General features: G+C 47.6%; 1 protein-coding gene and 2 non-coding genes across 3 annotated transcripts; 2 read left to right on the plus strand and 1 right to left on the minus strand.

Annotated features, from left to right (window-relative positions):
• Window positions 1-13,575: 13,575 nt before the first annotated feature.
• On the plus strand, window positions 13,576-28,627 carry LOC119456819 (E3 ubiquitin-protein ligase MARCHF3). Its single transcript, XM_049668629.1, has 2 exons — window positions 13,576-13,936; window positions 28,118-28,627. The coding sequence occupies exons 1-2, from the start codon at window positions 13,661-13,663 to the stop codon at window positions 28,619-28,621; spliced, it is 780 nt and encodes a 259-aa protein (XP_049524586.1). The 5' UTR covers window positions 13,576-13,660; the 3' UTR covers window positions 28,622-28,627.
• Window positions 16,650-16,721, plus strand: Trnad-guc (transfer RNA aspartic acid (anticodon GUC)). The gene has a single exon. It is a non-coding gene; the product is annotated as a tRNA-Asp (tRNA).
• On the minus strand, window positions 17,035-17,106 carry Trnad-guc (transfer RNA aspartic acid (anticodon GUC)). Its single transcript has one exon. It is a non-coding gene; the product is annotated as a tRNA-Asp (tRNA).
• Window positions 28,628-72,089: the final 43,462 nt, after the last annotated feature.

Genomic DNA, 72,089 nt, shown 5'->3' on the forward strand with positions numbered 1-72,089 from the left:
ATTTTAGGGTGCGCACGCAGCCGTGTGTATCAGATAATAGAGACTTTTCATGGCAGCAGCATTCACGAGGTCTTGCAGGAACTTGTGCCCATCTACGTAAGCTTCAAGGTTTCCGAACACTATCGGGTCTCTGCACAAGACCTCGAGCCAAATGAGCAGGTACGGCCGCCTTTGACTCTTATAATTAGGAGCCCCACTTCCCGCTTGACTGACCCTTCAGATGGGAAGATATGCTGTTCCCTCGAAAAATGAGGCGTTATAGTACTTTGCTTTGTCGTACAAATGCGAAAATAAAAATCGAATGATGTAATTTGCAGTGTCATCTCAAAGTGATTCAGACTAAAAGGAAAAAGGAAAGTGTGGGCTCAAAGAATTATGCCTCATACAGTGAGGGGTTCTTTGACCCTGGTTAATTTTCGGCGTGGCTGGCAGAGCGTGGAGCCTTCGGCGCCTCGATCGCGCAACTGTGCCAACCCACAAAAGCAGATTCTCGGATGGCGAAAGAGGGCTCGTATTTCGTGCTTTCAAATTTTGCAGCGAGAGAGATAGAAAGAGAGAGATCTCTTCCGTCGCGTTTTTCTTTACTGTGAGACACTTTAATCGAAGCTGACCAAGCCCACACGCTGCAGTAGACCCTCGCCTACGACAAGAAGGTCAGAAGGATGCTCCTTGCGAGTTCGAGTTATTCAGCGCACAGAGTTTACTGGCAAAGAATAGAGCGATGCACAAGGGCCTAATAAGAATTATGATAAAAACGCGTCCTTGTGTGTCACTGTGTTCTTCTTCAGTGTGGAATACCAACTCACCCTGCATTCTACACCTCTAACACAGAGCTTGACAAGCAAAACATGTCAGTACATGATCGGAAGCAGCCTTAGGCTGTAGACATATTTCCTGCATTAATGTTAAAACATAAAAGCTAAAAACAAAATTTCCTGCGAAGACACAGTGTCGTCGTCTTGAATGTCCGCAGTGAATGGGTAGCGGAAACGCCGAGTCATGTATTTGCTGTGTGCGATATTACTGTTACGTGTGCATGATCAGGGAAACGAAGCATTTCGCTTTCAGTTCTCATATGGGACAGGCGAATTATTTCGAGATCCCCTTGGTAAACTCGTACACATCTCTGTAATCTACTCATGTTCTTTTTTTTTTTTTAATGAGGAAAGAAAACTAGGAATGAAGGCCCCTTTAGGCCGGCGCTCTTAAAGTACACTACTCAAGGAAGATAGAAAAGAAGAGAAAAAAAATCAGAATAACAAGAAACGCCTACACACACTATAGCACAATTCACAAGTACTGAGCGGTAACAAGGGGAACCGAAGGGTTTGATTTGTTGTTACTCACAACCACATGAGTCCAACAGCCATTGAAGCCAAGTAAAGCATAGGATAAATTAAATGAAGTTTTAATTGAAACGCAGACATAAGGGAAAGGGAAATGATGTTGGATGGCAAGTTCCTCGCAGCTATCTCAAAGTGCACGAGACAATCCGAAATCGGCAACAAGGTATACGAAGTTGAACGATAGTTTGAAGTTTGAAGTTTATTGTGGTAAAATCCATTTACAGAAGTGCGTATGGTATCGTGCCGAAGGAGGTCCCATAGTGAAAACCCTGTACGGGGGCCTCCTATAATATGTTACATGAAATGTAAAACTACTAAATAGCATTATGAATAATAATTAAAAAATTGTTACAATAAAATACGAGCAGTAGCACAACTATGAATACAACAATTAAACAAGTACGATCAATTCAGTAATTCAACAATTCTAGTCAATAAATTAATAGTCAGTATTCAGCATATGGTTAAGTTATTTCACTAATCGAATTGTGTTGTTGGTTACAAATAAAACCATGAAGCAAACGTTTAAATGATGAAACAGAAAACGGAGTTTTAGTAATATGAGGCAAACAATTGCACAATTTAATTAAAACAAAACCAACTCTTTGAGTAAAGTAGTTAGTATGAGTAAAGTAGTTAGCACAAACTTTTGGAAGTAGAAAATTTTGTTTAGAGAAAAACGTGCATTATTTGTATTGGTAAGTCCTTGCATGAAAACAAATTTAAGAAGTTGATGGTCTTTAATTGCTCGACATGCAAATATGTAAACATTACATTTCCCAAGATTAGTAATGCAGAGTATGTTAAGATCGCGGTACAGTTCAGTAAGGATCGGCGATTAGGCTTAGTAATAATTCGGATTGCTTGATTTTGGACATGTTGTAAGGAACAAAGATAGGAGTGATAGGTTTGACTCCAGGAAGTTATGCAATAGTTAAGATGGTTATGAATGAATGCGTAGGATAAGTAACTAGAGCATGTAAATCAAAATAACATCTATCCTTGAGTAGAATCCTAATATCGTATGAAGTTTTTCTTTGTAGTTCATGGATGTGTAAGTTAAATTTTAAGCGCGAGTCAAGCTCGACGCCAAGGAAAGAACAGTGGTTGGATGGATAAATAGCATGCAAATTAATAAACATTGGCACAACTTCCGAATCATTAGTGGGCCTAGAAGTGAAGATTATAAACTTAGTTTTGGAACGATTAATTAGAAGTTTGTTTTTAGCACACTAAGTCGAGATATCTATAAGATAACTGTAAGTGACAGCTATACGATGTGCAGATGCCGAAAATTGGGCAGGTCTCCAGGAATTTAGCTGCTTAATTAACGCCGTAGTTGAGCACTGTCACAGAACTTTTGCACCCTGTTTTATCAGAGGAGTGTTTTCGGCCAGGGAGGGACAGAGACGTTGTACAATGAATGAAAGTATTTATTTAGTGAGTTTTTTCAGCGCATGCGCCGGATGGAAGTGGTCCCTACTTCACAGGAATCCATGTGCTGCTCTCGCCGCCTGGCCCCTGGTTACGAGCCGAAGCTGGTCTTCCAGAGTGGGGTTAGCGCCCGCGCCTCTTCCCCTGGACGACTACAAACTAATGATGCGGCCGCGAAGCGGACTCGACGTGGCCAAGCTCGCGCCGTCCGAACTGTCGCTGGCTCTGCTACAGGCTACAAACGCGACGTGGCGACAAGTACACCTTTGACAAAGGATCGACCAGAACCAAAACACGGCAACCGTGAGTACTCCCACCAAGGAAATGGCGATGAAGTTAATCGAAGTGAGCAAGATCAAGGTCGGAGAAACAGAACACTCGGTGGAAATGTACGGACTGGCGCACGACGACGCTGTACAACGACGCGATACATGGGACACGACACGATTCATGAGAGAAACGCTTTTAACGGAAAACATAGACTGATAAATCATCACGCTCTGGCCATTTATTCAGCGTTGGGAGGAAGAGAAAAGAACAGGTGTCCCACTGACTTCCTGTTGAACTCTGTAACAGAACGTCACACTTGGCACGCAGTGCCCGAGGGAACATTCAAAGAACAAAGGCCATCTGTTGGTGTGCCAGTGTCTGTATGTGCCGTTGAGCAGTGAAGCAAGCTGCTGCCAATGGAGGGCCCCTCGGGTTTCTTTTACTTTTGCTTTCGTTCACCTATATATATCCATGCTCACCGTCACTTGATGTTTTCGTCCCACGCTGTTTCTGTATTTAGGGCAAATGCGTTCCGTCACTGCGCCTGCAGGCAATTCGCTGTCGACTACCGTGAATATCTGAATCACCGTGCTCGAGCATCCCGGTATACTCGAATGAATATCGAATATTCTGAAAATACTGATCAATCACGCAGATCTCGTGTTCAGCTCTCTGATAATAAAAGATGAACGTCTGCAGCGCACGCCGCAAACAAAGTACAATTGACATACCCAGGCACAGGCACTCTGTCGCACGACCTAGCTGTGCTCCATCTCTCTAGATCTGTGTAGTGCAATGAACACTACTTGCGGCATCAGCAAACAAGAAACTACAACCAAAATGAAAGCAAATATCTCAATTATTGTCCGCCGTTGATTCCCATGTGCACCACCCCGGCAGAATGAAAGAGTGACGGGAAGAAGATAAGCGCCTTACAATGGGCCAACCGTTCACGTTTCGCTGAGGCATGCAGCTGGTTTTCGTTCCTGATTGTCTGACAAAAGGAGTTATACAGATCCAACGCACATGCAGAAATTTACGTGAAGCAGAGCTTTTGTGAAGTGGCTAATGAAATGTTATAAAGAAAACGCGAAGCGCACAATTGTCCTTATTGTCATCCAACGCAACGTGTAATCTCACTCACTGTGTAGGCACCGCGCAGGTCACAACTTCATTGTCATGCAACGTTTATCCACTGCACAGCTCAAGCTATGCCGAAATGCAAACAACAGTTCATGCGAACTCACATTGACGGGGTTATGCTAGGAGGACAAAGGCAGTGCTTGATATTTGTCGATGGAACAGTGGTGAGGAGAAGTGAATGGTGTATAGTACCAAGCGCGACACGAAATACAGCGGTAACGTTGACTATTCGAGCATTTCATGCCTGCGCTCTAGCTTTGGCCTATAGATAGCGAAAACTGGCACGCGCGCATGCGCTCTCACGACCACGTGAGCCACGCGAATCTCCCAGAATACAGCAGCAGCCACGGTAAGCAAAGTCCAAAAAGATAAATTAAAATTTGTTTGACGGAGAAACTGCTATGCATGCAGGCAAATAATCTTCCAAGGCATAGGCATATGACTAATGTCACGCTTGGCACGCTCGAAACTGTGGTGGCCCTTCCACCACGGTTTCAAAGGGTCTGCTACGAAGTGCTTTTGCACAAGGCAAATAAGATTCAACTTCTCCCTCACACCGAACCCTGTAGTCTTACGGAGGGCTTGTGTTCCGGAAAGAGGTAAAGGACCAAAGAAATACGTCGCAGATACAACCGCGCCTGCGGGCTTCCCGTCAGTAATTCTTTACCTCGAATATGGCAAGGACGGGCGTCATAGCTGCCGTCTCCCATCTGCTTTGTACATTAGACGCCCGTCGACAAGTGAGAGGTCGGCACACAACATATGTGCATCGAGTGCAGAACTGCGAACATTGGACAGCACCGACAAGCAATGATTCTAACTTAACAGAAATGCTGTTTAGCCCACTGGCTTTCGCAATGGATAAAGGAGAAATACACTGGTGCCAGCTCTGGAGTTGGGTAGCACTGGTAATAAATTTACTCTTTTAAAGTGAAGATTTATATGGCTAGGCGAAATCGCCTGTCCACAGAAAACTATCATCATCAGCATTGCCTCCAGCGTCGTCGTCTTCTTCCGCACCTGGCTCGTTGGCTCGTGCTCGGGCTCGGGCTCAGCACGCGCTCGTGCCCTGCTCCCGCGTTCATCGTCATCGTCTGCTTCCACAGCTGGCTGCGTTGCCACTCATCATTCCAGGGCAGAATTTCAGTTCTCTTCTGTCGTTGTAATGGGGAGGCCACGTTTACGGGGGTATGGATAGGATAGGAATAAACTTTATTTGTCCAGCGGTTAAGGCTGTTGGTGCCCGGGGCTAGGCTGCCAGGGGTCTATCGCCGGAGACGGGGGTATGAGTCATTGCTTATTAAGGGGGCATGAGCCATTCATTGCCTTACGTAACGGACAGATGTAATTTTGAAGCAATTTAATTTCGAAGAATCGCAAGCGGCAATGGCGGGCTAATGCTGCTAACCACGCCGCTGAGGAAACTCGAGACATCGAACGCAAGCGACAACGGCGGACTGCGGGCACACCGTCAGTGACGTCGTTCTCTACGTCGCAGATGAACGTGTTTGTAACCTCATGATTGAGAAATACTTCAATGAACCGTCGGGATTATTCCTGCCGATATACTACAGGCAATAGGGGGGGCGCTAAATAGGTCAAGGCGCCGACTGGAGGATGGAGTGTAGTTGCGAGCTGAGATTAGGGATCTGATTAGAACCACCCCCCTCCCTAGAAACATGCATCCAGAGCACAATATCAAAAGGAGAAAGGCAAGAGCTAAAGCACTCTTGCGGGAGATACAACAGCAGAATCAACAGGCGGCTTTCGTAGATGCTGCCTGGGTGACAGGGAAAGAAGCATATACTGCCGTAGTAGCAAACATTCAAGGGAAGGTGCAAGATGCCATCACTGTATTTACCAAAGATTCCATGGTGGCGGAGCAAGTGGCAATTGGTCTAGCCATCAGGAACAATAAATGGACTTTTATTTACAGCGATTCCAAAGCTGCTATAAAGGGTTTCGATAAAGGCTACGTGGCCGCGGTTGCAGCTAAACTTATTGAAAACACTATGAGTATGAGAACTGAAATCCAGTGGTTTCCTGCGGATATGGGAGAAGTGGACGAGACCCGGGCTAACCTCAATGAGGTTACTCATGACTTGGCACGAGGACTTGCTAGCCGTGACAGTCACAACCGAGCCGTCCACCATCAGGCCGGGGAATTTAGAGATCATTTATTAACATATAACGAGATTACTAAACACAACTATCTAGGACGCAGACAATTTCCATTGCCACATTCAAAGCTGAACAGGGCTCAGGCAGCTTCAATGAGCCTATTACAAACAGGAACTTATCCCACGCCGTACCACCTTGATAAAATGTATCCAGAAAGAGAGGTCAAGAAAGATTGTCATGCGTGTAATGGCATCATTGGGATCAGACACATGCTCGCGGGATGCCCTGCGACTCTCACCAACCCCGAAGAAGAATGGCTCCATTGGAAGAAGATGCTACAGAGTTCATCTTTTCAAGACCAGCTACGGGCTGTCCAGAGGGCCCACGATGTCGCTGAAGGGCTGGGCCTCACAGTGTCATCGTGGGAGCGGCCCGCCTCGACTTGAAATAGTCGAGCCTCAGGACTTTTGTCAATAAAAAGTTTTTACACACACACGCCCTCGGGATTAACCCAGTTATAAACACCGGGGCCACACGTTTCAGCTTCGCTGGTTAACCATCTTCACGGAGTGGAAGGGCCGATGAATCGTTCTTGTACGTGTCACATGTTTCGTCATACTTAGGCTGAAATGTCATCATATGAGTATTTACCGGGGGGGGGGGGGGGGTGGGCACTTGACCCCTCCCCCACTGTCAAAGGTGTGTGTGTGTGGGAGGGGGGTGGTAAATATGCCTTGCCCCCCCCCCCCCCCCCCCCTTTCGAAAGCGGGCACTTTCAGCTGCACGCAGGAAAGTCCAACAGAACTACCGCTGAAGCTAAATTTTCTCTCTCGATAGAGTGACCACGTAAGTAATGCTTTTCGTTACTACGTATACCCTGCTTGTGGCTTGTCGGGAACGTGCTGTAGCGGACGACGCGCGGGATTCGCCATGCACGCTCGCATTGCGATGAATGCCTGGCGCTGGGCAGTTCCCACCTAAACATAATAAAGCGAAGCTTTATATGTCTCACTGATACGTCCGTGAGCGCCGAAAACGAACTGCAGGAAAGCCAACTTACACAATGGAACTATTTGCGCATCTGCTCCCACAATAGGACAACGGCGCACGACAGACGCATCGTATAACACTACAGTTTAGATTCGCAGTTGTACCAATAAGAACAATGGGAACTGCAACGCCACGCTACCCAGACGAACTGTACATATCTGCATTGCATTACGCGCGTCACGCAATGCATTCCCAGCCGTCACCATAGGTATAGGCCGCGGGTGCAGCGCACGGCAGAAGAGGCTGCCGTACGCAAACGTAAGTGTGAGCACGATCGTTCCCGTAAGGCCAATCCCGTGTATCGGTAACGGCAGAAATTCTGACCGTCTACCATGGCGATCACAAGGCAATACTGCGCAAGTGTAGAGTCATCCGTGAAAGTGCGAGTGTGTGCGTGCAATCAACGGCTGCATGATCTAAAATGAACGCTATGCAACTTAATGAAATGTGTCTTCATTCAACTTCAACGTTGAAAAAATACAATCCTAAACGAGCAATCAAATCACATATGCATCACATCGGGTCGCTCAGATTTCTTGGGTTCGTTGCGTGGTCGTTGGCTTTGGACTGACTTTGATTCAGTTTGCATGGGAGAAAGCTTCGCGCTTAACCATCTTTCTTTAAGAAAGGGGCTTTGATTTTTTTTTTTTTTTTCATCTTGCGCTACTTGCATCATGCCCAGTTTTTTGGGACCACCTAACCGTATTTGAAAACGCAATCAGCTTGCTATATTTAACCTGCTGACGAGGAGAGAGGTCTGGGTAAAGTATTACAATCAGCCGCGCTCAATGATTGGTCTGCCTCACTGCCATAAAATCGCTTGATTATCAAATGTAGGAACTCTTCAATATCTGTCCAGACATAGTCGCAGTCTTTTATCTCCATCAAAAATCTAATCACATCTCTTACAGGTCTAACTGACGAATTTCATTGTTTAATCATCACTTATCGTAGATGTGTTCGTGAAAATGACTTTGGCCCAAGGTGCAAAGCCATTTCAATGCCAACAGAACACTGACTTGAATTTTTTTCTAAAGGCAGAGTGTGTCACTTCTGATCTTATCGATTTCATTTTCAGGCTGTTTATGAATAACAGCCACACTATTGCTTGTTCCAAGGCCGGCGCAAAAACAGCAGATATTTCATATTTAGAAAAATGAGGGCCAATTTTTGGTTACGTATACCGAAAATTGGCACTGCGTGGGTTGCTTATGTGCTATGAAAACAGTTACTGAATAGTCGCATATTTCTTCCAATTCTTATGCGTCATACACGGGATTTAGTTGTTCTTCCCCGGTATTCTCGGTAAACTATGCGGGCCACGGTGTTTTATATTCCTTCGGAGTACGAAGCAACGTTCCGAGTGACGAGCGATAAATGTTTATTCTGTGTAGGTTCATTACAGCCTTTGTAAAAAGTTACGCATTCAAGGGTTCCAGGATGTCATATTTCCGCTAAGTGAAGTGTTTCCCAGGCTCCTAAAGCAACTGCATGATATACAGACCTGAAGTTCCCTGAAAATAGGGAGCATTTCAAGTGCAGTACGCGTGTTGCGAAACTTTCACGATCCTGCTTTAAATGCAAGATTTGCAGATAATTACCAAGCCCTCGTTTTTCCGTGTGTTTTCGTGCATCATACGAGATTCGTAGTTCGTTTCTCCTGTGGCCTCGGTGAGCTAGACAAGGCATCGGGGTACGGTATGGGCAATGTGTAGGCAATGTTAGAAATGAGTGTGTTAAATGCGCCTTTTCCAGTATAAATCGTACGCGAGAGGTCTATGGCGTTATTAGTGTGTTTTACGAGCGGTGTAAAACTTAAGACTGCCGCGCTGGCATAATTACAACTACAGTTGAGGTCAAATTCTGAAAACATAGGGGGAACTATACGCCAAGTTTATGTGCGATGGTAAATGCGTGTTGATCAAATACAGATTTTAAAATACTCGTAAGCAAATATTCGAAAATATCACGCTGCTGTTATTAGCTAGGTTTCCCAATGTCCCAAGAGAACTCTGCGTTTAAAATATTTTATACTTTGAATGAATAGGCAGCATTTTAAATGCAATGTCTCACGCAGTTTTAACGTTTCTGGCTTATTTAGAAGTGTTACGAATAATAATGAAACTTTTTTTTTATGCGTTATACAGGGTTAGGCGCTGATACGTACGTAAAGACCACCTCTACGGTACTGTTATGTGGCGAGGGGGACACAAAGTCAGGTGATCAGTATCGCTAATAGCAGTGCAATTAACAAAAATTAAATAATTAACTTTTGATTGGCTGCAGTGAGCAGGCACGTTTGTATTGAAAAGTTAGAGGCAGTCGTTTTTACAGAGTTCCACTTGGCAGAATTCTTCTGGCGTATCCGTGCTTTGAGATATCGAACTGCGAAGTTTAATTGCCGTTCGTATGATTACGCATGCAAGACAGTGGCGACCGGCCCAAAGCTCATCCCTTATGTGACGTGCCCTTTGCCTACGGCGTTTGGGCTGACAACGGGGAGGAGGCATAGGCACCGGTGATAACTGCCGCCTTTTCACTCTCCGCTGGCGTAATCGCAAAGTGCATCTCGGAAAAGCCCGTAAGCGGTGTAGGGTCCAAACATTAAAATTGCTTGAGGTTAAAATTTTTACCATTTCAGTGGATAAACGTGAACATCGCATTGACGTTGCTCGCCGGCATAGGATGAAAGTACAGAATTAAATTAACACCGCTTGACAATAGCTTTGCTTCACATAGATTCCGACATGTCAGTTGGTTCTGCTTTATTTTTTTTTTTTTTTTTTAGTATAAACTTGACTACCTTCCACCAAGTTTCTCCAAATACCCATTTTGCAGTTTAAGCTTCATAGCCTCCATTTCATTCTAAAGGCTTCTCATGCGCATGCCCATATACCTGCCACTATCCTTTGTCTTCTCGCTGCAGGCGCTTAATTAAAGCAGTAAATTGCCAACGTACGAATCGCTCGAGTCCGAAACCATCGAGCCCGATATCTTGCACGTAGAACTAGTGTCGCCACCTGCAGGCCATCACCGCAACTAAGTGAACAGAAAATGCCCGCGAAGTTCACAATCTGTTAATGGAAGCGTCGTGTTTGGTGTATTATTGATATCCATCCTTCGCTAGTCCGCTTCGTAGATTCGTAGACCCTTTCGAATACATAATTTCTTCTGAGTACACTGAGCACGCGGTATGCTCTACAGTATATCACGCCCTGATACGACAACAGCCATTTTTTTTTTAAGGCACTGCATGGAACCGAGATGAGAACGTCTCTTTTCTGACAACTCATTACTAGCCAGTGGCGGATATCAGTGGGCGTGTGATAACGGCTCATTAAATCCAAATACTTATCTAAAATGTACTGATTTGCTATTATTTACTTAATTTAGGGCACACGTTTTCAGTCAGGAATGGTCTCTTACGTGGCCCAGTCCTTGATCTGATCAGGCTCAGGCACGGGCCGGCATGGTTCGTACTGCGTGACCTTCGAGATACCTTTCCTCAAATTTTGGCAGAATAAGGCTTGGCGTTTCACTTACTTTTTTTTTCCACTTCGGACAAAGGCTTCCCTGGACAACATTAAATGCAGGGCCAATGTATTTCTCCGTTTAGGGAGTGATATGGAAACTGGTGTTAGTCCTGGAATACTTATATGCTGAGCGTACAGATGCCTCGAGCCCTGACCGCGGCTTCGATTGTGTAATTTCATTAGGTATCGCAGAGTATTCTATCAGAACGTTAACAAATATTGGTCACTTTTGCTGTACGAAGAGGGATTATCACACTTTTACCGACGTTGGCCACTGCTAGCTATTTCACGCGCTGCCAAAAAAAGAAAGTGTTATTTATACCACAACCATCGAGCACTATTGATGTTCACCGCCGAAACCGGCCTAAATTTCTATATTTAATAGTTTATGCCGTTGGATGAACTTTCGAAATAAAAAAAAACTACACGGTCTCCTAAAACTTTGGCTCTTTCCATTTGAAGCATGCGGTATTTGGCTGAATGTTACTGCAGTCGGGTTTCTAAGGAACTTCGCTCGAACGACTTAATTTCAAGGTCTGTTGCTAATCGCCTGAAAAATTAACAAGGTAGTGCACCTCCAATAGGCAAATAAAACGCTCCTAACTGACGGACTCGGATTGCTTGCCGTTCACGGCTAACGTTATTCGAAAAATTATTCAAAGATGAGCTACAGAGGTCGCTAACAGCAATAATTAAGGTTCTATTGCGACTTTGGCGGAGATGCAAAAATGATGAGCATTTTGCCTATCCAAGAAGCGTGTGAAACGTGCGGCATGACACTTCGGAGAACTGTTTAGTGCGAACCCACTTCAATTCGTATCTAGTCATCGAAAGGAACAATGTTGGTGTTGAATTCGTAATGAGGCTCGGACGGTTTTCTGCGGAAGCTAACGTAAGTAACTTCGTTTTCAGGCACGTACGTATAGCACCATATCTTTTTCAGTGATCACGGAACGCTTATTACACGCATAGCACCTAGAACATAACCTGGGCTGGTATTTTGTAGCGATGCCTTTCATGTAATAATGCCTTTCCGCGCTTATCGCGCTTTGTCAGTGGTCGGAGCGACGGTCCGCTCGCATTATCAACGGGATCAGCCGGCCGTGAGCGGTGGATGATAAGACTAGAGTAGAATAAGTCATAAAGCATGATCGGGAACTTCGCGTGTTGGCGCGGTTTGAGCTTATCACGAACCGAAAATGACGGCCCGATCATTACTTGCCAGACGCTCAGGTACGTGACCGAAGAGTCGGAGTTTGGCGCCTTCTCGTCGCTACGTTCATGTGTATGACTTCTTCAGGTCCTCATGTTATCATGGAAGATGTTGGGGCACTGCTCTTTGAATTATGTGTACGTGTCTCTGGGCACAAGGTTGATCACATAATCCTGGATGCGTCGGATCATAAGGCTTTCCGTCCTCTTACGATCGGCAATGAGTCATCAGTCAGCATTCCACGGAGCAGAAATAAATCCTCTGATAGGGTACCTCTGAGAACAGCATGAACAGCTTGCATCGTATACACAAGCCGCTGCCGCTGCGTCCGTCGCCGCACGTCAAGTTCTTCTAGCTCTTCATCGTCTATCAAAAATTGCAGGAGGGTGTTTATCGGCGGCGCCATCTTCAAAAAGCGCGCGCAATGCGATATGCCTCGCTACAAAATCGCGGCCCTGATAAGGCTTGACGTTAGGCCTTGTTATGTAATCGTAACAGGTATAAAGCGCTTGAACAGACGGGAGGACACAAAGCGAGCGCTAACTGCATTTGTTTTTTTAGAGTGAAACCTAGAGATGGACGTCACGCCTGCTTCTTTGCAATTTCCTCCGAGTTCTGATGTAGGTGCACTGCCGCTAGGCAGCTCATGTGGAGTGCGATAGTTAAGCACAGAAATAGATGACAAATTCGATTAGTCCAGCATGTGGTGTCCTGTGGTGGGCACGACAACACATTGTATGATGATGGTGATGACATTAAAGCATAGTAAATGCGTGGCCGCGCGATACGTCAAGACTCACACGATGTCGTCCTGAAAGGTAGACCGACAACTGAGCCACTATACAGACTGGGTAGGAGGACTATGCCCACCCCCACATCCCAAGCTGGCCAGAGAAGAGGTGGTGATGTTTCGGAAACTACAGACCGGCACATTCCTGCACGACACCCTGCTGCACGCCATGTATCCTACGAGCTACAATTACAACCTCGCCTTCCGCTCTGCGCCCAATACCTTCTACCACATGATATGGGAGTGGGCACAACCCATCGACACCACCCATCACCATGGAGCAGTGGAAGACCCAGTGGACAAGCCCTAGCCCTAGAGACCAGCATCGTCTTGTGAGCAGTGCCAAGCTATCGGCTCAGGCCCACGGCATCCTGGACTATAGGGACGCCGCCGACCTCGGGCGATTTCACCATTGGCTCATTTCTAGAAATAAAGTTTATTCCTTCTCATTCTTTCTGCGTTTAGTGTGCGCGCCATCTTCAGCAATCGCGGCAAGGTTGGGTGGTTGGTTGTTGGCATAGAGTTTCTCACTATAACACTAAACTCTATGGTTGTTGGCTGATCCCAGGTGCTATATGGCTCAACCCACTATACGGGAGGATATGCCACGAATTGGGCGGTAACAGAGAATCGCGGAAAGGACGCGCGCCATCCGCAGAAGATGAGGAAGAGGAGATAGACGGCAGCAGCCCTTGCGGGGCAGGGGTCGGACTGTCCCAGGGATGCGGCCACGCGGGCGCTAAGGGGCACGGGGGCGGCCATGGCGTCGTCGGAAGGGCGGCCCGAAGAGGCCTCGTCGCGTTCAGGCGGCGGTGGCGGCTGCGGCACGCACGATGGATCGGACAACGCGGACGAGACGTCCAGCATGGGCGAGTCGCCCATGTGCCGCATCTGCTTCCGTGGCTCTCGCGCCGGCAGCTTGCTGTCGCCGTGCAACTGCAAGGGCACCATCGGGCTCGTCCACAAGGAGTGCCTCGAGGAGTGGCTCTCGCGACGAAACACCGACGAGTGCAACATCTGCTCGTACCAGTTCAAGGTACGCGCCCTATAAATTGCATAGACACGATAAACTACGCTGCAACTCAGCATCGATGACCGCTTAAATTGTAAGACCGTGCAATGGCGGCCACACCGAAGCACCTGTCATACCTGTCATGTGTCACGACCTCATGACCCTGACAGGCAGAATTACCAGACCCTGTTTTACTAGATCAGTGTGAGCAAATCTAGATATAAAAGAGACGACAGTGATGAGCAGAACTTAACGTTTTTTTTTTTTCGATCAGCAGTTTTTTTTAGTACCTTCAATTATATGTAATACTAAAATTAAAGTTTGTAAAAAACTTGAAGCAAACGCTTTTTCAGCATTAGGGGATCAGCAGCCCTCTTTATATTCCTGCTATTTGTTAAGCTTCAAACGATGCGTTCGCAAATCGTGGATATACAAATAGGAGCGCATGCATGTTAAAGGCTTCATGTGATGTGGCAGCTTCTGCAGAGTATGCACGTACAGCCTCCCGCATTTCTAAGTATATCGCGCGATGGTCCATCACGCGTCATTTTAGCGCCTATATATAAGCGGCGATAATCGACGAGACTTGGCAGAAATACTCTCAAGTGCATTAAGCACTCTCCTGTGCAAGAGTCTTCTAATGCGATGTTCCTTCAGGACGACGTACGACCATATTATAGTGTTCTAGGGCCGACTATAGTTAAATAAATAAAAAAAAACCGCCCAAGCACTCCGTACAAATGGTTAACCAGCGAAGCTGAAACGTGCGGCCCCGGTGTTCAGCAGTGGGTTAATCCCTACGCTGTATTCAAGCGTTTCTCAATTATTCGTGACATGTTTGTGTTTCTAGTGGAACGCAAGCGCCAATGGTGCGCGGATGCTGCTAACCACGACGCCGCGCTAACTCGAGATATCGAACGCGTGCGACAACGGCGAGCCGAGGAAGCGGCGTTGCGGGCAGAGCAGCGTCAACGTGGCAAATGCGGGAACGCGTTCGCTAACGACGTCACTAACCGCGCTGCCAATGGCGCGCGCGCGCTTGAGGTGCGACGTAGAGAACGACTAACTGACGGCGCAGCCAATGGAGACGTTTATCTAAACATGTGGCGAACGGTTTTTCGTTTCGCCTAGTCATATACAGCTTTCGCTGTAAAATGCGGGAGGCTGTACATGTGCTGCTCAGCCTTCGCGCTACAACCAACCGATTTGCCTGTTGGGTGCGCTTCCCATCGTTGCAGAGCGAACTGTTGCTTGTACGTACCGTGTGTATTTCGCTGCGTTTCGTTAATTGGTGAGCAGCTGGTCTCTCGACCCCAATCTACATAATGGGCAGCGCCTCACCTCCTCCGCTTCTTCCCACCCGTTGTACACTTTCAAGGATGCTTCCATTATTTGACGAATACTTTTCTTCTAAAGGATGAACGTTTTGTCAAAAGGAATTGAGCATGCTTTGAAGATACGTGAGTGTACGGTGTAGCTAGAGTTTACTGCTGTAAGAAGCGAAACAGTATAACGAAAGGTATTTGCCAGTTTAAAACTGGCAGAACGTGCGATCGAACTTCCCAAATTGATTATATTTTCTATTTAGAATCAATCGCTTTAAACGACGCGCCGAAACGTGAATAGCAACCGTCCGAAAACGTCGCGATGAATTGCAACGCTATTCAAGAATGCAAACGTAAAATCGCATTCCGCGGTGATAACAATAGAAGCGCGTGAAACCGCCTTTTGACGGTAGTCGCAGTGACACTTGTTCATCAGGATGGAAGCGTAGGAACGGGAAAGCAGCGCGAACGACACAATTGAAAACGGTACGAAAGTTAACACACACACACGCACACACACGCACACACACACACACACACACACACACACACACACACACACACACACACACACACACACACACACACACACACACACACGCACACACACACGCACACGCACGCACGCACACACATGCACAAACACGCACGCACACACACGCACACACAAACACGCACACACAAACACGCCACACACGCACGCGCGAGCACGTGAAGACAAAACCAATGCTCTTCTGACAAGACCAATCAAACTACAGCCGATTTCAAAAAGAGCGCTACTAGACCAGCCCATCGTTTCCTTTCAGCTTCGCGAGATGGCAGCACCGCCGCGTGTCAATGGTGGTGTTGGGGTTGCGCCGGCTTATGGGGCGGCTGAAGGGGCTTTAGTGCAGACGCGTATGGAGGGGCTTTAGTCCACGCCAGATACTCTGTTAAAACGTAATTCCCGTTTCGTACGGATTAATTTACTATCATGTGCTTAACCGATTATTTTTGTAATAATGCAACGAAGCTTCTGCGCGACAGGTTGGTGCCAGTGCGCAAGGTGCGAAGCGTTGCGAGTGCGAACACTACCATCCGCTAAGCATAAGTTCAAGGCGTGGATTGCGTTTGCACGGACTGGTATTACCGTCGAAATCATTTCGCTTGCGTCTGGATATAACTGAAGGGATAATCTCTAACGACCCGCAAGTGTGCTTTGTTACTCTCAGCCGTACAATCCAACATCACATATTTAATGGTGGTGCTTGCTCAGGTGCTTGATAGCGTGTGTTAAGGTTAATAAAATTGGGGAAGTAGTAGTAGCTAAGAACAGACCACGATGAGTAAAACAAATATCACTAAAGGTACTAAAGATGCCCATTATAATTGATTAGGCGTGTTATTGCAATTTAACATAAGACCCAGCGTCTTCCTCGTTAGTATAGTGGTCAGTATCCCCGCCTGTCACGCGGGAGACCGGGGTTCGATTCCCCGACGGGGAGATTGTTTTTTTTTTTTTTTAAATAATTGTACAAGTTTATTTTTTGCAGGTACATTATGGTTAAAGCCCCAGTCAGCGCAAGAATTCTTGCGGTATTATGCGTGTTCTGCTGGATAAGCGGTGCCAGCACATTCATCGTTAAATGCGATCACAGGTGGTGCGTAGTTGCTTATGGTGGTTGGTACACATGGCTCTGTTTCCGTGTTAAACGCGGATCAGGCTGAGAATTCCGAAGTGTGGCCTACGGTTAATTGTAAAACATTAATAATTATATTTTGAAGTTAAAGACCTTTGTTGAATTCAGAAAAAAAAATCTCCCCGTCGGGGAATCGAACCCCGGTCTCCCGCGTGACAGGCGGGGATACTGACCACTATACTAACGAGGATCACGTTGAAATGGCACGGAATAATGAACCAGCATGTGACAGACATTATTCGTCATAGCAACCCGATTGGGCTAAATTATGATCAACATTTCCCAAGCCCACACCGCTGCTCTAGTTCCATCTTGTGTTGTTGTTCATGTGTATGCGGTTAATATTCCCCAATGAGCTGGGGTACTCGCCACAGAATGCTAACGCTTTAAATGAATCTAATCATTAACACGCTTTCATGCGCACAAGAAATAAATGTAGTATTATATATTACTGTAACTAAATTGCCTCATCGCAAGTAAAATGTTTATGTAAGATTAGAAAATATCTTTTGGGGGGAATTTTTAATCGGAGAACTGAAAACGCACTCGACTGCCGCCCGTTTTCCACGGCCGCCTATGTGCTGGGCCCGCCCTCTTTTGCCCCCGGCAATATGGCCGCTGCTGGCTTCATTCGCTCCCATAGAGTTATATAAGACCTTTTCATCGGGCGAGGAGGAAAGGGCACGCGACGAGCACCGTGGCGACGAGCCTTTCCTCCTCTCTGGCTTGTGCGAGCCGGGGCGGCGCGGCTTGAATGTGTTGCCGGTCGCGCGCTGCGGAACGATTTGGAGGTGTTTTAGCTAGTTCTGAGTGCAATTTACGGGATGTCAGTTCTTACGAGGTCGTCGGACAACCCCTGTGTAGCCTTTAGGCGCAGCAGTAGCTACGTATCTGGAGATTTCTCTTGGATGTGCAAAAATGCGACGCGCATCATCAGCTAGCCGTGGTGTGTGTATGTGTTGTGAACTATGTTGGATGTACCGGTTTTCATTCGACGAAGAGTTCTTGTGAAACATTTCCATCAGCCACCGGCATCGTTCTCACGCATATTAAGTCTAGTAGACTTCAATTCACTATGTCTACGTTAGCCTCCTGCAAGAGGCCGAAGGCTTTTCTCAACACAGCGAGCACTGCGGTTGGCAAACCAACATCATACACACAATATTGCTTCGTGCTTAGATCAGCATTGCCTTTTTTTGCCCTTTAAGGCACAATATAGAAAGGGGATCGCATAAAGAGAATCCAACAGCTATTTGTAAGTACGCAATTTCCGTAACGTGGGTGAATGCGTCGTAAATGAATGAACTTAAGAGACTGAAACAAAAAAAAAAGTTTTTGCGGCAAAATAAAACAGAACACGGGATAACAACGTAATAAGACTCCGCATGGTCGTGCCGCATGCTTGGAGCTCTTGGACCATACCCTATATAGAACAAACAGATATATAACACAGCATTTAGTGCTGCTAGCGGGCACTCGCACACTGCAGCTGGTCGTTCGACCACTCGAAAAGTGTGATTCACACTGTACGGTATGCGGTTAATATTCCCCAAACTATTTTATTTGTAGGCAGAAACCTTGCCCAGCAAACAAGGCAGTCGCCCAGTGTATCTACACATAACATCTTGAACCTTGTCAAAGTAAACAGCACGACTGATTCTCCAGCAGAACGCGGTACCAACGCTGTTAGGATCGTCAAATGTTTCGTAAGTACTCGTTGCAGCTAAACCAGAGCTTATAATTACAGTGCTGAGGATGCTGAAGTAAGGTAACATTCGTGAAACGAATTTTCAGAAATACCTAACTGATATCCGAGGCTGAATGTAAGCTCAAACAAACGCGCGCACCTCGCACTGGGTGCTCCGTCCGCCCTGATACCAGCAGTTACTACAGTCGCTTAATTACTTCAGACTGAGGTCCTCCTTGTTTACAATGGAAGTGTATGACGCCAGCGCGGCTTAGAAAACCTCTGTTTTCGGAGATATCGTAGACGGTGACTAGGTGGACGACAGGAAGCTTTGATCACAGCTTCAGAGAACATGCAAAAGCGTTTTCGGAGCTGATTAAGCTATGTCCAAACGGCGCAAGCAGCGTATATAGTGCTTAAAAATTTAATTATGGGGTTTTACGTGCCAAAACCACGATCTGATTATGAGGCACGCCGTAGCGGGGGACTTCCGGAAATTTAGACCACCTGGGGTTCTTTAACGTGCACCTAAATACAAAACAAAAACAAAAAAGAAAACACCAGTACGAGATCGACAGAGCCGAGTTAGTTATGGGCATAGATAACTGTAAAATATAGAGATAGAGGTTTTAATTAAGATATAAAATATCAAGGAGGAGTTAGGCAAAAAGCTAGAATGCTATCGATGTTGTAAAACCTGATTAGCTCAAGCAGGCTAGGGAATATTTGCTGCCGCTTCGTTTCAAAGCCACTCATGTCATTTGAAATCATTATCATCATCGCGTTTCTGCGAGAAGCTGTATTTTGTAACGATTCAACTACACATTTTCGCATCCTACCTGCCTTCGTGATAAGCCGTCATGCCCCACAGTTATGTCGGGGCGCGACGGATGATAACAAAAGAAATAAAAACTACGCTTTGCAAATTATGGTTTCTGAAGTATCACTATGCGGCTAATGCCGCTCATCTATACAGCAAGCCTTTTGTAGCAATGCGGAGGCTTGTTCCATTTATTATAGCACGCCGTTTCTTAATTTTCCGTACTCTCTGTTGACTATGCCTTGCTTTTCTATACTTTACTCCCCATTAAACTCCCTGTCATGCCGGGGAATACAATCGGGAGCAGTGTTTTCATTTGTTGTAAAGTAGTTTTTCAACAGTACGTAGAGTTATTACATCATGACGGCACGCATTAAGTATTGCTATATGGCAATTACAGTCGGCCGAAACTCATTATGGATACAAATAGAATTGCGCTCATGACGCAGGCCAAACGCAAGCTGCACGGATGTTTTTATGCTGCCTTGCATACGTGATCCACGAAAGTGGAGCGGCAGAACTGCTGCTTGCCAAGCTCAAGTTTCATTCTCAACCTCACGGTCCACATTTTGTGGGATCGGTGTGCACAGGAATGTGGCGCGCAATAGACCTTCAGCGTGTACCGAAAGGGCCTTAGTTACCGATGGCGACGGGCGCAATACGTTCTGTGCGCTTCCCACAAAACTCAGCAGACGATGTGCTGCTTTCGGGGCGCTGCAGCCATCACGTAATTTCATCCGGTGGCTTCGTCCCCAAGACTGCGTGTTCTCTGAGGCCTCCGCTCGCATATACTTGACCTGGGGGGAGGGGTCACACCGCGACTTTTATCTGCCAGTGAGGGCGATTAGCCTCGCAGAGGGTACTTTTCGTCGCTGGGGTGCGCGGTTACCAGCCGCGAACGCAGCCATCGCCGCTCTATTGCGTGACGTGCGTTGGCAGATGCCTACGAGAAGCGAAGTGGGGCTTCCGGCGTGACCTGGCTTCCTCTCGCTTTGAGGGTCGGTCACGAGCGCCTATGGCGATGGCGACAAAGTATACGTACGAGTCCTGCGTTACCTATTTCGTGCGGACTGCTCAGTTTGCTCGGCTGGCCGGTCAGAGGTTAACACTATACGCTGAGAGAACCACTGTGCATCCTTCTTTTCTTCCACTGGTTGCGGAAGTGTCACGGAAGCTGTGCGTGAGTTAACGTTCCTCGCACTGTCCACCACGGGGGTACCGGACTGCAATGTGCAGTCGTTGACTCGATCTTTCGTAGTGACCGCGGAAGCGCCGGTCATATCCTCGTTAAAGGCACTGTAACGGACGGCTTCAAGTACGGCACAGAAGACTGAACGATTTCCCCTCCCTCTATGGATGTTCTGTCAGGAACTCGTCACTGCCGACCGCAAATCGAGATGGGTCGCGTCATTTTCTAAATTTTCTTTTTCTTTTATTTCTCAGGCTTACTGCTGGTGAAAGTAGCTACAGCGACATCAACTGACAAATAAAAATGACTTCACAGTAAGGTATCGCAAGTGGTAAAAAATATTTCGCACATGGACGCAGATTGTGAAGAATGCAGCGGTTGGTTTTAGTTTACAGTGGACGACGGACGGGGCGTTTCGAAATTCCTCCGCCATGAACTGTAAAACCCCACTCAAAAAATTACTGTGTGAAAGAGCCGTGGCATTCGTTTAACCACAAAGAAAATAAATAAAAATTAGAAAGAACCGTTGTTTATTTCGGCACTTAAGGCAATGAAATTCGAAAGCTGCCGGCTGCACGTGCCTTCGTTGCAGAGGAAGTCATTCGTGTTATTTTTACGCAGAATCAGCTCTCAATCTGCATCTGCTCTAAATACGTATTTTTCTAGTGTGTATGTTTGCCGACTCCTGTTATCGTATGGCACTTTCAGTTCATTTTCACAGTAACTGATAAGTAACTGATTCCGTTAAATTAATTTTCCAGTTTCCAAGCTCGCCTTTATCTCTTCGTGTTGCACCCATCCATGCTGCTCCTTTAACTTCCCTACTTTTAGTGGTGTACTGCAGCACTGTCCGCGTGGCATATTGCTTTGTTTACCGACTACACTTCTCGCCCCAGTAATGTAACAGATCACTAGACGAGAAGATAAAGAAAGCGCTCCACAGCGTGCTCTTTGTTGCCCATTTGTTTAACGCAACGCAACGTACGAAAGTCTTACCTAAAGAGCAACAAAGTTTCGTAAAGTATTACGCCGCGTTACCGAGAGCGAAACTTTGTCACTTCGTTTTTCAGACTTTCGTTCTTTTTTTTTTTTTTTCCACGTCGTCTCCATTTCTTTGCATGCATTTTTCCTCCTCTGATTGGGAAATTTGACAATAGTCATCCGGTAGAACTTCGTTTTAACCTTCTAGAGACAGGAATGCACTGCTGCACAGATCATCTGTTTTGTCTCAAATCATCGGCCTCGCTTTTGATTGAAGTTAAAGCATGTGCGAAAGCACTTCCCATAACATTTCTTGCAGGTCGCTCATCTGGACATTTTTCAAATGCTCGACCCATCTTTGAACGCTGCTCGAGCGCATTCACGTGTCGGCACACGCAAGCTTATACCTCTTAGGAAATTCTGTATAGCTGAACTTAACTTTGCTCTTTCACCAGAAACTCTGTCACCGCGCGTTCACGTAACGAGTCATCATGCGTTGGCATTTTGTTTAGCCTATACTGATGGCGAGATTATGTGACCTGTTGATGCCAAATAACAATCCATGATTGCGGAAAAGGTGGTGCCACGCCTACCACAAAACAACCATGCCTGTGCGCTTTTCAGACCTTCCTATACAGAAAATAGTTACAACTTTCATAAATATATACAGAAAATCATAACTTTCAGAAAGACCCGAGCTGGTAATACTTCGCATTTGTATATGACCGTTGCCTCGTTATGTTCTCCTGCGCCACTTATGCATTAGGAGCTCTGGGGACAACAAGGGAAAAAAAAAAAAAAAAACAAGGGAACAAAAGCTCCTCCAAACCGAAGGAGTCGGAACGCACTATAAGACTCCTGCAACAATTGCGCTATGAACTGACTAGAGTTCACCACTTACATGCCACGAAAGCTTTTTTTTTTATTGCTATTGTTTGATGACAATGCCGTAAGAACTCTCAGTGATCATGCATGCGTTTTCGTTATCTCTTGGAATAATGCGTGCGTGGCAGGCCTCGGCACAACGCTCCGATTATCGGTGGCGTCGCATCGGTGTATACGCTTCATTCTTAATACTGTCACTCCGACAAAGCCGGCTTCCTCAGGGCGGAACGAAAAGGGCGCAGCCTTCGGTATTGAGTAAAAAAGAAAATAATGAGAACGGCGTACAATCAGCGTCATACTAAACCCGAACATGATTTCAGCGCCATTTTGCTTCTGCTGCGCAAGGTTCTGGAGATTTCTTGTTAGAGTACGTGCCTTGAATGGTGCTAGCTTAATGCCTCTTCTTTCCAAAGCAATCAATGTTTGCTCGTTTGAGCGCGTGTTTGTTAATATTAAACAGCTATAGATGTGTTTTCATTGTTCTGTTTAAGTCTGATGGCGGCTGTAACATCGTCGGTCACGCATTGTAACAGTGCTCCATCACCGCCCGGGTTAGACGCGACAGCCAGTTCAAAGGGAAGCATGCGGAAAGACCGTAGCGGCTGACGCTGTGTAAACATTACTTCTATTGCTTTAAGCGCTTCTCTGTGACTCTGTAGGCTCGTGAGCAAGAACACCGCAAGAAGGTTGATTCTGAAGTCTGAATGATGTGCCTCGGTTGCCTAGCGGCTGTGTCTTTCTGTTCCAGAGCTCGAGGTCACGGATTCGATTCCCCGAAGTAGCGGTCAAGTTGCGATGCGGGTGGAATGCAAGATGGTCTTATACTTAAGATGCTCTACATGAGTTAAACTCCAGCTAGTCGAAATCAATCGGGAGTCATCCGCGACGGCGTCTCTCACCGCCACTCTGCTGTGCAGGTCTGAGACGTAGAGCCCAATCTGTCATTCAGAAACCGGGCTGAGTCAATCCGAACCGACGACGCTTGCATGAATGTGCCGGGCTGAGTCAATTCGAACCGACGACGCTTGCATGAATGTGCCGGGCTGAGGACATAGTGGCCTGTATTGAGGCGAGAAAGAACCACACGGGAGCACGCCGCTTTCATCGGTTCCTGTTTCTTAGCGGCCAGCTGGCCTACAAGCCCGCCCGCTTTTACATTCACATTGACATTGGGGGTGGCTCAGCCACCCCCATTGTGCAGGCAGCTTTACAAGCCTCGCCCAAAGCCCACTCATTCTGACCAGTCATGGTTTACGGGAGCAAAGGAGTGATATTTCAGCAGGACGAGAAGGCTACACACGCAATGTCCTTGAATGAGCAAACCAAACCGGACTGGCGGTGGTATCGCACATGTGTCTACAAACAGGAAAGTGATTTCGACTGGAACTTCGTCGTCAGTATGTCCGCGAAAGCATGCAGCTTATGTTACAAGACTCGCGCCGTGAAAGAACGCGTGAGAAATGAAAGTGAGAAATGAAAGTGAGAAATGAAATAAACTCAAGGCGGTTACTGCACATGCATTGCAACGGGGCCAACCATTATATTTCGTTTTCTTTTTGTTTGGGTTCCTAAGTATGCCCCGCTGATGTAACTATCAATAGAAGAATGTTTGAATTTTTATGTTACATAAGGTCGACATTGTTTACACCGCGTCGTCAGCAAAGCGTTGAAGTCGTGCAGTCACTAATTCAATTTCCCGCCAGCCCCTGCTACGGCTTGGTCCCAACATAGCCATAAGTATACAGTGCTACTTGTTAGTGCGAGAGTTAAATATATAGTAGCTCAGAACTGAGACGAGCAAGAAAGTGGCGCTGTATTGTTTGGCTACTAACTAATGTTCGGCTACTATACCCACTATTCACGAAGCGATTACTAGGCTGCAGCTGCTCGTATAAGAGCAGGCACCGGACAATCTAGACAGAGACCATATATACTTAACGAAGATGGTCAGCCAATGACAAAGGGTTCTTTAAAAATAAAACCTCCGTGAATTCGGCCCCACAGTTCCGTCTTGCGTGCACCCTCTAAGCGCGCCGCACCAAGTAGCCCCAAGTAGAATTAAAGATGAGGGTAAGGGAGAGTAACAGGAACAGCAGAATCACCGTTCGCTGAGTAATTGCCCCAGGAAATGCACCGGAAGGCGCAGTCCAAGGCGCACAAACGACCGCTGGCCCTCTTCCATCTAACCTATGCGACATGCGTAGACAATAACGTCCGGCTCTGATATAAACACACAGTATAGGCACTTGCACAACAGAAGCGCACATAAATGGGTCTAGTGTCTTTTGACTGTCTATTTAAATCGTGATCCTCCTCGCCAGCAGAGAGCGAGCACAAACGAAAGGAGAGGTTTAGAATATCGTGTGACGAAGTGTGCCGCTGTGTGCTCCGGTTTTTGTTTTGCAAATCGAGTGTATACGAAACTCGGCAGCTAGTGCGCGCTGCTGAGACATAGTGTGCTTTCGGACCTCTCGTTGCCCTTTGTTTGCGACGTGCGCGGTCGCTTGCGGTGTGTACGCATAACGCGAAAACACTGTAGGTTCGAAAAACAAAAACAAACAACAAAAACCAACAGAAGCCCATCAGAAAAGGAAGGATGTTCTGCGATCGGGGAAGAACAAATCACAGCGCACTGTATTTAGGAGTAAATGAGTGAGAGAGAGAGAAAATAAAGCATCAGCTGATGGTCACACGAAGACCCGTCTACTGTGGGCAGGAACAATGGAGGTCCGACTTTGCTTGTCGGAAATAACAATGGGCTTCTGGTACAATGGCCTCAGGGCTAATGCCTTGCGGGTAATCTTCAAGCGATTAAGGAACCGGACATTCATGGCTAGAGGAAGATCTTTATGTTGCTTTTTTCCGCGTCCTCAAGACCCCTTGTTTCTTTCAAAGACTGACGACCACTTGGATGGACCTTTAGAGCCTTCTTAACACGTAAGCAGCCACGCGTGATAGAGACAGAGGAAGAGAGAGATAAAAGTAGGCTACTTACAGTACTGACGTGTTCCTGAAACACGTCGCATATGTTTTCTTCCTTAAAACAGTTGCTTTTACAATAACTGTTCAAGTCCTACCGATCCTGTTCTGAAACGGACCATGGTGCCCTTTTATAGCGACTAGCTCCCTATTCGTAGCCTACTTAAGCAACTTTGAGTCTGTCATATATCTACCCGTCGTGGTTGCTTAGTGACTATGGTGTCGGGCTGCAGAGCACGAGATCGCGGGATCAAATCCCGGCCACGGCGGCCGCATATCGATGGGTGGCGAAATGCGAAAACACCCGTATGCTCAGATTTAGATGCACGCTAAAGAACCCCAGGTGGTCCAAATTAATCCGGAGTCCCTCACTACGGCGTGCCTCATAATCAAATCGTGGTTTTGGCACGTAAAACCCCATAATTGATTTGTTTATCATATATCTACCTGGTCTTTTTAAGCCGCTCATCCAAGTCACCTATGTCGTCTACTAGCTGGGACCACTGGGTATGGGCCCGAACAGATAACTTACACTCCATAATTACATAACATAAACATAATCATGAAAATCTCTACGAATAATGCATTTCCCATCAGGAAGAAAAATATAGAAGGGAGCATTATGTCACGCAGCCAGCTTCGGCAAGCGAACGCTTCGTGTAGCCAGCAGTGGTGGCCCAACACGTGACCTCTTGCGTCGAGATCACGGAGAATCGAGATTTGCCGAGACGTTTGGCTACCGGCAGTTTTTATTCGGTACGCGCTCGGCCGGCAGCTGCTCACATACAGGAAGGAAAAAGATTGTTCCTTGTTTTGCTTTGTTTTCTTGGTTCCGTTTTTGTTTATTTCAAGAGTTTCAAATGGTTTCGAATGGGCATTGAAAAAAAAAATCAACCGGGAGTACTAAAACCTACCGCGTGCTCTGACGTATCCTCCGTGCTGTGACGTTCTTATCACGTGTTGGGCCACCACAGTCGGCGACGATCGCGTTGCGGTATGCTCCCTCCTATACTTTCCTTCCTCCTTGTTTCCCATCACGAAATTACATATGCAACACCACTTGAATGCTAATTGAATTAACGCAGATAATCATCCCCAAAGGATGTGTTGTAGCTGACGGTCTCTTCCTCTAAGCGGCTGGCAGTTTTCTCTGAGAAGTTCTGTATCATATATATATATATATATATTACTGATGATGTTAGCAATGCTTTACCAATGTTGTTACCAAATGCACCAAGCTTCATGGCTCGCAAGCGCGTGGTAGGGAAAAATTAATTATTGTGGACCTGTTGAAGACCTCACGTGTTGACATACTTTCTTTCTTTTTTAATTTTTGGTGGAAGCTTCGCCTGCAGACACTTCTGTTGCAGTGCATGGCAACTTATCGAACGCCACGCTGGCACATTTGTACACACGCGTTAGTGTGAGGCTTTAAAGAACGTGTAAAAAATAAGCGAGAGCAACGAGGTAAAACACCAACAATTTGGAGAAAAATCTACGCAGGTAACTAATACTGCAGCCTGCAAAATGTAGATAAACAACGCGCAAACAGAAAGTAGAGAGCGCTGTGGTGTTATCGCAGAGCGAATATTTTTTTTAAGTAAAGAAAGATAAAACGAAAAGACTCCTCAGGATGATAACTCCAGCACCATGAACCACGACACGCTGAGCTGATATATTGGCATTGTACGCTTTCTTGCCTGTGAGTTAAGTTTGTCCCGAAGGTGGTAAACAAGGCGCCCCAACGATGCCCGTCCACTCAACGCTGCCTTCAATATTTAGAGAGGCAAAAAATGCTAATAAATGGTATGCTTGTTATCGATGATAACCTTGAGCTCGGTGCTCTAATACATCTACCTAAAACAGTGAACTATATCTTCTTTTAATACCAGCCAACGAACCGGAACATACTACTGAGCAGCGTACAGCGCTTTAGAGACACTGTTCTTTATATAAAAGCGGAGGTTTATTGATGTTGAAATATTTGCCTACATTATTACATACTATATTCTGCCAGGAATGGGGAGATTGGAGACAAAGGCCCTAGAAAAAGGAGGGCAGAAGAAATTGAAAAAAAAGAGAAAAGAACAAAAAAACAACGAGAAACAGCACAACTTTATATCTTTATTTCGCTTTAGAGTCCAACTAATCCAAACATATGAGTCATTTCTACTCACTGCTGGCTTTGTGTACACGATGTACAATAAAGAAAAAAAAAGCTGCCGCACATTGCCCGAGGCGAAAGGGACTCTAAGACAACAAGGCGACGCCACCATGTATATGAAAAAGATGGTATGATAAATACCTATAACTGAAACACAGCTTAGTTCTTTTAGTTCTCAAATATTTCGTGCGTCGGCGGCCCGTGCTGTCTTGAGGTCCCTTCGACCATGGGCATCCAGTTGCAGCTCCATTGTGCGAGAATGTAACGAATAGAGTTCGAATGTCAGCTTGAGTATTGAAAAGCAAGCAGTTGATTCCGAGTAATCAAAGAAGAAATCGAGTGCTTGACTTAAATCGATAAAAAAAATAAAATACACGCGCAAGTGCAATGCTAATGGTTGCGAGGACTCGTGTGCGAACACGCACTATCACGTCTTAAGTCCCTGGTACATTCATCGACTGAGGGGGCCACCCACGTCTTCCACACTACCGCGCAGGTGGAGCGGACTCCGAAGAGCATCTGGGACTGGCTCCGCGACCCGAGCAGCCGGCCGAACCGCTGGTACATCCTGGTCGACATGTCCCTGTCCCTATTCGGCGGCGTCATGCTGCTGGTGTCCGCCTGGCTGTCGGCCGTCGAGATGATCAGCGGCATCTCGTCGGTGCTCGGTTGCGTGCTCATCTGCATCATCGTGGTGCTCGCGGGGCTCATCTGCATCGCCGACATCTACCTCATGGTGCGCCACCACCACCAGGCGCTCGTCCAGTGGCGCCAGAACAACTGGGGCGTCCGGCTCGTGCTCCCCACCGGAGTGACCGAGAGCGCCGTCCCGTCGGAAACCAGAGGTCCACCGCCGCCGCCGCCGCCCTCGGAGCCACCTTCGATGCCGTTGAACAGCACCGGCACCGCCGCAGCTACCGCGCCCGCCGCCAACACGACGACCACGACGGCGCCCCCCCAGCAGCAAGATTCGACGGCCACTGAGAACCCCGTCGTGTGAAACTGCGACGCAGCAGGGGTGGTCTCAATACGTACCGTGACGTCGGACGCGTATTGGGCAGACGGCTTAACTCTCATCAGATTCATGTAGAAGCCGCCACGCGAATGCGTGACCGAGTCATCCTTGCCACACGGTGCCAGCGTATGGTACGGAACTGCAGCGGTTCAATGGCTTGACGAAATTTCGGTGGACGCTGGTTAGTGCGCAGCAATATTACCTTTAGGCCTTCCGACGACGTCTGTCTGAATGGGCTCGCTCATGCGTGGACGATGAGGGATGGTGTAGAAAGAGAAAATTCGGGAGGAGAAAATTAGTTCCGGGACAGCTTGCCGCATTATGGAAGACAGAGCCCCGAGTAAAGCCGCACAACGGGAAGTGCTTGAGACAAATTCGTGTCACTGTACTAAAGCGAAGAACTGGACGAAGAGGATGCTGTCATGGATTCTACTGTGCCAAAGGAATACGGAGGGAAATGCATTGGTTGCTTAAGTGCAGGCTCTCGGAAGCTTGTAATGATCTGACAGCAGAGCTGCATAAATTACGGAAGAGAAATTATTGTTTCACGCAAATAAACTATTCGGGTAAGCCTGCCCTATAACAAAGTTGGTGTCACATTGTTGTCAGACAAAGCGATTGGTTCTATTGTAATGTACGGCTTCTGTTCCAATTGTTGTCTCAGAAGACGACGAGCAAAAAAAAAAAACGGTTCAATAGTATTAACTGCAAAACAATACAATGCCTACAACCTGCTGTCTACGCAAACGTTACTCACATATGTTTATTATTAAACTTCACGCACATCGTATACAAGCATCTGTGCTTCAACCTGTGTGCCGCGTCTGGTCGTCTGAGCTTCTTGCTCTTGACAGGTCTTCTTGCCTCTGTCTCATCGCGTGCGCTTATCACCGTTCATTGGGCTCCACCTCCTTTACGCATCGATTTGCGGCTACATTCAGGTGTCTTGGCGCTGCTCCTTGCTATTACGACGCGTGATCTCGACGCTAGGTCGCGAGAAACTTGTAACGCGCGGTCATCTTTCTGTGCAAATGAAAGGAGAGGAGGCGAAGCGTATGCCGTGACCGCGCTCCTGAAGATAGTTCCACAGTCTCATAGTGTTTGTTTAGGCTGGGTAACAGAAAACAAACATCTTCCTTACTACAACGCTTATATTAAACTTTGACGTAGAATACACCACCCAGCGCTAGAGGTAAATGCTATTGTTTCAGTTTACTCATCAGCGAGGAGGTAGGAAAGAAAATAGACGAGGGTATTATATCACGCAACCAGTCTTCTCACGCCTCCCGCCAACTCTCCCTGAAGCCAACCACTTCGCTTTCTCTCTCAAAATGTTGGCCGAACACATGACCACTTCACTCGGCAGACTCGAGGCCCGGTGTGCTTGAAGGTCCGGTAGGTTGCTATGTTGTCTATCATCATCATCAGCCTATATTTATGTCCACTGCAGGACGAAGGCCTCTCCCGGCGATCTCCAATCACCCCTGTCCTGCACCAGCTGATTTCAACTTGCGCCTGCAAATTTCCGAACTTCATCACCCCCCCCCCCCCCCCCTAGTTTTCTGCCGTCCTCGACTGCGCTTCCCTTCTCTTGGTATACATTCTGTAACTCTACTGGTCTACCGGTTAGATTACATGGCCTGGCCAGCTTCATTTTTTTCTGTTTATGTCAATTAGAATATCGGCTATTCCCGTTTGCTCTCTTATCCACACCGATATCTTCCTGTCTCTTAATGTTAGGCCTAAAATTTTATTGCGATAGCAATTATATGGACACTTCAACCGGATTTCTGCCGTCGCCGTCGCCGTAAGGTTCCGTATAAAGTCCAAGGGCGATAAAATCGTCGCCGCGTGCCGCATGCGCGACTGAAAGCGAGCGGGGGACGCGCGCTATCACGGAGCGCGAACGCACGGCGGAAAGCAAGCGCGACCGTCGCGCGAAAGTCCGTGGGGTATGGGAGGGAGGGAGGCGGGGCGACGCTGTGCTGCTTCACTAAATGCTTATCTTGCAACCGGGCGCAAGGGGAACTGGCCACTCAATCTCCCACGCGAAAGCAAGAAAGCGGGAAGGCATCGCGGGAGGGAGGCAGCGTCTCCTCTGCACAACTCCTCTGCACTTTGCCCGGCGGTGCCGGTCGCCCGCACCGTCTCTTATCTCCATACTGGCTCTGACCTTTGTATACGCTGCGCATTCGCCACTCAGTTTCCGTTCAAGCGATAGACCGCGCGAGCCTTCGCCCGCTGCGGCGGCTGCGCTTGCTGCCAGCGTTTTGACAGTCGTTGTCTGCGGCCATTCTGTGTGATCTATTCATGTTTGCTTGTGCGCGCTGACACTACGATTGTTAATTCAGTTAGTAAGCGAATGTGTCCAAGTTTATGCAGCCGATAAAACCACTATCCCTACTCCGAATAGCTCTCTACTAATTTGCTATCGCAATCGATGCTTCGCCTTTCGGGCGAAACTGCGAAATTTTTTTCGTTCCATCGCTCTTTGTGCGGTCCCTAACTTGTTCTCGAGCTTCTTTGTTAACCTCCAAGTTTCTGCCCCACATGTTAGTACCGGTAGAATGCAGTGATTGTACACTTTTTGTTTCAATGACAGTGATGTAAGCTCCCAGTCAGTTTTGGGCAATGTCTGCCGTATGCACTCCAACCTAGTTGTATTCTTCTGTGAATTTCCTCCTCACGATCAGGGTCACCTGTGAATAATTCGCCTAGATAAACGTACTCCTTTACCGACTCTAGAGGGTGACTGGTAATTCTGATTTCTTGTTCCTTTGCCAGGCTATTGAACATTATCTTTGTCTTCTGCATATTAATCTTCAACCTCACTCTTGCACTTTCTCGGTTAAAGTCCTCAATCATTTGTTGAAATTCGTCACCAATGTTGCTGAATAGGACAATGTCATCTGCAATCTGTTGCCTGTAGCCAACTGCTATGTGCACATTTACTGCCGATATGCTTGTGCAACTTCGGTCGTTTATTGCCACACGTACATTCATCGTCTTCTTTGCGAAGTGCAAGTGCGGTAGCCGCACGTCGCTGGTCTCGTTCATTGGAGCGCTGGTTGAAGACGCAAAAATTTACTTACCGCGACGTGATCACCTGTTGGGCCTACTTTGTTGTGTTCAATTTTGCCTGGTGACGCTGCCTCCTAGTTCTTTCCTCCGTTGGGATGATTGAGTATCTGCTCCAGTAAACCATTACATAAAACGATGTAAAACTCTGTCGCACTACTTGGCGCAGAAACACTTGTGTGGTAGTCCCATCCCTCAGCTTTTCCCTTCTTGCCTCATAGACTTTGCCGTTCGAGTTTAATATGCGTTGTACTTGTGTCACTTATGACAACTCGGAATAAAATGCGAAGACCCTACTCTGAACTGATTCTCCAAATACGTACTTCTGACGGGGAGACAAGACAGATGCAACGAATTCGAGTTGAGACTGGCCAAAGGTTAGGTAAGGCAATTTACGAACATCGTTAGTAAAATTATGTAATGGCGGCGTATGTAATCTAAAGCACTCGAAGCGTTGGTGCATACGGACGTCATGTGCGAGGACCCCGAAAGGGCCAGAGTGAGGTTAACACCAAGACATTTCTAGTGTGTACCATGAAAAACTATGCTGTTATTCAAGTAATACAAGAACCGAGAAATAAGGGAGAAGGAAAGGCAAGGAGGTTAAGTGGACTTTGTCCAGTTTGCTACATTACACTTTGGAAGGGAGAGTGATATAAAGAGAGAGAAGACACGAATCTTGATTACACTTTCACAGGCACTAAGCCAGGTGCTGTGAGGCAAGGCTCCCGAGACCTTTGCTTCTGTAGCTGGCCTATCATCCAGTCTATTCAAGACACATTGGAGAGTGTGGTGTTGTTTATCGAAGCCATATAGTGGCATTTATTTAGTGACCACAGAGACCATGGCCTTATGGTCGCTACAGTACACCGCCATAGGTTGTACGGCAAAGGTTGGCACTAGGGAGCCTACATGTAAGCGCTTGCATGTAGGCTCCCTAGTTGGCACGTTCTTCCTAAACACTTCACCAACGCCGTGCGCGTTCGGTGCGAACGCGGGCAAACCGCCGCTGTCGACAACAGTTCTGCGCGTTGCTGGTGCTGCTACATGTCCAAGTTTATACAGCTCCTCAGAATTTGGAGAATGACAGCCCATAAACAAATGCCATGAAACAAAACACCGGCAACGCAAGCCTTTTATGTTAAATCTTCTCAGACTGTGATTCAGTCCCCAGTTCCCCTTGCGCCCGCACACGCAGTCTAGGGTGCCTCGATGCCCTCCTCGCCCACCACTCTCCTTCCACTGGAAAGTCACGTTTTCTCTCCGCCGTGCCTTCACTCCCCGTGAAAGCGCTTTCACTCGCACATACAGCATACGGCCAATGCGAGTCTTTTTTTCTACTGCCGGACGCGACCATCGAAGAGTGAGCCCTTAACAGTTCCGCTGTAAAAAGCATAAAGAATTTCAACATTAGGCCTTTGTGGGCAGTTGCCAAAAATGCTAATTAAATATGCAGACAAATCTTGCATTCTAACCAGAGCAACCATTGAGGCTTTTAAATAAAGCGTATAGGCTGTGATCATGTCCCTGGTAATTTAATATCACACGATTTCTACCACACAGTTCCAGGTATTAGGATTCCCGGCACCAGGGGTGGATAATATTTGGGAGACGTAAATCCTGAGTTCCCGATCATGTCCCTGGTAATTTAATATCACACGATTTCTACCACACAGTTCCAGGTATTAGGATTCCCGGCACCAGGGGTGGATAATATTTGGGAGACGTAAATCCTGAGTTCCCGACTTCACCGAGCTCCGACATGCACTATCAATGCGACGACGCCGAACTCAACCGTCGTCTTCTCGATTTCCCACCTGCGCCCACGTTCTTCAACGCTAGAGCTAGGCGGGAGACGCGCACTTGCGTCCCTGTGAAGATGCCACCTTCAACTTCGTTAACGTCACGCTATTTTACTCGTATAAGAATGACGTTTTCATGATGAGTACCGCGACGAATCCGGAGAAAGAGCCACGTTTAATTTCTATACTTTGAAACTTATATAAATTGCCTCTTATCCGCCCGTTGTCAGTCATGCTTCGTGAAAGCATTCCGTGTGAGCGTTCAAAGCTTATGTTACAGTTAATAGATAGTTTTAGAATAGGGGCCCCAAAAGTTTGGCGCCCCAAAGTGGTTTGCGGGTGTTAGCGTTGGGGCATGCAGGACTGAAAAGATTTAGAATAGGGCTTTGCGTTTGCTAATAGCATCTTGCGCTTGCAGCGCCATTATGGTGTCAAAGAAAAACTATTATAAATATTAAAATAAACTATACCATTTTATGATAAGAAGAGTAATTTGACTTTCGTGGTTTTGCGTTTAATTACAATTGAGAGGTTTTTCTATTAGCAGCAAGCGATTTGTTGCGCCTAATTTTGAGTAACCAACTTTACGTGCCTTCACCAGCCAAGCTAATCCACGTTAGGCCTACGAGCCATCAAATCGACAATCGAATTCACAATCAGCGATGTCTAACGAATCCATCTTCATTACACACGTTAGTTGAGAGAAAGCGATAACCACAGTCACTTCTCCTAGCTTACGAACTTCACGCGTTACAACGAATCGAGCCCAGTTTGGTACTTGGAGAGCCGTCGCTTCGATGAGTGCCGCCATTTTTGTTGACGCAAAGCTTTTGGGGCAGCTTTTGGGGCTCCCGCTACATCGGTGAAATAGCGTGCCCAACGCAAAACCCAAACGCAGTTTGCGTCTCGCGCATTCACAGTGGTGTCGACGCTATTTCTTTGGGGCCCCAAAACGTTTAGGGGGCCCAAAACGTTTGGGGCCCCTATTCAAAAACTCTCTAATTTAGCCTACAAAATTTGCGTTCACACTCCTTTAACAATTCGCTACAACTTTCATCCGCAAAACCGCAGAGCAACTGCCATCCGGGCCTTCACTCTCCAAAACATAATGCTCGATGGAGGCGAAAAAGCCAGTGCTTGGTCCGACTTCACCTCGGAGAGCAACGCCAGCTGGAGTCCGGTCACAGCTTAAGTGATACTGCTCTGCTAATGTAACTATAGGCTAACAGTAAGTCAGAACACATTCCTGATGTCCGTCCATGCAAGCGAAGCTTTCTTAATTTTGTAGAACGGTGCATTGAAACACAACACATGGTACGTAGAATGGGGACGAATCCTCATTTACAGATTACAGTACTGTGGCATTAAAGCGCCACAGTACGACGAGAGCCGCGCAGCGAATTTCTTTATCCACCATGATGGACCATGCAGAGCAAGCTTCCGCTTGCTCTGCAAGGTCTTTTTGAGGAAAACGCTGTTTTATGGATTCTTCTTCTTCTTCTTCTTTCTGGGGTTTTACGTGCCAAAACCAGTTCTGATTATGAGGCACGCCGTAGTGGAGGGCTCCGGATTAATTTTGACCACCTGGGGTTTTTTAACGTGCACTACAACGCAAGCACACGGGCGTTTTCGCATTTCGCCTGTATCGAAATGCGGCCGCCGGGGCCGGGATTCGATCCCGCGACCTCGTTCTCAGCAGCGCAACGCCTTAGCTGACTGAACCCCCCCGGCGGGTTTGTTTTATGGATTGAAGCACAAAGTTAACTGGAACGCCCATGCATTTCGTCGGACACTTTGAAAATTAATATCTCGAAACTGGTTCAGTCCCGAGAATAGGTTCCAAGGGGATACAGCTTTGCGATCTCATCAGCTATATTTTTGTATTTAAGAAGAAGAATTTTATTTATTCACTCACGAAAATAAAAGCACAGTAACAAGATATACAGAAGGAGGTCCCAAAGCTCAAGGCTGTAAGGGGACCTCCTGTGGCATAATTCGTTGATTGAAAGATGTGCCGTAAAATAATTAATTAAAAGTTTTTGCGTAATTATGCTAATTATTCAATTAGTCGTTTTGATTTCTCGTGCAGTAATAGCCGCCTCATCGAATAGTTTAGATCAAGGATTATAATTGTGCTATCTGCCACAGGCAATTTATAAAAGTTTGGTGCAGTTAAAAATGAAACACCCTGTATACAGACCAGATTTCCTTTTTTTTTGTAATTTATAATACCTCACAGGTCGATTGCACATAGTTCTTTGTGTGTGTGTGTGTGTTCTGTTGCATTGTCATAAACGCAAAGGTGCTTTCGTTCTTGCCGTGGTTCTAGTTCTGTTGGAGGTCCTAAACGTTCACAGTACTTTATGCGCATTATTAGCCGTATTAGTCAGGCAACTACAATGCAAATTTTGTAACAGCGAAGCTGTTTAAGCAAGCCATCATTTGTGGTTCCTATCAAGAAACTATCAAGAAATAAAAGAGAATAAACTTACCGAGGCGGGATTCGAACCCGCGCACCTGCGTTCCCAAGGCGAGCTTCGTAACCACTATAGGCTATACAGTTACGCTTGCAGAACATGCATTTATGCGAACCATATGATTGCGCTCGAGCGTCGTCGCCTCCTTCCACAGCTGGCGCGTTCGCACGCTCGTGATCTGCGAGCTGAAGAGGTTTCGCGCGCTATGAGAGCGAGAGAGAGAGAGAGAGACGCATTCACGGAGTGGGTCTGCTGGAACGCGTTGTCGGCATTGCAACGCGGTGTCGGTGTTGCAAGCGGCGCAATGCAACGCGGAGTGACGGCCGTAAGTCCGAGACGCGCGAAAAGAAATTATAATAATCATGAGTAATAAGATGAAAAGTTCGCGCGCGCTTCCGGAAAATGCTGGGCTACGATCACCCAGCTTCGCTGTTTCAAGCGTTGCACGGCCGAGTGCAAGGTTAAGCGTTCTTTAATTGTGAATCGTGACATGGCGAGACTAAAAAAAAATTTTTCAACTTTGTTGCACGTACAGACTGACAGCTCATGGCACTGACAGAGTCGGTCATTGACTCTCAAGCTTAGCAGGTAAAAAATCATTGTTTGGAGCACGGTGATGCGGGAAAAAAAATGATAGTAGCACAAACCTGAATGGGCAAACTGTATGCGTTATGTATGTAATGTCACCCGTCGCGGTGGCTCAGTTAGCTAAGGCGTTGCGCTACTGAGCACGAGGTCGCGGGATCGAATCCCGGCCGCGGCGGCCGCATTTCGATGGAAGGCGAAATGCAAAAACGCCCTTGTGCTTGCGTTGTAGTGCACGTTAAAGAAACCCAGGTGGTCAAAATTAATACGGAGTCCTCCACTACGGCGTGCCTCATAATCAGAACTGGCTTTGGCACGTAAAACCCCAGAAAGAAGAAGAAGATGTATATAATTACGAAAAAGTACTTAGGCAAAGTTAGCGCTGAAAACAAAAACTTTATTTCCTTAAAATATACTTGCCAAGTTCTGGTTCTTTTGATTCTTACTTACCTATCCTCAACTAGTCGTTAATCTCTTTTGCACTTTATATATTATGTTATTCCACGTTACCCGATTCATGGCCAGTCCGCAAGAGTGGGTACGCTCGATTGGCTCCATAAGGCTTTATAATAAAAATAGCACAACAAACCAGCGAGGTTTGAAAAAAATTCACGAGGACCAGTTCCGAAAGAACTACATCAATTTGAATAGGGCCCATTAGGCAAGCTTGATTACGAGAGCAAAGCATTCGTACGTCATGGCTTGCATGCGTGGAACAAACAATTCTTAATTCCTTCTACGCTCGCAGACGCTGCTGCTGGCACTGTGGCCGATTCGTTTTTGAATGAACCGAAATATGTTGCTTTGCCGAAAAGTCAATTTTCTTGCAGCCTCGCATATATCAGCTGCAGTTGTTCTACTTGGGAGTTCAGCGAACCTCCAGCTTTGTTGTTTGCGCTGTCAAGGAGCTGGCGACGTCAGATGCACAGCCGTCAGCCGGAAGGAGATGATGGATGTGTGACGTGGTTCTTGGACAGGCTTCTGTTATTACGTAGCTAGGTGTTGTCGCGGCAGACTATTGCTGGAGGACCAAAACAACAAGAGACAAACTCGTTTCCCTTTGCGTTCTTTCCCGTTCAGTTCGTGGATCAACGTAATGCCAAGTTCCCTGTGCTTTCCTTCTCTTTGTTAGCTGCGTTGACGTGTCATAGCTTATCAACGTCTTTCCCAGACTATATTTTGGACGCCTCCGTGGGAACGCACGTAAATTGCATCTCGGCGTGCTAGACGTGTAGCTTCTGTGTGTGCGTGGCTCTCGTCACAGACGTTGCTTTTGGCGCCTAATTTCGAGCTGTCCGGTGAGATGACAAAAATATAGCTCGGCAAATCAGATACCATCGCGATTGATATGCAAAGGCATAGCCCAGATTCATTAAAGAATGCATCAAGAAACCGCGCGCCTGGCACGTTCGCACACACGCACGCAACTTCACGTTTACGCGGTCTCATAGCACGTCTTGGACCACATACACACTTGCGTTGCCTAAAAACGACTTGTGCCGTGTCGCTGTAATATATTATATTATTACGATCGGCTGCACCATGCAGTTGGACACTGCCACGAACAACTACTGTATCTCCCAAAAAATGTAATTTTTAGACTCGGCTAAGACTGAATTACCGTCTGTATTTTCTTTAGCTTTGTTTCTTTCTTTTCTAGCTTCGTCCTTAACCTTGTGCGCGTGGCTTTCAAATTCTGTTATCTGCGCTATAAAAACAGCGTGAGCCACAAACGTGTATACAGCAAAGTTAAACAAGCACCAGAACTCGATAGACCATTAGATACAATGTGTCGCCGCAAGTGTGTGCAAATGTTTTTATTCCTCTGTCTTTGTTTGCCAAGGTAACGTAACGATTGGGTCGGGCGTGTATACTGTTCCATGGAAGTGTGTTAGTCTATAGAAACTCATCTATAGAAGCTTGGCGATTCAGCTGATCCCTCGGCACCGTATGTAGAAAAACAAGAACACGAACAAAGGCTTTTCCGAGATCAGCGGCCTTGAAATCGTGGAAACCACGTCGCGTTACTCAATCTGCAGCGTACGAGCGCACCGTATATTTATTTTCTCTTAACATTTTTTTAGCCTTTCTTTTTTTGTGCGTGTGCGATAGATAAAAAGCTTTCTCGTACATGGCGGGCTTTCTTTATCGTTGCCGCATCGAAGAAAAATCCCGCTCAGATAAGAACACCGCGACACCACTGAGGCTCATAAATGCCGCTTCGTCTTTCTTCCAAAGCACCTCTCGCTGTTCAAAAAGCTTGGCCGCCGGCGCAGCGGGTTTGATTTCCCGCCGAGATGAGAGCAAATGCAGGGCGCTGTTCGGAGCGTCACCCTGAATACCGATGCGTGGCACAGGGCCCAGACGGAAGGTCACGGGACGTGCAGCGGTACCGCAGAGCCGAACCGTCGCTGATGGTGCGGCTATATCGGCCATCCGCATCTGGGTCCCCCGTGCGTCGTGCACTCTATACGTGCCCATCGCTGACAGCGGCAGTTGTGGCGACATTGCGCGAGCGACAAAAGGATTTCGCGTGGAAGTCACGGACCCGTTGTTGTGCCGCGGCGGGAGTCCCGCTTCTGATCTTGCGCGCTCGTACTCGGCCGCTGGCCTTGTTACAGCACACGGTGAACCTGGTCACGACAGTAGGTCGGCGCGCCTCCTTGCGTGGATTCAAGGTCCGTTCTTCGCGTGCACCTTCTCCTTTGTATGTGTGCGTGCGTGGGAGCGTGTTCTTGTGCGCCCCTGCGTGCTTCGTTATGCGGGCGCTCTGTGTGTACCGCGTGCGTGAGTGAGTGAGTGAGTGAGTGAGTGAGTGAGTGAGTGAGTGAGTGAGTGAGTGAGTGAGTGAGTGAGTGAGTGAGTGAGTGAGTGAGTGAGTGAGTGAGTGAGTGAGTGAGTGAGTGAGTGAGTGAGTGAGTGAGTGAGTGAGTGAGTGAGTGAGTGAGTGAGCGAGCGAGCGAGCGAGTGGAGTTGGGCGCACGATGCGGTTGGCGACCATTAGATCATCCGTAGTGTGCCGGGCTTTAGAGACTGGACGGGCTTAATTGATAAATGGAAAGAAAGCTGAACATTTTGCCCCAAACAGACAGAGAGCCTAGAAGCCTCTGATGTCAGCAGATAAAGAGAAGTACGTATTGCTGACTATATAAACTACCCGAAAAGCTGTCTTTTCCTTCGCAAAATTGCTTTCGTTCTTTTCATAACTTATGTTCGTCTTACGGATAATTATTTCGGCTTAATATTGTTCAGCTAATCATTTCATTGTTCACATACCTGTAGTTTATTCCCCGATCATGACATATTAAGCTTACCCCACCTTTTCTTTTCTCCCTGCTACCTTCTCCATCACGCAGAGCAGCTGGGTAGGCTTATTAGCCTTCACGTCGACCTCTCATTTCGTAAATGCACTCACTGATATTTTGAGCACCGCACAAAACAAACGCACACGGAGAGATGAGACGAGTGCGCTGTCTGTCAACTTGATAGACAGCGCGCTGATTCTGTCTCTTTCTGTTAGACTGTTAAGTGTGCTGCTCGAAATGGAAGCATTCCGACATCCCTCATCTGTGGTGCTATTATGTATATTCACTCCAGTGCATGGCTGCCGGAGCGAAAGAACGTGCTGGACACAGTTCCGTACATGGAAAGAAAGGGGGGGGGGGGGGGGGGTAAAGGCTAGGGTGGATCAGGACCTGCGCTGAGGTCCTGATCCCAATAAATGTTATCGTTCTCTATCACGCGGAACATTGGCGAAATAATCATTGTTGAATCGATCATTTGGATGTTACTGAATTACGTAAACCGCTTTGCTTGAAGGGAGGGAACAAATAACACGACTTTGGAAACTCCAGCTGAAAGTCGCCGTGTGCCGCCTTTCCTGTTCGCTCCGTTCCAGCACTAATGTCGAGGTTGACACTGCTCCGCAGGACGCCACAGCAATAACAGAGTCATGCCCCAGACACAACGGCAAGCATTAAGAGTTTTCTTTCTATTTAGTACTTAGCGAAAACGCGTTCGAAGCTTTCCGGCCACGGCTCAACAACGCTCCCGACTCAGCGGGTGAGATTCAAGGGCAAAGAAATGGGATTTCCTTCTTACGGACGCAACGTCAGAGCGAAGGGGCTTCGCGAACCGTGGCCAAGCGTCACACCGAGCCGTAACGACATTAGGAGGAGACGAAGCTCCGTTTTTTTTTCCCTCCGTCTGCCACGCAGCTGTGGTTATGTACTACATATACGTACGGCTGCCCCGACTAAACACAATACTGCGTCATCTCGATGCGCGTTGCTGCTTTCTTCTGCCCAAACGCATTGGAACTCGAAACTGCCCGAGTCGCATTTCTTTGGCGTGTCACGACTAAGCCACGATGATCCAAATATGAGAAAAAATTGAAATTCGTGACGTCACATTGACGCTTTGGCATGGAATTAAACAAATATATACGAGAGTTTGGCTTTCAGTTTCTTTTCTCGTAATCAGGTCTCCTTGTTATCCTAGAAGTTTCAGACCCCCAGGTTTGATCAGTCAGAAAAGACGCAAAAAATGAAAGGCGTGGTTGGCGACGCTGCGTCAAAGTTTCCACACCAGATATCCGTGACGCTATGGATTTCAATGGTGTCTTCTCAAGCCTAGTTAAAATTTTATCAGCAAAGATAGAGTACAGTGTATTCTAAAAGAGCCAAAAAGGGAACTCAAACAATGTCGAGAAGGCTTACGGCTTCATAACAGGACAAATACGAAAAAAAAATAATTATAATTTGAATTTCGTGATGTCAGACACGTACCGAGGATGGGGTATTAGTGCTCATCTTTAAAAAAAAAAGAAATAAAAAAGGGGAAAATGGAAGCTTTCTGGAGTGTTTGCGATAATTGACGTTAACTGGTGGCGGTGTTGATGGCGAATGTTTTAAGTTATTGAGCACTTAGTGCAATACGAGAGTGGTGAGACGATGTTCCCCTTGCCTGCGCGACTTGTGTTTGTCCACGTAGTACACAGTAGGCACCGCGAGACGTGTTTGCTTGAGGCATTGTTGTGGACCATTGTTCACGTAGCCTGCGAGAAGGTTAGTGCACAGCCATTGCCTCACACGGTGCATCGGATCGTTCAGAAGTGTTAAGCTTTCATTAAAGTATGGTGCTTATACGAGCCAAAACCAAAATTAAACATTATCAGGCACGCCGTAATGGAGCACTACGGGTCAGTTTTGACCACCTGAGGTTCTATAACGTGCAACCTAAATCAAGCACACGAGCGTTTTTGCACTTTGCCCCCGTTGAAATGCCGCCGCCGCCGCAGTAGGGACCGAACCCGTGACCTCGAGCAACGTCATAGTCACTAAGATACCGCGTCGGGTACTGAAGTGTTGGTTCGCTGGGCGGCCGCTTGCGTAGCATCGTATTGACGCTGCGATGCTTAACTGTGGCACTGCGTCAGCACACCGTGCGTCAATTCTTCGCAGGACAAATTTGCACGATGTTTATTTTTCAGGAATAGCAGGAACGTACCGAACCGTACCTCGAATTAACATCTACCCACTTAATGGGAGATTAAGTGGGAGACCGCGCTGATCAGCTCTGCACCGGCAGACCGACTTAAGGCAATCCAGCAGGCCGCAGATGCCGCCAGAGCCCAAGGGCTCGAGACAGTCGTCAAGGTAGAGAGGCCTAGGTCTCAGGACCCCCAGGTGCTCGCAGGACGCACCGGACATGTATATTACATTTATATTCAAGGACTCCCGTACGTGGTCGTGCATGACTTCACAATGTCTGTCGTGTGGGCTCCGACCCATTTTTATTCGCCCGTTGTTTTCCTGCTGCATGATCCGAATCTCCCGCGGCTACTTGACCCAGATAAACTGTATTGCGTTCAATTTAGGCCCCTTACCCCACGAAATCGATGAGCCACGCGGTCACGACCGCGCTTGGTGGTAAGAAAGTGTGATTTCTCCCTCGGCGACGACAACCTCGCTGATAACGGGTGGCGGAGTCTTATCACTCTTGTGCGTGTATCAGAGCCTCTAGGTTGTTTCGACGAGCTCGCTCTGTCTATGTTTTTTTTTTTTTTGTCTTGCTTATCAACGAGTGCTGGCTGAGTTCGTTGTATCCTTAAGTGAACACCGGCCTCTCGTTTACGGTGCTAATTTTTATTTCTCGCAATCATCGGTGTTACGCTGCGTAGCGCGAGCTTCGCGCTGAAGGACAATCAGAAGCAAACGAACCCTGATCCTCTCTCGCCGATCACGCGCGTAGAAAGTAGGCACTTCTGTTTTCGCCAAGAGGGGGGGGGAGAGAATTGGAAGGAGCGCTGAGCTCGAGCATTAAGCGTTCAATACGGGATCCAAAATTCTCTGCTTTTGACGCTTACTTGTAACGCTTATATTGTAAAAAGAAAATGCATATAACAGCATTTCATTAAACTTGAAGCATGCCAAACGTAAAGCTCTCCCACCACACAAACCTCGCGCGCGCACACACCATGCAGTCCCAAGTTTAGGAGCATCGAAAACGTAACTAAAAACACAGTAATTAAATTAATTTAGTGAACATGTGTATTGTGTCGGATGACATTGTCTTATTAACAATATCCGCTCGTGCCGGTGGCAAACAAACGCATGCTGCGGTTTTATTGTATATGCGCCTGTGTTCGCGCGCGTCAACGCTCGATGATGCGCTGTTGCAGCCTTGATTGACCATGCTGGTACCGGTACCGCACGGCTGAAGGATACACGTGTATACACAGGCACGCATGTTATTCCATGAGAAAGCGTACAAATTCACTCGACATAGTGCAGTGCAAGAAATTAGTTGTGCGGAAGCCCGCAAGGTGGCGGATCCAAGTTCAGGACGAATTTTTTTCCTTCAACCACGAAGCTTGCCTTCTTTTTTTTCTCTCTCTTTTTTTAGAACCCGTAGCTTTGTACTACAGTCAAGTGGATGACAATTTCCCCTTTCAAGGTGCAGTACACATGTCACAGCTACGCTATACATGCTAGATAGCCGAAAATATTGGCGCGGAAATTGGTTTGCTGGAAGTCTGAAGTGATTTCGTGTAGTTTCGGAAATGGTTTTATAATATTTGTACAACACACTCGGCTGTTCATAGAAAAAAAATTGGGTATTACGTGAAAAAATCCAGACCTCGGGCCGAATTCACAAAGCTTTCCGTTCGTAAGTGCGCTCTATACCATTGGCTAGGCACCTTCGCTAATAACACGTCCAGCGTCAGGATTGGTTAGCATCTCCTCTTACAAACAATTATGGCGTAAGAGCTTTTTGTGAATACGTGCCCCTGATTATGAGGCACGCTGTAGTGGGAGACTCCTGATTAATGGTGATCACCTTGGGTTAACACACACTTAAATGTAAGTGCTCGTGCGTTTTTTTTTTTTTTTTTTTTGCATTTTCTCCTCCACTATTATGTGGACGCCGTGGTCGGTATCCGGCAACCCGCGACCTATAAAGCTACAGGGTACTACTAGAGCTTAGCAGCACAATACGCCACAGCTCCCGTGCTATCACTACGGGTCACACGGCTGTTCGCCGTCGCCGCAACGTCTCTGCGAAGATCTTGGATCTTCCTTTTTTTTTTCTTTTTTTGCACCGCCAACCTGTCTCAAGCTTTGCTCGCAGAATTGAAGCTCTTTCTATATCTCTCGCGGTAACGCTTCTATCATCCTCTGTTGATTCTGCGTGGTAGCCCTACGGAAACGTATATACACCAACTAGCAGAAAAGCTGAAAGCCGAGATGGGCTGACAAAGAGTGAATAAGTTCGCCGACACGGTCGCTTCGCTTGGCAGTTCTACCAGCAAGCGAAGCGCGCACGCGCCGGCGGCGTGCAATGCAACGCACGCACTCGATTCTCCTGCCGAAATCGTGACCAGATTTCGCAGCTCACGCGCGCGCGTATCGTGTGGAACCAAAACATGCGCAAAGCTGTGCGTGCACTTTAATGCCCGCGTGACTGCCTTTCTCCCAACATTTTTTTTCTCGTTTTATTTCTATCTCTCGATCACCGTTTGTGATACGTGTTCATTTTTTTTTTTCTGTCGATGAACGTTCTCTCGCTTTCGTTTTTTGCCGCCGGCTAACTGTGGGGACCAATGTTTTTCCGCACCGAGTGAACGGCTCGATCAAACAAATGTCTTTCGCTGTATCGCCACCGATCTATCGCGCTGTTCGACGTGATATGCGCAAAAACTTGGGTGTCAAACGGCATGTGCTGCTGTTTTACCGCATGACTGTGTTCGCCCCTATCGTCACGGTTGCCGCCGACTACTCAACGTCTGAGCGGCCGGACGTGCTTTCATTACGCATACCAGCCTCACTTGTCAGTAGGCCTGTCTCTGATCTATCGTTCGGTAGGACCGTTTACAAACAACGTGCCTTGTTTATTCACCGAGGGCAGCTGGAGGAACCCAAGCCAAAACTCGTATAACGCATAAAATTAGAAATAAATGAGTAGTCAGTAATTATGCGCAGAGCACCTAATTAACACTTAATTAAGCAAGAAACGTTGAAGCATCATCTCACACTACATCACCCCCCCCCCCCCCCCTTTCCTTTCCGCTGAGTGTAAGCTCGGTGTGACGAATTCTCTCGGAACGCTGGGAAACATAGCAGAAAAGGGCCGCATAACGCTTTAAGAAATTTTCTAAAACTTTTTTTTTCTACTAAGATGCCAAATAAACCTTCAAACGCGCACTAGAAATGCACATTACAGCACCGGCATCATTCTTTCAATAAAACGAGTCTCCAAGGGAAAGAAGGTAGTTGACGTGCCGTAGATACATGACGCCTCAAGTTTCCGAATGTGCCATGCGCGTCATGTATCAGTGACACGCAGTTACCGATTTGCCGATTTTCCGAATCGTCTCAGTGCTTTTTTGTCGCGTTTCTTATTATATTAGAGAGAACGCAGTTAGCTTCGGCCCTTGCAAATGGGATCTAAAGCAGTGGCTCGGAGCCTTCGAAGGCCTTCTTCGCTTGAGCATCGGCCTGTTTATTGTCATATAGACAGCAGTAACCGGGAATCGATTTAAATGTAATATTCCTATTGAAAAAATTCGGCGACGATTACGATACTCTCTAATGCGAAATTTCAACGCAGATATATACGTGTTTTCATTTCGCGATATATTGGCTGGCGCGGACAATCTGTCTCGTGCGGCACGTTGCAAACGAAGCGGTGTGTGGCGTGACTGCCTCGCTAATCTGGAAATCCTGAGAGTCAGCGCGTGGGTGACGTGTGGGTGACGCGTGGGTGCGATTCTCAGCAGCCGCCGCCAACAGACCTACCAGACGACGCGCGCTAATCTGGCGCCATCTCGTAGCTGTCGTCGCCACACTACGATTTTCTTCTCACGCTTTCGCCATACTCTCCTCCGCTTTCCTCCTCGCGTCTGTCATTCCCCGCTGCGCTCCGCCTTCGCTTTCATCTTTCGCTGTGCTCGTTCGCTCGGTTACGCCGACATCGACGCTCTCCGCAGGAGCGGGCGCCTAAGACCTGCGCTCTAAAAGCCCCGTATGCCCCGTAACTCTCATATCCAATAATCCCATTAGACATACGGGAAAAACTGTACCATATATAGGATCCTATATGTTTCATATCGGATAAATGAACATAGGAGTTATGAGGCATCAGGCGCGGATCCAGGGGGGATGTCCGGATGTCCTGACCCCCCCCCCCCCCTCAGATTTCTGTATCGCCCCCTCGCTGATAGGGGGATGGCCCTGTCACAAAAAATTATGGCCACCAGCACTCTTCAAAATTATTTTTCGTGAGTACCAGTGGTAATAGCCATGTAGAAGTAAAGTTAGCTCGCTCACAAGCTTAGTTGTACTCCGTAGGGGTGTGGTGTCGCGAAGTTGCCGTAGTTAATTTTTCTCATGAACACCTTGGACCTCCTGGCGCCGGCCGTGCCTTACTCGTCCCGTCGGTGGCGCCGAATGAACGAGGGGACGTCCCTTTTGCTAAGCACGCCGATGTCCGCGCGAACGCCTTCGCGCCTGATCAACTTAGTTCCGCATTGGGATGTCATCGGTTGCCTCATTTGCTGTCATCGGTCCTGCGACCAACCTTCTTAATGAAAGAGATCTCTCGCTGAAGTGTTCATATATAAATAATAACAACTAACAGGTAAACTAAGAACTACGCATAGGCAACTTTATTTTAAACTGTAGCACTCATTGTGATCACAGTTACACGTTGACAATATCCAGTACGAGCACAATACCGTTCGTACGCTACAAGTTTTTTATTGTAACTTCGCAATTTTATTGTCGTACATTAAGCATAGGAAGCTCAAAGCCGCCGGATCCGTTTATCTGAGTGGGCGTTCTCGGGGAGCGGGGCGAAGCCTCGAGCAGCGGCTGGATGTGGGGGAGCGTGACGTCAACGGCCAACGCCAGCGCACGGGCCTAGGATGGCGTCGCGTGGTTAGGGAAACGGGAGCAGATACGCGCCTTGTGTAAAAGGATGACGTCGCGTGGGAAACAAAACATGAAGACGCTGGCTAGTGCTCTCGGCTACTACGCCACATCGTTCTTATTGTAGGTGGCGTCGTGAGTTTTCATTCGCATATCGTAAACAACCAGCGTAGTGGTTGCCGCGTTGGAGCGGAGCGTTACGCCCGTATTCAAGAACGTTCCTCTAGTAACACAACACCACGACTCAAGAGGAGAGATAGCACCGCCATGCCTCCAAAGAAGTGGTCACTGAGCTTCAGGATCATTCATGGGAATTCTTGGGAATTGTCACGTCTTTATCACTCGAGAGGCGGCGCTGTGCTCAACAAGGTGGAGTGGAGGAAGAGCTTCGGGTCGGAGGGCTGTTTGAGAATTAGGAACTTAGTCCTCCAAAGCAAACGAAGGTGTCTCAGCCGAACACAAAGAATCTTCTTAAGGAAATCAAGGTGTCCCAACAGAACTCCAAAGACGGACCCGGGGTTACGCATTTATAACGAACCTGCGACATATCATCCCAAATTTTATTTTAAGAAACAAAACAGGCTAGATATACCGGGTGTTCAAAATTAAGCTTTATGGATTTCTTAAAATTAGGCACTGGGAGGCACGTGTAGACCACCTGCGCAAATAAGTTGTGTGGCCAGGGGGATACAAAGTGAGATAATTATCGCTGTCAGCAGCCGAATGAACTAAAATTGAATAATTAACTTTTTATTGACTGCAGTAAGTGTGTATGTTTGTATTCAAAATCAAAAGTTAGAGGCAGTCGTGTTTCTACACAGTTTCACTTGGAAGAATTCTTCTAGCATGTCTATGCTCCGAGATATACAGCTCCAAATTTTAATTGTCGTTCGCATGATTAAGCATGCAAGAGAGTGAGGATCGGCGCAAAGCTCCTCCCTGATGTGACGCGGCTGTTGGGTGAGGCGTTTAGTCTGACAACGCGGCGGAGGCATTGGCTGCCCAATGCCCCCCTTCTAACTGCCCCCCTTCCCCTCACGGCTGGCGAAATAAAGAAAATCGAAGAACCCGTAACCGCTGTCGTAACACGCGACCGCGCAGCCTGTAAAGATGGCGGCAGCTGCCATGCCGAGATAATGGCGCGAGCGGAGAAGCCGGAGGGCAGTGCGCGTGCGTAAGGGTGACTAGACGACCGGGCATTGTAAGTTTTATTGAAATCAAAAGCAACAACGGTACCATGAACAGCAGAAACCTTTTTAGCTATGCTAACGAATATTTCATACTGCCGCTTTAACTTTGGTGTTGTCGTGCACAAATGTCATGACAACACTTCACCAATCAAGATGTGAATGCCCTAATAATGTTCAAAATGCCTCCCTTCCGCAGCAACGCAAAGCATAAACTGCTCTCGCGTCGAGTCGATAACTGTGCGCAGTACAATTGAAATTTGGAGTCAGATATCTCGGAGCACGAACACGCTAGAATAATTCTTCCGACTGATACTGATACACGACTGCCTCTAAGTTTTCAATACAAACATGCCTACTTACTGCAGTCGACAAAAATAATTGTTCAATTTTAGTTAATTGGGCTGCTCACAGCGTAATTATCACCTCACTTTGTGACCCCCTAGCCACATAACTTATTTGCACAGGTGGTCTTCGCGTGCCTCCCAGTGCCTAATTTTAAGAAAACCATAAAGCTTAGTTTTGAACAACCTGTATTATCAGGCACAGCCGCCAAGCACATGGCTGTATTGGGTAACGTCCTTTTCCTATAAGCTCGGAGAAACCGATACCTGGCTTCGCTATAGGGCTTCTTCCTCTTTCTGGGGTTTTACGTGCCAAAACCAGTTCTGATTATGAGGCACGCCGTAGTGGAAGACTCCGGATTAATTTTGACCACCTGGGATTCTTTAACGTGCACTACAACGCAAGCACACGGGCGTTTTTGCTTTTCGCCTCCATCGAAATGCGGCCGCCGCGGCAGGGATTCGGTCGCGCGATCTCGTGCTCAGCAGCGCAACGCCTGAGCTGACTGAGCCATCACGGCGGGCTACAGTGGTTGCTCTAGCCGTATAAAACGCGGGTTTATCGTGAGCAGAAACGATGAATTTCGGTAAATAATAAAGGCTACTATCATCATCATCATCATCATCATCATTGACAGAAGCTGACCCCCCCCCTCAGAAAAAACCTGGATCCGCCCCTGTGCATATGGGTATTTTCAATAGGAATGGTGGCCGTTCTTTTTCCCGCTTGGGTGTGTAGCTTGTGGGTATTGAGGGATGCGCCGGCGCCATTGCGCGGGCTTCCCTTGTTCTGCCGTCCTTCGCCTTTATTCCCCGCCCGTGCCCCCTAACCGGTTCCCGTGGTGGCGCTGCGCACGCGGCGGTTGTAAAGCCCCTGACGGTTGGCGGTGAGGGCGGGGAGCTGACGTCACAGCGGCCGCGTTTTCGGCTGCTAGCAGCGGAGCGTGGCTCTCTTCTCGGGTTAGGTACATGCTTTCCTCTCGTCCGCCGACACCTTTGTGACTAGGACTGGAGCTCGCGCACGGTGCCTTTGCCCGTGCGGGGAGCGCGTACTTTGTGCGGATCCTTTTATTGTTTATTGCATGTACAAAAAAAAAAACGGGCTTACATTTTAGGAAAAGTACCGCCGGGACTTTTCCCGACGCTAAGCCGACGAGCGGTGCCATAGTGCTCGCGCGAGGTCGTACCACGCCGAGCCGCACTTGCCTAAAGCCTAAGCCGAAGGATATTGCCCGAGCTCTCACGAGTTGACCCATTGGTTATCGCCAGAGCAAGTAGCATAGCCGCCGGGACTTTTCCTAGCGGCGTGTCCCAGCTTGAGCATGTGCTCTCGCCGCGACGTGCTATAGGCGCCTGTTATTGTATTTTCGCCCTGGTGCGGGACCCCTTTGGCTCCCCGCCGCGCGGGCGTTTGTGCAGTGCTGGTGCCGACGGATTCAGTAAACGGTTTCCGTCAACTCAGGGCTTTACTGTGTTTTTGCGTGCGTCGCTCGGTAGCCCCTTGCGGCCTCTGAGCTCGCGCGCGAGCGGTGCTGGAGGCGACGGCTGACGCGGCCCTGTGGCTCGCTAAGCTCGAACCCGCGGTGGTTGGTCTCCTGTGAGACACCAAGAACCCACAAGCTCAGGCAATTTTTGTAGCAAACTCTATGGAACAGCGTGTCCTAGAGACAACTCGCGTTTAGCCTGGCTGTGGTAGGAGATGGAGATCACTCATGCACGTCCTTTTCACCCCGAGGTCGGACGATCTCATCGCCGGACATCTCGTGTGCATTTGGGGCCGGGCTCACCCGAGGCGTCCCCCACACCCAGCGGTGTGTGTAAGCGGCCGCCGTTCGCGTTATCCCTACATCCGCACGGCTGCCCCTGCGCGCTTCGCTGCGCCCTCGCACTGTGTCTAGCAGTTCAGTGGGGCCCGCGCCATGCCTGGCCGCGCCTGACCGACGCCGTGCGTTTTGCCTCGCCGTCTCGAAGCTTGCCGCCGTTCCGCCAACCACGCCTCTTTCCGCAAGTCACGCGGCGGCGCCCCGACGAGGAAACGTCGAGCTCTCTCGCCCTTCGTCGAGGCGAAATCAGTTCCCTTTCGATACCCACGGCACCTGAGCGCAATGCGCGCGGAGGGCCGTTCATGGTACGGAGCCTTCGTGCAGCCAGGGGCGTGCGTGAAGGCTCCCTGTAGCATGAACAAAAGCGACGTTCATACGAAATCGACGTGACGGTGGTTTCTTCAATGGTTAGGTGCACTCAATCGAGTGCTTAGGTGCCCACATATTGGCTAGCGGAAGGGATAACACTAGGAATAGTGTCTCGGCTGCAGAGTACTACACTGATTGCATCGTATAGTTTTGACAATGTTAAAATAACCAATTCTCCATTGTCACCAGGAAAGAAAGAAAGAAACAAGCAAGCAAACAAAATTTCTTTCACAGCTTGAAGCTAATTCTTCCCGCTGCTCAGCAATGTAAAGAAAACAGAAAAAAGAAAGAGCTTGGCGGGTTACCACGGTGGGTAGCATGTGAAAACAAAGCAAAAAAAAAAAAAAAAGGCCGGGGAGGGGGGGGGGGGGGGGTGCATGGTGGCTATGGCCAATCAGAATTCAAGAAGGGGGCTGGCAGATGCAGTAGCACACTGGGGTAGAGAAGTTATATAAACAGGGACAAAAGTGCCTCAGGCAGGGGGTAATATAGATACGTCTGACCAGTTTTTTTCAAAGGGCCGAAAATGCCGAAAAGATGTCAAATACGGTAGCTTAGTGGTCACGGCGTTATACGCTACTGAACACGAGGTGGCGGGATCGATTCCCGGCGGCGGAGTGTGCTTATATTAGGCTGCATGTTAAAGAAATTCCAGGTGTCCTTATTAACAGCAACGATGACGTTAAAGTTGTTGAACCTACTTCGTTCTAGGAGTGACATCCTTTAGCTAGCGTCTTCACGGCCCGACTTCGCAGCCACATACCGCGTGCCCTGGTCTACAGCTACCAAAAAGATGATTGAGCTTTTTTTCTCACCCGCACCCTTCTTTGTGATTCCAGCAAAATCAAAATGTCTTTTTTTATATTTGCTTCAAAAATTCTGTTTATAGTCACTTTGCAACATTTTGATTGGCCTACGTACCGGCTACGCTCTTAACTAAGAGTGACAGTACTTGAAATAAATAAATAAATAAATAAATAAATAAATAAATAAATAAATAAATAAATAAATAAATAAATAAATAAATACCTCCAAAAACAGGGACATCAAAATATACAGGCATTACTATTTTTTTTACCTCGTGGCCCGAACTTTGCTTTACATGGTTGGCATGGTTACATGGTTGACATGACATGGTTGGCATGTTACATGGTTGGCATGGTTTACATGGTTGGTTGGCCATGTCTACGTTCGCACCGCCCTCTCTCTGTCGGCGTTCCAAGCGCTTGCGTCTCTCCTTTCCTTCCGCTCTCCCCGTGGTGGCGGTATATAAACAAACCAGAAAGACAAGTTGCCGTTCTCCATTTTAAATTTCACTCCTCTTCTGTCGCCGTAATGGGGAAGCCGCGTATAGTCAGGATTCCCGAGAAGCAACGCACCTATGAAAGACGACGGCGAGAACAGAAGCGAGAGTGCAATCGGCGCCGGCGGGCCGCAAACACCAATTGTCCACCGATCGAGACAAATAATGATAACCGAAAAAGACAATAAATATGTGTGCGTTCCTTTCCTCACGATGACCACAGATCAAGACAATAAATGTGTTCGTACCTTTGCCAAAATTCTGTGTCATGTCTGTGTCGTATGCTAAACAGCTTCGCTTGTCATCCACCTTCACCGAGTGGAATGGCTCATGATTTCTATTAATATTTTTTCTTGCAGCTTTCAGGCGCCGCTCCAAGCCTGAATAATGTAGTGGCCCTGGACAAGGTTTCAAACTTCAGACCTTGAAAATAGAAGCCCGATGTTCTAGCTCTACTCCACAACACCGCATGGTGACTGCGTTATAAGTGCGCCAATTAGCCCTGATTATTCACGTAGGCAGACACAACTCCGTTTCATACTTGGCGTGCAACTCTGTGGAAGCTACGCAAGAAAGTTCAGTCATCAGATTATATCACTGCGCGCATTTCCTGGTAAAGTGGCTTAGACATCCAGCTCACCGTGATCCAGCTCACGCGAGCCAACACGAGCATGCTCGCGAGACTGCCTCGATGGGCCGCAATTGAAAACACGAAACGCAAAATAACGAAATGCAAAATTATCTAAAGCAATGTATTAGCAACAGTATAACATGATTTGCCGTACTGATTTTTTTTTTATTACTGAATCTCAAGAAAAAACAGTTTCTCAAAATTGGTAGCAAAAACACCGTACTATTTGTTGGTGCGAACGCAGCCACTGCAAAAAGTCTCTCTATAGCCTCCACAGCGTTGTACGCCATGTATGAAACAAATTAAAATTCAAAATTGAATTCTGGGGTTTTACGTGCCACGACCACGACATGACTATGAGGCACGCCGCAGTGGGGGACTCCTGGTTAACCTTGACTACCTGCGGTTCATTGAAGTACATACAATGCATAGTACACGGGTTTTCTTGCATTTTGCCCCCGTCGGAATGCGACCGCTGCGGTCGGGATTTGATTCCGCGTCCCCGGGTTTAGCAACCCAAGGCCAATGCCACCTACGCCACCACGGCGGGTAAGTATGATGGTCTTGCGGTGTTTAGAAAATTTAAAGTTTCTGATGATTTAGAAAGATAACGCGTAATAAAGAACGAGTAGACAAATCCATCCATCACCAGCATGAAGAGTAGACACATCCATCTACGAACCATTACTCACATGATAGCGATAAGATCGCAGCCGCCAGCGTTTCCTCTAGTAAAATTTGTCGGAAACTATGGGACATGGACACCAGGGGCGGCTTGCACGGACATTTAATAAGGAAAACAATAACGAATTTAAGAACGCGTTCTAGTGCGGGCTAAGAGTTGTCTGGGAAACATTTAAGAACGCGTTCTTTAATTCGTCATTATTTTGGTTATTAAATGTTCGCGCAAGCCGTCCCTGGCCTTTCTTTCCCGTTCGCCGAACGGGACGCAGCATGAGCCCACCCACGCGCGAAACCAAAAGAGCATTGCTGCCGAGAATAGCGCGTACACCTCTCCGGGAAACAATGGGCGGGCACGAGGCGCTGACGAATCACGGTCAGCAAGCGCTCGGGCGCCTCATGTTGCCTCCCAAGAGCAGACCACGACACCGACCACCGGCAAACCGGCAGAAGCCTCTTCTCTAGTTACCGGCACTCAGAAAGGCGACCCCGCAATGAGAGCGCGCACACGTGCATGCATTATCAGTTTCGCCGACTCGCATGCGCGCGCGTGAAAGTAAAACCGCTCTTCGCTTCGCGTGGCAAGGTACAAAGGAACCACGATATTGAAATGGAGTAGGAGTCGGCTCTCCATTACGGATGCTTGCCGAACGCCTCTCCGTTTTCGCACCCTTTATGAATTATTGATCGGCACGCGATCCTTATCGCGAACGCCTGCAGGCGAGGAGTTTGCGCACGACGCAGCAGAGATGCGCTAGCGTGCTTCACGCCGCGTCCAGTGTGCGTGCCGCGCACCGCAGACCAAAGCAAGTGATGTCGAAGTGCTCTGAGGGCATTAGTACCTGATGCTGCTGCCTGTGGAGCTCTTGGTCGACCTCAAGATGTTCGTCGGCGAATGCAAGAATAGCGAACCCTACCCATTCCTTGAGAACACACACACACGCGCGCACGCGCGCGCGCACGCACGCACACACGCACACGCTCACAGAGAGAGAGAGAGAGAGAGAGAGAGAAATTGCCGCGGCCATTCGAAGCGCATTGCGTGTATTCGCGGGCATCTTTCACGCTCGGAACAACACTTTTATGTAGCACCTATTGAGGAACAGAAAGCTGTATCGGGAGTTTCTCATGTTGCTCAACAATATTCTCATTGACACTTTTCATCTAATTACAATAATTGACAAGTTAAATAATTAAGGCTAATCATATAATTAGGCGGAATGGAAACAATAATCTGAGTATCTCCAAGCGACGACAAACAACATTTCCTTGGGTCTATGTAGACTGTTGGCCAGCTCCGACCTCGAGGATCAGCAACGGCTGATTGCGAGGGCCCAGGACGCGGCCCAACCTCAAGTCATTCTGGAATGAGGACGCCTCTCAAAAGCTTTGTTTACGTAATAAAGATATTTATTCTCTCTCTCTCTCTCTCTCTCTCCAGGTACGTAGCATTTGCGTATTTTTAATGTTTGGCCCAAGTTAAGTGAACTCCCTGTACGTGCGCTATTTGGTCATCTCACCGAGCGGCGCATTGCATTCCTTCACGAGCCGCACACGCAGGCAGTGCAATGGGCCGATACAGGAGGAAATTGGTTTTTTCTACAGCAGGACTGCGAGAAATCTCAATAAGTGGCTAACGCCAGTAGAGAATTTTAATCGCTACCGCATGTTAAGAAACGGAAAACAGGCGGTTGTGCTATGGCGTTTAGTATGCAGGGTGTTTCAGCGAACACTTTCAAAAACGCTTAAAAATTGCCTGTGGCAGACAGCAGAATTCTAGGCCATGAGCTGGTCCAGTCGAAGAGGCGGACATTACTTACTCAAAAAACTGAAATGCATAATCGACTAATTAACAAAAATACGCGAATTAAGTTTTAAAATAATTACCTTATGGCACTGCAAGTGACAAATTATAGTTGGGTGAGACTGCAAGGCATATCCACTTGAACAGAATTGTGTGGATGACACCATTTACGAGATGTGCGTCGTCAAACTTGCGGTGAATATTCACTGTCGCTCCCCTTTCTTAACAAAACGTTGTTTTATGCATTGAAGCACAAAAGTAACTGGAAGGGCAATGGATTTCTCCACAAAGTTCGGGAATTAATATCTTGGAACAGGTGTCATCCTGAGAATTCGTTCCAAATGAGTCCGCCTTGCCAACTCCTCGGCTAGAATGTTTCAATTGCAATACGTGCCATCAGTTAATTAGTTAACATTACCTAATCAGTGAATTTTGTTATTTAGACGATTATGAATTTCAATGTTTTGTGCACGTAATGCCCACCTCTTCGAGTACGTTTGTGCTATCTGCCCCGACATTTTTTTTTTAATTTTGAAAGTGTTGGCAGAAACACCCGGCATATCGATGAATCATACCGACAAGCCAATTTACCGAGAGAGAAACCTGTATGAAAGCGTATCATAAATGCCTCAGTGTGTTTACTGTTCTTGGATAGCGTGTGCCGATTGCAAAGGATTTGTTACTATGAGCGTAGCTTGGGTTAAACACTGAATAAATTTCATGTTACAAGTAAAACAGTGATACAACACGTAACTCCCCGCGCTCTGTGTTTGCGCCAATTATAGCAACGAACAAACAAGTTTTACTTTTTTGTTGTGGTCGTATGTTTGCGTTTATGATATGTGTGTGCGTGTTACATTAGGAAAGGGGGGTGGTCTCGGTTTCCTAACTGTGTCTTGGGACAGCTGGCGCTAATGTAACGTATGCGTTCCTCTTTTGCCCGCAGTTATCAAAAACAACAAGTATGCGGCTTGATTTGATCGAGGGGCCATGCATGCCACTCTGTTTCCCGCAGCCACGGCTGGATGAAAAAGTCTGTAATCCATGCGCATGTTGGTCTGTACACGTTTCGTAACTTCGAACTCTGAAGTTAACATCCGCATTTTCATACATCGGACGTCAAATGGGAATGCAGCCTAATTAAGGTGTTGGCGTAATTTTGACAAAAGTAATGACCCCAGTGATACACTCATACCAACCACGGCAGCGGTCGGTGTTACGAACTTAAACATAAGCAGTCTGCCTGCGAGCTGTCATGAAAGATCTGCGATGATGTGGCAGTGTTTAAATTCTCCAGCGACCGCTGTACATACATGATTCTTCCCTTATAGTTGGTCAGGATTCTTATGCTATCAACAAAACGCATTGAATGTCCGGAGAGATATGAAATTCTGGCGCATAGTGCACGTGATGCGTGTGGTTGTTTGAAACTGAAGTCACGAACGTGTAGCTGCCGCATGGGTACTCCGAGGTTAGAGATCCAAAAAGTTTGCTGACAGCACACGTGGACGTATCCAGTGCAGAAAACAGCACAAGCGGTTCGTGTGAGCCCTAGGCAGCCGAGCATGAGGCCCTTAGGACGCTACAACGCTGAAATCGGGTGTGCTCTTAAAAGCAACAGCACTCAAAAACAAAGCTGCCTTTAAATGTATTTGCAAGTGTAGATCTGCAAACTACCAATAGCTGCTACACACATATGCTGTTCGCCCTTCCCTACTGCACTAACCGCGCAAAACTGTCCTCATGAGAACGTTTGGCATACGACATCAAAAGTAAAGCAAGTTAAACGCGTGATATAATTTCGTATGTAAAAGGTTGCACTCACATCTATTTGGTGATGACTGCTTCCACACATCTGTACGCTATACTGCCGCCCGCACACACATCAGATGCACCCATGCATTTGTGTAAGACACATACCATATAGATGCAGCCAAACTCATCAGCAGCGGCTGCGCAGACGGCTCGGGGCTGCTCCTGCGGCGCCTGATGCCACCTGCTGGGTTCGATATCTGTCCGTTGATAGTTTAGCGCCAAAAGCACGCATACGGATGCACGCCCGGCAGCCTTATCGAACCGTAAGTCAGCGAGCTGGCTTACCAGCAAGTGGCTCGGCTAAACTCGGCGCTATTGTGTGCATTGATCGTGATGAAGCGGTATTTGCCGCGGCCTGCCGAGCGCTCGCGTGCTTCGAATTCATCTGTCAAGTAAGAGTTCTACGCCACGAGCGATATAGAGGACTGGGGACAGAAAACTGACGACAAGGCTTTAGATGTTATCCCTAATGTTAAATTAAGCTTGGGTCATCGTTATTAGGGCGACTTTTCTGTGTGATTGTTTCCATTTAGTTGTAATCAAGAACGCATCAGATATGTTCGCAGCGCATGTTTTCCACGGCTGCCCCTTCTGGATGATGTAGTACGTAAGGCACCCATATACACATGGTGAAACGCGTTAAATGGCTTTTAGACATCGTGGCTGTTGTGAGACTTAGCTGACCAGCAAGGAACCCTGACCTTAATATCATAATTAGGTGAGACCATTACCAGCAGATTACCATGTCTGACACCCCCGCAACCTTCGACAATCTGTGCGAGGCAATCAAGGAGTTGCGAGAACACCTGCTATGCTTTCGTGATTACGCAGATTTCGTCTGCAACTTGATCGGTTCTCAAGAAACAACCAGCCTGTCCAAGTACTTACTAAATTTATTTCCCGAAGGTTTGCAAGTGAAACTTCATACGTGTATTTTACGTCATTTACTGGCGCAAACGAAGATTTGTGGTTCATGAGAGTTTTCCAACCGTGCCTCGGTCCGCATTCACTTCCTTCTTTTGTTATTTCAAGCTCTGCAGCGATGACCACGTTGAACATAATTGAGTGCCAGAAGTAAGAACGGGAGGGTAGCACCCGCCAGCATGCTCACACCTTGTTTCTACTCGAAGTACAAGGCTGCTCGGTTGCTGAAAACAAAAATTGAAGTGTGAGGGGCACCAATGCACGAAAGCAGGACATGGCTGTGAGTTTGCTGCGTACTCTCAGGTACAGCCTGCCACAAAAGTTGTACAAGTGTAAATGTAACTGGATAGTGCGAATTACAGTCGGACTCCTCTACTACGAATGCCATTACAACAATATATGACCCGTATAACGAAGGATAACGTAGTATAACGTAGGCCGAGAACGCTGGTCGACAACACAACAAGGACGGCGCGCGAGGATCGGGACAACATAGTAGATATGGTAGCACTCTTCCTGCTCACACATACACATAGCTTACAAAAAAAAAAAAAAAAAAAAACACTGCGGGCCTTGACATTGACGCAACATTGCACTGCACTGCTCACGGACTGTTTACTGCACTAACCCGCAGTAAGCCTCGATGCCATGAAGCCGGCTGCATGAAGTTGAACGAATGGACCTTTTTCCAGTAAGCGACCCCTCTAGCGGCCGCCACTTCAACTAAACTTGACGGGCACGACACATACTCTCCCGCCGCTTCTCGCCTCTACGCAGAGCATGGTAGCGTTTGACCAAGCAGTCTCTCGCGACGGCCGTCCCTGCTTCTTTTTTTTTTTTTCCTTTTGTCGCTTGTGTTGTTAAAGTAGCTTCTCATCGTCCTGCTCAAGCGCGCGCGTACTTGCTCACGTGTAGCAATAACACATTTTAGATTTACCGACGCGACGGCAACATGCTGATGCAACGTGCAGGCCGTTTGTAACCAAGATTTGAGAGATGCACCAGCCTTTATTCTTCAACAGCTTGGTCATTACTTTGATTCAACTGGCGAAGGCATGTGTGATCGTCAAACGCGCCGCGGTAGGACTTTCTTCAGGATAAACTCGACCGGTCGTTCAGAGTGGCTTAACTTGAAGGAGGCGGTCAACATACGCATGCACGTACGTGCTTGCCCTCAATAGCGGGCATGCAAGGAGCTCACTATGATGAAAAAACAACGTGCAAAACTTCTGCACACGTACTGCGACTGTGCTGCAGGGCAAGTGTTGTTTTATCTCGAGATATGTATCGTATATGGCATGGTACTGGCGACTAAGCGGACGCAACACGTTGTTTTGTCAGGCGCGTAAAGCTTCATTTGCCTGCAAAAAGTAAGACTCGCGAGTTTTGTATAATGCGACACCGCGAGTGTGTCGCTTTGGCCTCGCACGATGCATTCTGATCGGCTGTGTGGCAAGATTCTTCTTTTCATTGGGCCCCACGTAACCGTACAGCTATTTCCGTCGGCATGCGGTAACGCTTTCTTCAGCCTATATGGTAAAATCCGTGCGGTATACATACCCGTAGATTAAAACATCGCCGTGACTTCCGAGTCAGTCGTAGGGCGAGAAGTGCAATAATCACAGTGCTAGTGTCATGCTGTTACCAGAACGCAGGCTTCCCTCCCTCAGCAAGAATCACGTGATAACTCACTGATAACATTTTTTTTTTTTTATTTGACAGTGCGCTCCACTCCCGTACAATACGTTCACCATTCCACGCCGGTTTGTGCAAATGACAGTTACAGCAAGTGCCCGGCATGAGATTCGTCGCAAACGCTGCACCTATCGCTCGAGCGTTAGTTCACGGAGTCGTTTTCATCGACAAAAGTACTTGCAGTCTTTCCCACTAACTGCTAAGTGTTTCCTTTAACCAATATCCTCGCCCAGAACACGAGAAAAATTATTGTTCAGCCCCTCAAGCTCAGGAAATTGCCGCGGATCATGCAAGGGTTCACGCACTCACTTCGCACACCTGCCCTGCGATAATGGCGGCGCGGCGTGGAATGCAGCTGGGGCGAGGGTACGCGCATGCGCATAGCTGAATTGGAAAAAAAGTCCATTGTGCACGACAAACATAGCCTTTCTGAAACTAAGTACCGACTTTTGTGCTCATGACAGATGCTCTGGACAAGAGCGTCTGTCCTGTCCATCTGGCCTCTCTTTTTTTTTACGATAGTTTTTTTTTTTTTTTTTTCGCTCAGCGCAATGATCAATATCTTCTTTGCCACTTGGCGTTCAAACGTCCGTCTTAAACCCCAGCAGGCGGACTTTCCTGCATCCCAACCTAAATGAAATGAGGTTGCCGCGACCACAAATCGAACCCTCGACCACATGCTAGGCAGAAAGATGACATATAGCTTTCCCATTCTCTACATTCCTGCGCGGCTTTCGAGATAAGATCGCTGCTCCCGATCCAGCAGCAGGGCAATCCGCCTTCACCCTCGGCTGGCTTACGCGACCTGAGGCATGCGTCGATTACCTTCGTCGGCAAGTGTAAAACCATTTAGCGCATAGTGAGCGAACGCGAACGGGTTCGCGTACGCAAATAGCGACTCGCGCATATGCGGGTGCACGTTCAATAATCTACGCATGCCAGTCTGACCTGCGTAATTGCGTTTCTCTTGACATTGAGAGCCGATAATTAAGCGCGTACGTGCGTATTACTGGCCGGTGATGAAAATGGGCAAAGAGCACTGACCGAGTTTGCAGGACGCCTTGCAAGGGAAGTTAATTGTGTCAAGAATGCGACGGGCATTCCTGAGAGAGAAATAAAGTATTTAAAAGAGCTGGACTCACTTGGCGGCAAAGCAGCGCGTAGACAATACGCTATGGACAAGTAGGCTTCACCTTGGTCACCACGACAGACAAGGCGAAAACGTTCGCAGATAAGTGCAAGACAGTTAGGCATGAGCCAGCGCAGCTGCTGCACTTTGCAGGTATCTGGCTATTCTGTAACACGTAGCAAACAATTCTAAGTAAAGGCTGGCCGCACGACAAAATAGCAATCCCGGATGACAGCGCACCTGTCAATTGAGACAGAGTGAATCTTACTGAATTACTTTCGTTCGATTTTTATTGTCAGCTTGATAAAGCGCTTTCGCGGTGAAATAACAGCGACTGAACCGTCAACAGTTAGCGTTTAATAGCCGGTTCGTACCTACCAATCACAACGGCAACTGCACCCCAGACTCTCTGGCCGTAGACAGTCACACTGGCGGAAAAAAATTCTCTTGCGAATTCTTCGTGTGCTGCAGACCTGTCATTGATTGTACTGCGCTGTGCGGTACTGTCGCATTCAGTGCTCATTTGTGAGTAGAAAGCGCGGTGATGGCTATAGAAATCTGGGGCCTAACTTTGCTACACATCTAATTATTTGTCATTATTGTCTTATCATCCGTCGCGCTGGTGTCTGATTCGATGATGAAAAAAGAAAATAATGGAAAATGAAATTATCTTTCTTACTCTCAATTCCTTTTGCCCTCCGTCATGGGCTCGCATAAAGCCTCGTAGCCGCTTTCGCCTGAATCAACCATCCAGTGGGGCGGATAAGGAATAAATTGAACTGAAGAGAACGTATTCATACAAAATACTGCCTCTGGGAATTGCTTTTCATGTACGCTTAATGTCTTTACCTAGCACGCGTTGATCTAAGAAGGTTTAGTAGCATGCGCCAAAATTGATGCACGAGAAACGTCTAAAAAAAAAACGTTTCATACGAATGTCATCCAGACAGCTATGTCATGCACAAAAATATGAAACGTCACGTGGTTAGCTTAAGTAGTAGTTTTTTCTGAAGTGCTTGCGCGCAAAGTCGTTCAGAAGACTCAAGGGTACGACCGATGTACTATGTCAAACTAAGAGCGCTACAAGGAAATCTGACGCGAGTGTCTGCGTTGCGCTCCTAGAACGGCTGTTCCGCAAGCATGGAAGTTAACTAGATTCTGAGGTTTCATATGCCGAAAGCACGATCTCATTTACGATGGAACGCTGTAGTGTGGTGCTCCGGATTCATTTCGACCACCTGGGCTTCTTTAAAACGTATAAAAAAATGTGTATTCGTCTCACTTAGGTTCTCATTAATTTCTGCGACTAGATGCTTTTTAGAAGGTTAGAAGTGAAAATAATTCTTTAAAATATAAAAATAATAGCGTATGGTAAATGTTATTACACATACTATCTAGATTTAGCAATATGCATACTAAAAAACGTATAAATGTTTTTTGCGCTCGAAATTATGCCATACAATGAATTATTTGTGAATGTAAGACACCTAACTGCTCTGAAGAAACTTTGAGAGGCCAGCATGCAGTACAACTGAACCACAGAGAACAATAAAAAAAGCTGTGATGTGATTTTTTTCCAATGAATCCAAGCCAATTCGTCGGAGAATCCTGTGGTTTACAACTTCCCGTGGTGACTGAACAAAATCAGCACAGATCGACTTTCTTCTGTTAATCTTAGTATCAAACTATATGCCGACTGCACCCTTCCATTTTGGCATTTGAGCCGTCAATCCATACTGGGCTGTTTACGCGACCATTTGTTATCCTCTGCGCGTTGGGACGTCGACATAACGCCGGTATACATTTCGAAAATCCCCACGTTGACAGCTCACGTTTCGTGATGGCACTCCAGCGCTTTAATAAACTGTTCAGATTACGTTCGTTGGCGCCGCAGCGTTAATCTGTTTTCGGACTTATTCGCATTTCTACTCACGGGGGAGTCGACTCCGGACACGTCTATGCTATTGCTTCGATGCTTAAATCCACTCTCAACCCAACTGTTTATTAGCCTAGTTGGTGCTTGATGAAAGGCACGTTTCTTGCCGCAAATTAAAACACACACAAAAGGGTCTATGTGTCTTCCTTTTGTGTGTGTTTCAATTTGCGGCAAAAAACATGTAAATTCAGTCGCAATGATATTAACCGGTCATTACGGTTAGAAATGTTAACACAATGCGGCGGCACATTTAGCACCTCTTAAAGATAGCCCATATAAATTCTGTGTTTTCTGTACACTAAACAGAAACTAAAGCATCGCTATAACGAAGCTGGAGATGTAGCCAGAATTAGAAAAAGGCGGGAGCGCAAAAAAAAAAAAAAAGACATGGACGGAGACGCGACGACAAGGACGAGCACTGATACGTGCTGTAAATACTGTAAATATGTACTTATGTACGAACATACCCAATTCGCTACATTAGCCCGAATTGCTTTGCTATATACATTACTTCGTTATATCCATTATCTTGTTATATCCCGTTTCGTATTTTGTTATATTGCGCTCGTCCTGTGGGTTTCGTTTCTCTGTATTTCGTCTGTCGCGCTGTCATATACCAATGGCACCAAGTCTCTTGGCGCGATAAGAGTGTTTATATATATATATATATATATATATATATATATATATATATATATTGTGATGGCATAATCTACTAGTACAGCTCAACTTAATTTTTCTCTTTAGTAGAATTTTTCTATACCAAGAACTCGCCAGCACTGGTGAGTGCTACGGATGATAAGTGGTTCTTGAGGGAAAGGGAAAGGTTGGCGCTATCTTCTGCAGCCCTTGAGAAACGATGCCGAGCATCAAAGGGGGGGAGGGGGGGGGGGGGCACATGGTATAGAGCGCACGAGTGCGCACGCTGCGAGAAACACTCGCTGAAGAATGTTCGCGCACACCGCGCGACACTTGGACGCTATCTCGCGTGTCATCGACGGCGGCCGCACAGTCCCAAAGCGCGCCGGCACACTGCCCTACCCACCGCACGTATGCAGCGCGTAGGCAGCAACAAATCGCTGGAAACGAGTGGCACGCTCCTTTAGCGCCGCGCGTTTCTATGCCGCCCGCTGCGCGAGCTTGTCACCCGACTTGTCTATAAGACTTTGTCCCGCGGCCTTAGTGAGTGTCGCACTGGGCTTTCTCATTCCCGGGTTACCGGCCACACTCCGGGCGCCGTTGGCGTTAACGAGCGTCGGAACGCGGCGCACCGCGTTCGATCGTTTGCTCGATATAATCGCTCTCTTTCTCTCCCAACAATAACTCTGCTTATACAGAAGGTGGAAGCGGAGAGATAGAGGTACTAACTTTGATAGAAACTAAAGCCGCTAGCCTGATCAGAGAAAAATAGTTTTTAACCCGCCGTGGTTGGCTGTGGTGTTGGGCTGCTAAGCACGGGGTGGCGAGATCAAATTCCGGCCACGGAAGCCGCATTTCGAGCGGGGCGAAATGCGAAAACGCCCGTGTACTTAGATTTAGGTACACGTTAAAGAACCCCAGGTGGTCTAAATTATTCTGGAGTCCCCCACTACGGCGTGGCTCATAATCAGATCGTGATTTTGGCACGTGAAATTCCAGAAATAAAAAAATAGAAGAGTTTTCTACAGAAATTACTAGAGAGAGCTCGCGCACCGATGTCTACGGGTGCTGCGTGTACGCGGAGTTCAGCTACAGTGTGCTAGTAGTTCAGCGAGCGTGTGAATGAGGACCAGCATATGGATTCGCCTAAAATTCGTCTTTCTGTCTTCAAACGGCCTCGCGAGTTTACAATTTGATCATTTTCAATAATATATTACGCTATAGATGCAACAACTCGCAATCATATCACATGCTTAGAAAACCATGAGCGCTTGCAAATTTAGAAAGATAAAGCGTAATAAAATAGCTGTCAGCCCTTCCACTGGGGTGGAGATGGAAGACCAGCGAATCCGTACTATGGTGTGAATTATGTATTTCCACTTATGACTATTAAGATGGGATGGTGTAATTGGTTATTTGAACTATTAAATAATGAGAAATATATATGATCCGGTGGTCTTCATTTATTTAGTGACCACAGGGACCATGGCCTTATGGTCGCTACGGTACACCGCCATAGGGTGTATGGCAAAGGTTGGCACGTTCTTCATAAACACGTCACCAACGCCGCGTGCGTTTGGTACGAACGCGGGCAAAACGCCGCCGCCGTCGACAACAGTTCTGCGCGTTGTTTGTGTGACAGCACACAACCGCTGTCAAAAACGCTGACGTGAGCAAGCGCGCCAGCAGCAGCGGGCGAAGGTTCATGCGGGCTATCGATTCAACGGAAACTGAGCGGCGAAAGCACAGCGCGTACAAAGGTAGGAGCTGTGTTGCAGATCGCTTTCAAGATACGGTGCGCGCGACCGCCCGGCGCAGCGCAAAGTACAAGTTGCTCGCAGACCAGAAGCCGCAACCCCTCCCTCCAGCGCTGCCTTCCCGCTGTCCTCCTTTCGCGTGGGAGATTGAGTCGCCAGTTCCCCGTCGCTCGTTACGTTGTTCCTCCGAACGAATGGCACGCGGCCGGGCCATGGCGAGTCGTAAGGGTCTACGTGACGGAATGGCTAAACACCGTTGTCGACACTGTTAAGGGAGAGGCGGGCGAGAGCGCTGAGAGAATCGGCGGCACAGGCGGCAGAGGCCAGCAGAGCTGCGCGCATGCGCCGCAGTGGGAGAGCGGGCACGCACACGCGCAGTCTATAGAATGCCTAGATGCCCTCCTCGCCCACCGCTCCCCTTCCACTGGGAAGCCGCGTTTGCTCTCCGCCGTGCGTTCGCTCCCCATAAAAGCGCGCGTCCCTCACCCTCGCGTGCTTTCACTCGCACATACAGCATACGGCCAATTAGAGTTTTTTTTCTACATCCGGACACGACCATCGAAGAGTGAGCCCTTAACAGCTTCGCTGTAAAAATGTCACAAGAACATTTGAAGTCACAAGCGCAAAGACTAGACAAACGTACATGCTAACTGTCATTATCATGGTAGCTGAACTAATGTAGCGCCAGAGCTTTCTCTAGTACATTTTTGAGGTAAAGTCAATGGGTCAGAGGCTCGGGGCGCCATTCTGCATGCCGCATAAGCGTACGCATTTAGGCAGGTTCGTTCATGACTTGAGCGGAAACAGCGCAAAATAAAAGAACGTTATTACTCTTTCTCTGCTCTTTCTCTGCTCTCTGTTTCCGCCCAATTCTGTATGTATATGCACTGTCAAAATTCCGTGATATTGTCAAATTCGCCATTTTGCCATCTCTGATTGGCTCATCGGCCGGATACGCTGTCTTCGATTGGCTCAAAACGCGAACATGACGCAGTTCGAGAACATTGCGAAATCATACAATTTCGAGAATAGTTTCGTCCCTTTCTCCATGATTCCCAGAGAGAGAGAGAGAGACGAAGAAGGAAAGGTAGGGAGGTTAACCAAGGACGTGCCCGGTTGGCTACCCTACATTTGGGGAGGTGGAAAGGGGAAGAGTAGATAAGGAGAGAAAAGAAAAATAATAGAGTCAGTCATTCGCAGAGACAGTCACACAAGAATCTCCGCTGTCACAAGCGTTCGTACAATCCAGTATTCTTCACGAACTGCAGAAGGGCTTTTGTGGCCGTTTGCATGCAAGAATGCATAGGCCATGGCCCAAGGATCTTTTTTTTTTTTCCGAGAGCGTTCTGTTGTCTCACAGGTTGAGTTCAGCTTGGAGAATACGTCATTGAGTGTCAAAAGATGGACAGTGACACAGAAGGTGCTCGAGAGTCTCGTCGCACCCGCACAAATTGCATGCCGCACTGTTGGCCATCCCTATTAGGAATGAATAGGCGTTGGTAAATGCGACGCCCAACCACATGCAACACACTAAAGTTGTTTCGCGACGGGAGAGTCCGGGTGGTAGGCGAAGTCGCAAGTTAGGGTCAAGAGAGTGCAAACGTGAGTTGGTGAAACCCGGTGAATTCCATTGTAGAAGTATGATGTGGCGAGCAAGCGATAGAAGTTGCCGCGCAGCATCCGTTCTTGAGAGTGGTATAGAAACCAGCTGATGTTTTTGATAAGCCGAGCGTGCTGCTTCATCTGAGCTGTCGTTGCCGACAATTCCGCAATGGCTCGGCAACCATTGAAATACAATATCGTGTCCTTCTTCGAGCGCGTGATGATGAGGATGCCTTATTTCGTGCACTCGCTGCTCGTGTAACGCATGACGTAAGGCAAACTGCAGAGTTTGTAGGGCTGCTTTGGAATCACTGAAAATGGCCCAACGATTTGGTGGCTGCTGGAGCACGTAATTGAGTGCACCTTGAAGAGCCGCAAGTTCTGCTGTTGTAGACGTGGTATTGTGCGAGTACTTAAATTTCAAAGTCCGATGGGCGTCCATCGAACAACTACTGCTCCCGTAGAGCTGCTGGAAATGGTGGAACCGTCCATGTGAATGTGTATGCGGTCAAAATAATACTCGTTGAGGACAAGCAGAGACAATTTCTTCAAGGCTAGTGGTGAGAAGTCTGCATTTTTTCTAATCCCAGGAACTGAGGGGCACAAGTGAATTTGCCGGAGACCCACAATGCCGATGTTGGGCGTATCACAGGCTTGAAGTCAGATGGTATTGAGGCATGGTGTCTTGTCACAATACTACAGAATGTAGTCTGTGGTCTTCGCACTGGCAAATCGGCTAAATGATGGGATGGCAGCCGTGAAAATGTGTCGAATGTGTGCTCTTATCGTCTCACCTGACGATATGAGTGGTGATCGGTTGCTCCTGTGCAATGACAATCGTTGCAGCTGTCAATGAACATCTCGGGAGACCAAGACATGTCCGAAGTGCTTGCGCTTGTACGCTCTGTAGTGCAAGGATATTAGTCTTGCATGTGTTGGACAAGACAGGAAGACTGTATCGCGGGAATCCGAGAAAAAGTGCCCTGTATAGCTGTAACATGGAGAGTATGGATGGTCCCCACAATTTTCCAGCTACGAATTTAAGTACAATGAGTTTACAATTACAATACAAAATGAGTTTTTTCTTCATGTAGGAGACATGGGGACTCCCGGTGAGGTGGTGATCCACGATAACGCCTAAGAACCTGCGAGTTTTCTTGCACTCAATTGACTGGCCCTCGATACACACCGGGTAGAAATACATCGGTCGTCGTGTAAATGCCACAAGTGCACATTTTTCTTTGGATATCGTCAGGCCTTGTCGGCGAAGGTATGCCGCTGTCAGGGTTGCCGCTTTCTCTACTCTGGCGCGCACTTGTGGCCTTGTCACGCCGGACGCCCGGATGCAAATATCGTCTGCGTAGAGCGAGACATTAGCCGTCTGTGGTAGCGTTTCGGCGAGCCCCACTAGAACAAGATTGAAAAGAGTAGGGCTCAACACTCCGCCTTGTGGGACACCACGACTGGAGGTATACGATTGCTATTACGCAGCAATGGGTATGCCGCTCAAGACAATGCCAGGTCAGTGGCAGCGCCGAAATTTATAAATTTTAGTTTAGTCCCTGATGAAACCGGATATCTTTAACCTTGAGTGAACATCGCCCCTAACATGGCTTACATTTACATAAAACATAAACTCGACGAATAATCTAGATTTTTAAGGACACCGTGAAGGCAAGCACATGACGTTTACGAACGCTTCTAGTGGCATTACCAGCTTCCCTGTAATATCCCGAAACACGAGTCCACAACCTTCACTGTGCAGTTCATTGAACACTCAGGGAATAATCTACAGTGAAAAAATTCATCGACACACGTCGAGAAGCTGCAGCCCGAGTTGTTGGCTCTCAGTCCATTTTATGTTTAACCGCCGTATCGCTGAGCCATTTCACGGGATTCGCTAAGTAGTTGATCATCATTCGCGTGAGCCCTGCGGCTAAAGAAAGCACAGATGAAGCAATTTCACCGGATAATGTGAAACTTAAGTTTACAATATCTCCCAGCAAAGAAATATTAATAATGAGCGAAGATTCTACACTTTTTTCAATGTAAAGGTGAGCTGAACACGTGACAGATGCTCTCGCAGGCACCCTTAACTCACGACTCGAAGCTGGCGAGTTCTTGATATTTACACGGCACTTTATTCACAGCACTTTCTTGCGTGTATTCTCTTGCAATAATTTTATTGCGATAGCAATTATATGGACACTCAAAGCAGATTTCTGCCGTCGTCGTCGCCGTGAGGTTCCGTATGACGTCAACGGCGATGAAATCGTCGCCGCGCTCCGGACGCTTTATGTGCGAGTGAAAGGGCGTGAGGGAAGCGTGCTTTCACGGGGAGCGAAGGCACGTGGGAGAGCAAACGCGCGTTCTGCGCCGTGCTCCCTGAAGGGCTGCAGAATGAAGCGACTCTTTCGTCCTTTCCATATATAGAGAGAGCAAACGCAACTTTTTCAGTCGCGCGAAAGGCTGTGGGGGGACAAGAGGGAGGGAGGGAGGGGATAGAGGGGAAAACGCCGCGCGCGTTCGGTGCTAACGCGGGCAAAACGCCCACGGCGTCGACAACAGTTCTGCGCGTTGCTGGTGCTGCTGCATGTCCAAGTTTATACAGCTGATAAAACTACTATCCTTACTCCGTATAGCTCTCTACTAATTTGCTATCGCAATTGGTGCTTCGCCTTTCGGGTGAAACTGCGACAATTTTTTTTTTCTTTGTTCTCCATGTCTCATCAACGTTTGTATTTCATTCACCACATGTATCATGTTCATAGACACGGTCCTACGAGCCAACTAAGGCTTAGACCAGCTTGTTTGTGTTGTTTTTGCATTTTCGGATGGCAATAAACATTGTTGTTGTTGTTGTTGTTGTTGTCGTCGTCGTCGTTGTGAGAAGGAATAGCCATCGCCGCCGCAGGGTAACTAAATTTCTTTATTTTTTTTTCAGTTCAACGGAAAGAAGTTTTACCTCGAGGGGTTCTTTAATTCACGCCTAAATTTAGGCGCAGGAGCGTTTTTAGCACTTTGAACTCATTAAAATGGTGACGGCGGAGGTGGGAAATGAGTTCCTTTCAGTGGCCGTGCTCGAGATGAATCTAACAAATCCAACCAATAAAATAACAAGTAAAAAACAAATGAATAAAACAAATCTTAACCAGAATGGACAGCCGGCTATATAGACAGCCACATGACGCCAGAAAACGAAGCCAAGGATCACATAGGGTGAATTAATTTTTGTTTTCTTTCTTTTTTCAGTTGAGATGGTTGTAAACCACTGGCCATGGGCAAGCCAATATACGCAATATGTTTTTTCTCGCACCATGGTTTTCCGGGCAGGTGACACGCGAATGCCAGTGCTTTGCCTTTAAACTTGCACGCGGCCTTGACGACCAGGCACGAAACTCGGCGGGCTCACCGAGGCAGCAGAACAATGGGCAGTCAACGAACGCTCACTAATGGACACCACAGCTGCGGTGGTGAAGCGGGGGGGCATGCTCACGTGACCTTCGCCCACCCATTCGATTCCGTCCGCGGGAGCACGACGCTGGCAGCATCACTGGGCGCAGTTGGGCTGGGTCGCTAATCGATGTCGTAAAATTGCGGGATATCGTCATGCCGGCGTTATGGGGGCAACGAAAGCAGAAGTGGTGAGGGCAGAAGCTTCGAACGGCGGCAGTGTGTTCGAGTATCCTTTGAACATTTGAATCACGTAACAGCTGTGGTTCCACTGGTGAATCCATGGAGAGGGGGGGGGGGGGGGGGGCTAGAAACAGTCCCCCCCCCCTGCCGCCCTCCCGGCCCTTCTCCTACCAGGGTCTCTGCATGTTTTCATAAGAGAAATTCATTAAATGTAATACACATATGTTAGCAAATTAATGATATTATTTTGCGTTTAGTTCCGTCTTGATACTCCTGAACCTGTGTGTGTGCGTGCGTGCATGCCTGCGTGGTGTGTGCATGTGTGTGTGGGCGTGGGGGGGGGGGGGGGGGGTCGGAATCCTGCTGTCACTTGGTTTCAACATTCGCGCAGCTTGGGACATTACATCTGTTGAGACATTTGTACTGTTGTTGTGTTTATTTGGTTCGTTTGCTTGTATCTTGACTTAGGATACTCCAGATGCTCTGCCCTAAAAACGGAAAGGAGCAATTCCCTCCGCCGAGGGCTTCACCCTACCTCGAGACTCTCCTCAAGTTTACAACTTTGGTTGGGCTCGCCGGAGGGGGAAGCTGGGAGAGCGGACGGAGGCAGAACAACTCGGAGGAGCTGATGCGCCAGCATCTTATAAGGGCCGCTCTGACGAGGTACTTATCGTGTTAAAGGAAGTGCTCTTACTTGTATAACTGTAACTGGAAGAATAAACGACAGGTATATGCATCCGACGACAGTGGCTTCCTGAACGACCGTCGACAACAACAACGACTAAGTATTACAACAACATCAATTGGAACTTAATAGTATCAATTCTTACCATGGGAGGAGAAATAGAACTCGTGGAAGTTCTCGATCCAACGAGAAACACCTGCCGTATCTGTCGCAATGAAATCAATTGGACAATACGTCACTTTCTGTTGCTTTTTTCCATATCCAAAAGCGTAGGCCTATATTTCCGCGTTAGACGTCAAGTCAATGAGATTGCAAGTGAGCTCTCTACATGTCTATCCTCCGTTCCGTTCCATCCGCGCCGCTCCTTTGTTTCAGCGTCTGCGAGCTTCGATAAAGCGAAAGCACCGAAACGTGTTCACTTGTCGGAATGGCGGCGCCAGACCTTTGCTCCACAGGTATTCCTCCCATCACTTCGGCTATTCGGGACGTGCTCAGCATTCAAGCACGTACAACGCCGCGCGCGATTCATGCGAGCCCGCCGCGCCGGTGGGGCGTGTATGCAGCGGGCGTCAGCAGCTACGGTGGCGGCCTGCTTTCACTTTTCGCGCAATTTGCTCGCGCAACACGCCGCCGTGAAAGCTCGTTCGGCCATTAGGAGCGCGATCCGCTACAAAGGCAATACGGAAGTCCTCGAGTATAGGGGTGTAGGGGGAGGGGGTGAGGAGAAAGTAGTGACGGTAAAGAGAAGAGGGAGAGGGGGAGGGGGTTGCGTTTTATGTTGCCCCGTCGCCGCTTATGAATGCTCACGGCGCACTAAACACTGGGCGCGTGCTTCGAAGCCCTATTCACGCCGAGCGTTCCTTTCACGAGCGTCCCCTGGGCCGGTAGGCTCGGCCACCGAGCTGCGTTTATCTGTGCCTTCCGTTCGTAACCGCAATCTTATTGAAACACGCTACCTCATTTTCTCGTGCCCAGATTTCGTGCATTGCCAACAACGGAGTATACGCACCCAGATGGCGCTGGCGGAAGAGAAATCGGGGAGCCGTTTAAATAGTCAACAAACGCAGCCTCGGTTTGACAGAAGAGGTGCTCCGCTTACAGGCCTGACCGTGATGGTCAGA

The sequence above is a fragment of the Dermacentor silvarum genome, chromosome 6 (assembly GCF_013339745.2).
Source record: "Dermacentor silvarum isolate Dsil-2018 chromosome 6, BIME_Dsil_1.4, whole genome shotgun sequence".
Lineage (NCBI taxonomy): Eukaryota > Metazoa > Arthropoda > Arachnida > Ixodida > Ixodidae > Dermacentor > Dermacentor silvarum.

What these genes read in the sequence shown, in the direction of transcription:
- LOC119456819 (XM_049668629.1), top strand. Translation starts at nt 13,661, where the DNA reads ATGGCGTCGTCGGAAGGGCGGCCCGAAGAGGCCTCGTCGCGTTCAGGC. An exon ending in TCTGCTCGTACCAGTTCAAG is followed by an intron (nt 13,937 to 28,117) that starts GTACGCGCCCTA and finishes ACTACCGCGCAG; the next exon opens with GTGGAGCGGACTCCGAAGAG.